This window comes from Lactuca virosa, chromosome 4 (assembly GCF_052849685.1).
Source record: "Lactuca virosa cultivar CGN04683 chromosome 4, Lactuca_virosa_CGN04683_v6, whole genome shotgun sequence".
NCBI classification, from domain to species: domain Eukaryota; kingdom Viridiplantae; phylum Streptophyta; class Magnoliopsida; order Asterales; family Asteraceae; genus Lactuca; species Lactuca virosa.
Window position 1 is genome coordinate 288,097,036 of NC_136429.1, and position 72,089 is coordinate 288,169,124.

A 72,089-nucleotide genomic window follows, 5' to 3' on the forward strand; every position below is an offset into this window, starting at 1 on the left:
ACATACAATTCATTTCAAACTCTTTCCAAATTCCCTCAAGAACACTTTCATTCCTCCATCAAAATTTCAAGATCTAGGGCATTTCAAGGAGGTTCTTCCATAAGAAATCATTATCCTTGGTAAGTTGCACTTAGATCCATGGTTTAGTTTCTTGATTCTTTCATAAATCTCCTTCTAACTCATGAAAGTTCATGATCATGCTTCTTAGAACCTATCTAAGCCAAAGTCTTCTCAAGAAGCTTTCTAGGGCCGAAGATAACATCAAACTCTTCCATTTCTTTCTTCAAATCAAAAACAACAAGCAAAGGTGAGTTCATACCCCTCTATTTTCGGTTTTCATATGACTTATGGGGGAGAATACAAGTAAAATGTGAAGATCTATGTGTATTTGTATGTTATGTGTGATTTCTTGTGTTTTTGTGGTAAATATGTGCTAAAAATGAAAGATATTTCGAGATCTATAGCTCAAGAAGGAAAAATATGTGATCTAGGTCATATTTCACTTAACATGTCATGATAAACTACTATACAAGCTTTAAAATAACACACTACAACATAAAACTCATTATTGGACTATTTTTGTCGAATAAACAAAAGTTTGGGAAAAAGTTGTCATTTATGATTTTTACAAGACTCAAAATGTCAAAACAGTTAAAATGGAAGTTTCTATGAACATTATGTTTTTCAAAGGACTAAAAATGAAATTTGTAGCTTATTGGGCTAAAATTTTGGGCTTTTCGACCCATAGGCCCAAAGTTGCGAAAAATATCGTTTAAGGGGGGGTTGAAATGGTAAATTTCTCAAAACAGTGGGTAGAAAAGTAAATAAATCAATTTCTGGGGTTAAAATGACCTTATTTGCTAAAAAGGATTGAAAATGCAAAGATTTTGGATTTTGGGTAAAAAGTGTAAAAATTGCGAAAAGTGTGGATTAAAATGCAAGTCTTTTAACTAAAGGGTTGAAACTTTCTAAAAATTTACTTTTGGACTTAAAACATTATTTAAATAAGTGTTTGGGTAAAAAATGTCAAGAAAAATAGTTCAAGGACCTAATATGTCATCTTTTTTATAAAAAGGACTAAAATTGCCAACTTTACAAAAATAAGGGGCTGGATAGGTCAAACTAATATTTTTGGTCAACTATGTTAATAATAAAATAATTGGGTCAAAATATACAAAACTTTATAACTTATGAGTTTTAAATAGAAAAATAACTATTTTTATAAATCTATGAATCATTATAAAACAAATTCGTGATTTTTACGACATATCGATTAAACAACTCGCAACATTAATACTATACAAAACAAGTAAACATTCTAATGGTTAGGCTTGAGAGATTCTAATCATGCTTATTGGGCCTTCGTGACTCATTAACATGACTTTTGGGCCCAACATAAATAATACATGTTATTGGGCCTCATGTGACCCAATTACATGGTTAAGGGACCCTCAATGGTTTTACATGCTATTGGGCCTCAGTGGCCCATTAGCATTACTAGTAAGGTCCAAATAAATCATATGCGAAATGGGCCAACACGCTTTTCGTATACTCGACAGCCTCAAATAACATACGAAATTAGTAGGGCCTAGTAGTCCTCTTCTCCTCGTCTGTTAGGCTTACCTTCTCTTCAAGTAAACTAAAATCAGGTCATTAATCAAGGTTAATCAAATTCATGTGGATTAAGTGAGTAATAACGGGTGACACCAATAAGTGTCGGTCATAGTCTCTAGTTGTAATCAAAGTCTCTTGGAGGGAGAGCAAGAGTTTGCGTATAGATCTATACGGGGGTGACTCCCCCACACCTAAGCTGTTCGCTACAGTTAGACTCAGCCAGTCTAGGGTGACAAAATCTTAAGATCAATTTCGGTGTTGATTAGAATGCCACGACAGACGAACTAGTCATTATCATGCATGGTTATAACGACTCACATAGAAATCCGATATCATTTAAGTAATTAAGGGAAATCATATTCATTCGATGTGACGATACAATAATGTAAAACCATCATAACTTTTTATCGGAAAACATCGGGTTTTCCTGGGAAACCAATATTGCTCATTTGTACTTTCAAAAACTATAATGCAAAACTTCTCATTTATTCATGTTTTGAAATCATTCACGCATATACTTACAGGATCATCACAACATTTTCAAGAAAAGTCTTAATACAGAAAATATCGGATTTTTTGGGTTTTAAGAATGACATAAACTATTTTACATCAAACACACTTATGAACTCACCAACATTATATATGTTGACCGTTTTCAAAGTAACTTGTATTCTCAGGTAATCGTTAGACAAGGAAGCATCCAGTGTGTTGAAAGTTTCTTTTGTAGTTGCTAATCACCAAACACTTTATATTTTGGAATCATGTAATGTAAACCTTGTACTTGATGTAAACAATGCTAGTTGTACTATGTAATGTTTGGTGATGAATGTGTTATGTTTCATGTATATTCTTTGTGATGATATTTCAATTTAAGTCACGCGAGCCCTCGGACGTTTCCGCCGTCTGGTTCGGGGGTGTGACAGGTTGGTATCAGAGCTCTGTTTATAGTGAACTGGCATATCTAACCACACATTGATATGCAACTATAAACCCAGCAAGGGACTAAATAACTCTGAACAAAACAAATAAAATGTGCTAATAAACACTCTTATTTGTGCGACTTAGAAAAATGAACATAATAACAAATCGAATAAGACGATTGGGAGAACCTAACATCTCAGTTAAGCCAGGACTGTTCACAGTTGTATTAGGGATGAAAGTAGCCTGATCAACTACATTTCTTCGTAATACAACTATCACATGCCCTGGAACGATCGCGATGGTCAGTAAACCCAAGGCATACCCTATTGTTAAACAAAAAGAATGCATCAATCCAATTTTTATAACAACTAAAAATATTTTAGGATTAATAATAGTTTATTGATATACCCCCCCACCTTTGCTGACAGTATGGCTGGGTTCCATCTCCCTGGAGATCCGTATTTCCCCAATCAGGGGAATAACGGATGGCTAGAGGAATCCGACGAAGAGCCTGAAGAGGATCCCATGGAAGAAGCGGAACCGGAAGAGGAAATCGAAGAGGGACCTGCAGAACCTGTGGCAGACATTGAAGAGGAAGAGTCGGGTGGCGACAGCAGCGATGATTCGGACACTGATTCTGTAGTCATCAACCCCCCATACCCAGTGAGGGTGCCAGCTCACCGGATGGGCCCTAACAGCCCTACCCCTCCCTGGGGTATCGACATTTGGAGATGGAGCAGACAATAGGGACAGCAACCCCCGTTTGGCATGGCTCGCCAGTTCTATGACTTGAGGGAGGGAGGACCGGCTGACCGAGCACTTCCTGTCATGGTGAGACGATTACGGAACACTGGCAACCTGGCCCAGGACACGACCGAGCAACTGAATCAGATGCGAGCCGCAGTGGCCCGGGCGGAGAGAGAAACTCAAGAAGTAATCCATAACTTTTAGGTACGTCAAGCGATGTGGGAGGATCGACTACGAGCCACAGAACTTCAGGTGGCGCGTCTTCAGGGCGCATCCACATCATCAGTCCCACCACCTGACGCATCTCAGAACACTTCGGATCAGTAGACTTCCCTACTAGTGCTATGTTCTCTTATGTTCGGTATATTATGTACTACCGACTCCATGTTTAAGTGATTACACTACTCATAGAGTCATAATGCTGTCGAACTTTGTACCTCTATGTATGCTCTTTCGAGCAAATTTTCATGTATCAAAGTACGAATATTATTAGTGAAAATATTATGTGTTTTATGGTGATGTTGTGACCTGCTATGTGTTTTATACTATTATTGTTTGGTGTAAATATATAGGAACAATTAGATACAAAAAAAATCGATTCACGAAATTCTCAACTTAAAAACAATACATACTCAACATCTTTCTGTTCCGTAACAGCAAGATGCCTCAGAGACCAAACCACGGAAATAACCAACCACCGACACCACCGGAAGTCAACTCAGCTGCGTTTCAAGCCGTTGTATCTGCTGCAGTCACAGCAGCCATGGCGCAAATCTACCAAGGGAACAATGGCGGAGGAAACGGGCAGGGAGCTGGAAGTTCAAACAACGGAATAAATCAAGGACCTACCAATATATGCTCTTACAAAGACTTTACCAACGCCAAGCCACGAACCTTTAATGGAACGGGAGGTGTCATAGCCCTAAAGAGGTGGATTGAGAAAATTGAATCCGTCTTTGAAATTTGCGGGTGTCCAGATGGGTGCAAGGTCAAGTTCGCAGCATGTACCTTTGTTGATCAAGCTCTTTCATGGTGGAACGGTCACATCGAAGCCATGACCCTTCCAGTGGCAAACGCAATGCCCTGGGAAGAACTGAAGGAAATGATGTTGGCAGACTACTGCCCTAGAGGTGAAATACAAAAGATGGAACAAGAATTGTGGAACTTGACAGTTCAGAACTCCAACATCGAAGCATACATATCCAGGTTTAGCGAGCTATCCCTTCTGTGTCCGGGTATGATCACCTCAGAAGGGAAAAAGATTGAGAGGTTCATTTGGGGATTGACTGCACCTATCCAAGGGAATGTCATTGCGGCAAACCCTGAGACGTTTGATAGCGCCAAAAGATTGGCCAAGAAACTATATGATCATGGCAGCAAGAAGAGTGTTAAGATTGTGGAAGCGGATGTTAAGAAGGAAGAAGAGAATAAGAAAGGGAAGAACAACAAGAGAAGAGGTAAACAGAACTCAGAATCATCTAAGAAGCAACAGACAGTGACTGTTCATGCAGCAACCCAAGCTACCACAGCACCACATGCTCCAGCCTCATCCACGCCGAATACTCCGAAGCAGTACACAGGGAATCTTCCCAAGTGTAACAAATGTAACTACCATCACCTCGGGGAATGCAGAGAGATGATGTGCACAAGATGCAACCGGAAGGGCCATACAACAAAATATTGTAGGACCCAGTTTCCACAAAACCAGATGCCCAACAAGAACAACAACAACAACAACAACAACAACACAAAGGATGGAGCCAGTTATACCTGTTATGGGTGCGGGAAGACCGGACATTTCAGACGGAATTGTCCCAATGCAAACACCCAGACGACAGGAGCAGCAGGAAGAGTGCTGACTATGGGACAAGGAGAAGCGGTTCAGGATCCCGCTGTCGTCACCGGTACGTTTCTCCTTAACCACTCATATGCATGCATCCTGTTTGATACCGGGGCAGATCGAAGCTTTGTGAGTAACAAATTCAAACACTTGCTAAAACAACAAACCCAAAATCTTAATGAAACCTTTACGGTGGAAATGGCTAATGGGAAAACAAAATCAGCCGGGGAAATCTATGTAGGATGTACCCTAACTTTAAATCATCATACCTTTCAAATAAACTTGATGCCTGTAACTATTAGGAGTTTTGATGTGATTATCGGCATGGACTGGTTGAGCCCCCATCATGCCGAAATTATGTGTCGCGAGAAGGCCGTTCGCCTTCATCTCCCTAATCACGAAACCCTAATTATATACGGAGACAAACCCAGTACGAACCTTCGTCTTATCTCGTGCATTAAGCACAAAAGTATCTACAAAAGAAGGACTTGGCGTTTCTGGCACACATAGTGGATAAGTCCAAGGAAGAGGTCAATATTCGAGACATCCCAGTGGCTTGCGACTTCCCGGACGTCTTTCCCGAAGATCTTCCGGGGATACCCCCAGAAAGACAAGTCGAGTTCCGAATTGACCTGGTACCGGGAGCTACGCCCATTGCCAAATCACCCTATAGGTTGGCTCCTGCGGAGATGCAAGAACTGTCAAGCCAACTCAGCGAGCTCTTGAGTAAAGGATTCATCCGACCTACCTTCTCACCCTAGGGAGCTCCGGTCCTTTTTGTTAAGAAGAAGGACGGATCCTTTAGGATGTGTATCGATTATAGAGAGCTGAATAAGCTCACTATCAAAAATCGCAACCCACTTCCACGAATCGACGATCTGTTCGACCAGCTCCAGGGAGCAAATTACTTCTCTAAGATAGGTCTGCGGTCCGGCTACCACCAGCTCAAGGTCCGGGAAGAGGATATTCCCAAAACCGCTTTCTGAACCCGCTATAGACATTATGAATTCGTTGTAATGCCTTTCGGTCTAACGAATGCCCCTGCCGCATTCATGGACCTGATGAATCGAGTCTGCCGACCCTTCCTCGACAACTTTGTCATCGTTTTCATCGACGATATCCTAGTCTATTCTCGAAGTGAAGAGGAGCATGGACGACATCTCTGGCAAATCTTGAAAACCCTACGGACCGAAAAGTTATACGCAAAACTCTCTAAGTGTGAGTTTTAGCTCCGTAGCGTAAACTTTTTGGGTCATGTTGTCAGTCAAGAAGGGATACATGTGGACCCTTCTAAGATCAAAGCCATTGAAGGATGGGCAGTCCCAGCGACACCCACAGAAATTCGTCAATTTTTAGGTCTCGCAGGCTATTACGGGAGATTCATTCAGAACTTCTCCAAAATAGCCAAGCTACTTACCATGCTTACATAAAAGGGGGTACCATTTGAATGGACAGAAAAGCAGGAGGTTGCCTTCCGAACTCTGAAGCGAGCCCTCTGTAGTGCACCAGTACTATCACTACCAGAGGGAACAGAGGACTTCGTAGTTTACTGCGATGCTTCGAATCGGGGTTTAGGATCTGTACTCATGCAGCGTGGTAAGGTGATAGCTTATGCATCCCGAAAACTAAAGACACATGAGGTGAATTATACCACCCATGATCTCGAATTGGGAGCTGTGGTCTTCGCCTTGAAAATTTGGAGGCACTACCTTTATGGTACCAAGTGCACCATTTTCACCGACCACAAGAGTCTCCAGCACATTTTAAATCAAAAGGAGTTAAACATGAGGCAGCGAAGATGGGTTGAGCTGCTAAACGATTATGAGTGCGAAATCAAGTACCACCCAGGCAAGATTAACGTGGTAGCTGATGCCTTGAGTCGGAAAGAATACTCAAATCGTCGTGTGAAGAATCTTTCAATAACCATCCAATCCCATTTGTCCTCACAAATTAAAACAGCCCAGTTCGACGCCATGAAGACAGAAAACAGAACGAGCGAAGCGTTACGTGGAATGGAAAAGAACTTCGAAGTCAAGGAGGACGGAACATATTATTTCATGAACCGAATTTGGGTCCCTAAACTTGGGGGATTCAGAGAAGTAGTCATGAATGAAGCTTGTAAGACACGATACTCCATCCATCCAGGGTCAGATAAAATATACCTGGATGTCAAGCAATGCTATTGGTGGCCTAACATGAAGGCAGAGATTGCCACATACCTTAGCAAGTGCCTCACTTGTGCTAAAGTGAAGGTAGAGTATCAAAAGCCCTCGAGACTATTACAACATCCGGTAATACCCGAGTGGAAATGGGAAAGTATTACTATGGACTTTGTGACCAAATTACCCAAGACAACAGATGGATTGAATACCATATGGGTAATAGTCGACAGGTTGACAAAATCCTCCCATTTCCTGCCAATAAAGGAGACATACAAGATGGAGCGACTAAAAAGAATCTACATCAAGGAAATTGTGAGACTCCATGGAGTACCAATATCTATCATCCCAGATCGAGATAGTAGGTTCACTTCACGCTTTTCGCAATCGCTATAGAAGGCTATGGGGACACAACTCGACATGAGCACAGCTTACCACCCACAGACGGATGGTCAAAGTGAGTGAACCATTCAAACGCTTGAGGATATGCTTCGAGCGTGTGTGATAGACTTTGGAAGGTCGTGGGATACCCACTTACCTTTAATTGAGTTTTCGTACAACAACAGTTATCACACACGCATCAAAGTTGCTCCTTTCGAAGCATTATATAGTCGTAAATATAGATCACCGTTGTGTTGGATAGAGGTAGGCGACACTCAAATGGCAAGAGGGCAGACACCAAACAATGCATTAACAGGACCAGAAATCATATGCGAAACGAAAGAGGAAATAGTTCAAATCAAAGCTCGACTTCAAGCATCACGTGACCGACAGAAGAGCTACGCTGATAAACGGCGAAAGCCCTTGGAATTTCAAGTAGGGGATCGGGTGTTGTTAAAAGTCTCTCCCTGGAAAGGGGTGATCCGTTTCGGGAAACGGGGAAAACTAAACCCACGATATATTGGACCATTCGAGATTCTTGCCCGAATCGGTCCCGTGGCTTATAGACTGCAGCTACCTACCGAAATCAGCAGTGTACACCCCTTGTTCCATGTTTCCAATTTGAAGAAGTGCCTTTCCGACGAAACTCTTGTCATTCCATTGGAAGAAATCGAAATCAACGAGAATCTTCTCTTCATCGAGGAACCAGTTGAAATCATGGACAGGGAGGTGAAGCGTACTAAGCAAAGTCGCATTCCAATAGTGAAGGTTCGGTGGAATGCGAAACGTGGACCGAAATTCACATGGGAACGCGAAGACCAGATGAAGCAAAAGTACCCTCACCTATTCTCGCATTCTCAAATCTAGCTTCAAAAAGAGTTTCGGGACGAAATTCCCTCTAACGGGGGGATGATGTCACAACTAGCATTCAAGCTAGGAAATTCTGTACTCTTGTAAAAATTATCTACTATAAACTCGTAAACCCTAGTTCATGTTATGCTTGAAGTTCAACCTATGGAAGCACATTCAAACCTAGATTCATCAAGTAAAGTTGAAAACCCTAGAAATCCCGGTTTAAGTCCATTATAGATTAGGATTTCCTTATTGGGCCTAATGGGCCAATAAACTTCCAATGTGACTATTTTGGGCTTAGAACTCGTAATTGGGCTCTAACTCAACACACTTTCATAAAATTTAACATTTTGGGCCATAATGGGCCTAAAATGAAATAAATTACCCTAATGGGCCTTAACTAAACTAATAAGCTTTATTGGGCCGTAAAACGCACCCTTTTAAAAATTATTGGGCCTATGATTTCGAACTAGGGCAACTAATGGCCCAAAATACTCAACTCCTTTTCCCTAGCCCAATTCTCGGCCCACACCCATGAGATTAATAAAAAAAAGGGAGAGAAGTGAATTATTGAGGGTTAGACACCTAATCTTTACATTTTGGGTATCCATGCACCATCACGTCATCTATTTATCTCTCCCCTCTTCTCCCCTACTCTCGGCCGAAGGTAGACACACACACACAATTCATTTCAAACTCTTTCCAAATTCCCTCAAGAACACTTTCATTCCTCCATCAAAATTTCGAGATCTAGGGAATTTCAAGGAGGTTCTTCCATAATAAATCATTATCCTTGGTAAGTTGTACTTAGATCCATGGTTTAGTTTCTTGATTCTTTCATAAATCTCCTTCTAACTCATGAAAGTTCATGATCATGCTTCTTAGAACCTATCTAAGCCAAAGTCTTCTCAAGAAGCTTTCTAGGGCCGAAGATAACATCAAACTCTTCCATTTTTTTCTTCAAATCGAAAACAACAATCAAAGGTGAGTTCATACCCCTTTATTTTCGGTTTTCATATGATTTATGGGGGAGAATACAAGTAAAATGTGATGATCTATGTGTATTTGTATGTTATGTGTGATTTCTTGTGTTTTTGTGGTAAATATGTGCTAAAAATGAAAGATATTTCGAGATCTATAGCTCAAGAAGGAAAAATATGTGATCTAGGTCATATTTCACTTAACATGTCAAGATAAACTACTATACAAGCTTTAAAATAACACACTACAACATAAAACTCATTATTGGACTATTTTTGTCAAATAAACAAAAGTTTGGGAAAAAGTTGTCATTTACGGTTTTTACAAGGCTCAAAATGTCAAAACAGTTAAAATGGAAGTTTCTATGAACATTATGTTTTTCAAAGGACTAAAAATGAAATTTGTAGCTTATTGGGCTAAAATTTTAGGCTTTTCGACCCATAGGCCCAAAGTTGCGAAAAATATGGTTTAAGGGGGGCTGAAATGGTAAATTTCTCAAAACAGTGGGTAGAAAAGTAAATAAATCTATTTCTGGGGTTAAAATGACCTTATTTGCTAAAAAGGATTGAAAATGCAAAGATTTTGGATTTTGGGTAAAAAGTGTAAAAATTGCGAAAAGTGTGGATTAAAATGCAAGTCTTTTAACTAAAGGGTTGAAACTTTCTAAAAATTTACTTTTGGACTTAAAACATTATTTAAATAAGTGTTTGGGTAAAAAATGTCAAGAAAATTAGTTCAAGTACCTAATATGTCATCTTTTTTATAAAAAGGACTAAAATTGCCAACTTTACCAAAATAAGGGGCTGAATAGTTCAAACTAATATTTTTGGTCAATTATGTTAATAATAAAATAATTGGGTCAAAATATACAAAACTTTATAACTTATGGGTTTTAAATAGAAAAATAACTATTTTTATAAATCTATGAATCATTATAAAACAAATTCGTGATTTTTACGACATATCGATTAAACAACTCACAATATTAATACTATACAAAACAAGTAAACATTCTAATGGTTGGGCTTGAGACATTCTAATCATGCTTATTGGGCCTTCGTGACTCATTAACATGACTTTTGGGCCCAATATAAATAATACATGTTATTGGGCCTCCTATGACCAAATTACATGCTGAAGGGACACTCAATGGTTTTTACATGCTATTGGGCCTCAGTGGCCCATTAGCATTACTAGTAAGGTCCAAATAAATCATATGCGAAATGGGCCAACGCGCTTTTCGTATACTCGACAGCCTCAAATAACATACAAAATTAGTAGGGCCTAGTAGTCCTCTTCTCCTCGTCTGTTAGGCTTACCTTATCTTCAAGTAAACTAAAATCAGGTCATTAATCAAGGTTAATCAAATTCATGTGGATTAAGTGAGTAATAACGGGTGACACCAATAAGTGTCGGTCGTAGTCTGTAGTTGTAATCAAAGTCTCCTGGAGGGAGAGCAAGAGTTTGCGTATAGATCTATATGGGGGTGACTCCCCCACACCTAAGTTGTTCGCTACAGTTAGACTCAGCCAGTCTAGGGTGACAAAATCTTAAGATCAATTTCGGTGTTGATTAGAATGCCACGACAGACGAACTAGTCATTATCATGCATGGTTATAACGACTCACATAGAAATCCGATATCATTTAAGTAATCAAGGGAAATCATATTCATTCGATGTGACGATACAATAATGTAAAACCATCATAACTTTTTATCGGAAAACATCGGGTTTTCCGGGGAAACCAATCTTGCTCATTTGTACTTTCAAAAACTATAATGCAAAACTTCTCATTTATTCATGTTTTGAAATCATTCACGCATATACTTACAGGATCTTCACAACATTTTCAAGAAAAGTCTTAATACAGAAAATATCGGATTTTCTGGGTTTTACGAACGACATAAACTATTTTACATCAAACACACTTACGAACTCACCAACATTATATATGTTGACCGTTTTCAAAATAACTTGTATTCTCAGGTAATCGTTAGAGAAGGAAGCATCCAGTGTGTTGAAAGTTTCTTTTGTAGTTGCTAATCACCAAACACTTTATATTTTGGAATCATGTAATGTAAACCTTGTACTTAATGTAAACAATGCCGGTTGTACTATGTAATGTTTGGTGATGAATGTGTTATGTTTCATGTATATTCATTGTGATGATATTTCAATTTAAGTCACGCGAGCCCTAGGACGTTTCCACCGTCTGGTTCGGGGGTGTGACATAGGGTTTCTTTCAGGGGGCGAATGGACACTGATGGAGGTGATATGGAGGCTATAAGCGCCTTTAAATAGGCCCAGGCCCGAGAGAATTAGGGTTTCTGTCAACAGCGCTGACTCGGCGAGTCATCTCCCCGACTCGTCGAGTCCATTCATTATCCACGTCACCAAGTCGCGGCCCTACTCGACGAGTTGAGGCACCAACTCGTCGAGTCCTTCCAAAAATTCTCAAAATAAATAATAAAAATAATATATCTGGAAATCTGGATGTTACAGTGGTCATACATTTAGGCATATGTTTAATTTCATAACTGAAAAAAGGCTTAAATGTCAATAATATACATAGTTTCATAAAACATTTAACAACATTCCAGACATGAACTTCGTGTATTTTGTATTAGTTTAAATTGGTAATATTTAAAAAAAATTACTTTAAAGAAAGTTTACCTACAACACCACCATCTTTTCATCATCAACAACCATTTTTTTTTCAAAATCAAGAGTTTGAAAAGCCACTTCGAGTACACATTATTGGTTTAGGGTATATATACAGGGTACTACAAACTAGGTTGGGTATCCGGCCGAAATTGGGTCCAATGGTATGTTGGTTACTTTCCAAAAAATAAGTTATTTCTTTAAATTTTACACTAAAGGGTGGCTAGTTTAATAATATTTCTTAGAATAATGTTTATAAACTTGGTGTAAATTAATTTAATTTGTATACTAGTTGTGAGACTCATATATTATACGGGTTGATTAAAACAAAATGTTAAATACGAATGGTTAAATGGAAAGTTTATTTAAATTTGAAATTTGAAATAAATAAAAATTATGAGAAAAAAAACAAAAAAACATGCAAAACAATAAAATAAAATTATCTGTTTAGTTGTCAAACTTGTGTATTAAACGTGTTAATTATAACAAAATGTTAAATACGAAGTTTTAAATTGTAAATTTATTTAAAATTGAAATTAAAGTTTGAAGTTTGAAATTTGAAATTTGAAAGTGATAGTGATTACGGTATATTTAATTTATGGAAATTAAATTAATGATATATTAAAAAATAAATTAAAAGACAAGTGGATAATAAATATATCAAAATTATGACAAAATGATATGTGACCTAACCAAGGCCGGCCCAGAGATTTCGAAGGCCCTGTGCAATTTAACAAAAAATAGGCCTTAAAATTTGAAGGTCTAAAAAATTAAGCAAAACAGTAATAACTTATCATTTTCTATTGCAAAATACACAAAAGTAAGATTTCATTCAAAATAATACAAAAAAAGTTGTTTCTATTTGTTGAAATAAATTTTGCTTCTACTTGAAAACAACCATCTTTCTACTTGAAAATCGACAACAAGTCATCCATTTAATATGTATTGAAATAATCTGTAAAAAAATCAGAAATTAAATCAGCAAGATATATTAGATTATCTGGAAAAAAAAACTATGATAAAAAACAGAAATGCATAAGATATGGAAAAAAACTTATGATAAAAAAATAGAAATCAAAACATCACTACCTAATTTTGGACCCTTCAATACAATCTAAAACTGATTTTGGACCCTTTAATACAATCTAAAAATGAAAACATTTGTTTAAATGTGTCTGAATTTGATAAAATCAAAATCATAAAGATTAAACAATGGAAAAAAAACTGATTTAATATTAACAATATCAGAAATGTAAATGTATAATACCTTCTCGCTTCTGATTTTGGACACTTCAAGAATCAAGACAACCAAGATATTAGAAAGCCCGATTGACAGTCAAATCAATATATTGTTGTTTGACTTGTTTCAATGCTACTATCTGGATTCAAGAAAATAAGAATGAAAAGAATGAAAAAAATGATTTACTTCTAAAAGTCTAAACAGTAAGCAGAATTCAGAAATAGAAACATGGAATAAAAAATAATAATAATAAAAGTTTATTTACCTTTTGGTTTTCTTCCCTTTGCTTGGATTATGACTTTCAAACCTCTGTCCCCCTTTCAATTTACTTGTGATGCACTAAAATAGGAAGCAATTTAGCAAAAGAAAATTGTTGCTGATGAATTTCAATTGAATGGGTTATGAGTATTTTCTTGTGATTTATGAAGAAAGAAGTAAGAAGAAAAAACCAAAACTCGATTGAATATGTAGTGAGGATCAAGGGATTTCTTCTGAATGAGTTTTCTGGATTCAAGGCTTTAAGCAATCAGCGAATAAGAAAAAATCGTAAGATCAAAGAATACCGTTTTTGGCTTAATGACTTGCGATAACAATAATTGGTGCACTGCAGCATGGATTTCTGATTCCCAATGTCGAGGATGAAGAAACCAAAGTGTCCATCTCTTTCCCCTGGAAAAATCTGATTCCGCTTCCCGCTTAATCGATTGTGTCTATATGTAATTTGTATATTGTTCTTGTTTAACCTATTTGCGCATTTGGGCCTAAAATTGAAGACAGGTTAAGATAATATCAGCTAAATTTTGGGCCCTGGATTTTGATGGGCCCTGTTCATGGGAACCTTTTGAACATGTCTTGGGCCGGCCCTGGACCTAACACATGAGAAAATGACGTGACAAAATTATTTTCATTTATTAAGGAAGATGAAAAATATGAAACAAAATTTATATAAATAATAGGAGTCTTTTTTATTCTGTTCACGTATATTGTTTTTAGAGATTCAACTTTTATGTTTTGACTAGCTACATGCTTTTCTTGAGGATGAGTTATCATTGGTCTAAAAAAAGCATTAGTTTTATAAATTAATCAAATACTATGTATTCATTTTTGCTTTAGAAAATTATTGGTGTTTTTTATTATTAAAATTATCTTTTGACAATGGATTTAGTGGGAATCAGTTTTTGGTATACCAAGTCCAAAACGGAATCTTGTAATTTATATATACGGAGAAATGTATCATTTATAAATAAAATAAATATATTGTAATATTAAAATAAGAAATCTAATAATATAATCACGAATAAAATAATACTATGGGCCAATGGGTGACGACTTCGATTGGCTGGTGGATGTGAAACATAAAGAATGCAACAGGGGCAGAACTGGTATTTGACTATTTGGGTAGCAACCGCGTATGTGATTCAACGCGGGTTGTACTCCAAGCGGTAAATTACCTAAATTGGTTTTCTAATAATGGTTTAAAACAAATAATAAGAATATCAATATATATATATATATATATATATATATATATATATATATATATATATATATATATAAAAGTTCAATAGAGAATCATAATTATTGGTTCTTCAAGGAACCAAATTTTTTTTTCAATTTCTAGAGCTTATTTTTTATCGAAAAAAAATCTAAAAATATCTAAATTCATATATTAACATTGTGAATGTGAAAAATATTATTCGGATTCACCGTGTGAATCCGGATTCACGTTGTGAATTTTCAAAGATTCACATTGTGAATTTGACGTAAAAAAAATCGAATTTTATATCATTGGAAAAAGGATAAAAAGTTATGAATTTCTGTATTTTTTTTTTCATAAAAAATAAGTTCTAAAAGTTGAAAAAAAGATTGGTTCATTGGTTCCTTGGTTAATTATGGTTCTCTATTGAACCTCACCCTATATATTCATTGGTTCCTTGGTTAATTATGGTTCTCTATTGAACCTCACCCTATATATATAGGGTGAGGTTCAATAGAGAACCATAATTAACCAAGGAACCAATGAACCAATCTTTTTTTCAACCTTTAAAACTTATTTTTTATCAAAAAAAACTAAAAATACAGAAATTCATAACTTTTTATCCTTTTTCCAATGGCATGAAATTCAATTTTTTTTTACGTCAAATTCACAATGTGAATCTTTGAAAATTCACAATGTGAATCCGGATTCACACGGTGAATCCGAAAAATATTTTTCACATTCACAATGTTAATATATGAATTTAGATATTTTTAGATTTTTTTTTCGATAAAAAATAAACTCTAGAAATTGAAAAAAAAAAATTGGTTCCTTGAAGAACCAATAATTATGGTTCTCTATTGAACTTTCCCTATATATATATATATATATATATATATATATATATATATATATATATATATATATATATATATATAGAGAGAGAGAGAGAGAGAGAGAGAGAGCTAGGTTCATTTGTTTAAACTAATTATTGTGTTATTGTATGCATAATTGTGGGCCAATCAAAATTAAATAGAAAATTAAATAATTAAATAAATAAATAAGGGTAATTTAGTAATTTGTTTAGTAACTTCCAAAAATAATCCCTATAATCATGGATCCACTTAAATGATTAGGGTTTTTAAACCCGTGTTCATTTTGATCGGGCAAAGATGGACAAAGGCAGATCAACGAGCGCCCACAAGAGAGAATGTCAGCACTTGAAACGAATTCAATTGCAACCCAATCGGAACGTCGTCCGGAAAACTATAATCTCGGCCGTGGCTCCTCCACCCCGCCTCCTCCCTCGCGATGGCCTAGTCATGCCTCCATCCACGACAACTAGTTCTCCTCCATGGGCATACATCACATACGCCGCTCCTGAATTCCGCGTTCCCCATGCATACGAGTCACGGGCTGCTCAATCGTCGGCAATCGGTGGTGTAGGGATGTCAAGTTTGACAGGTGTTGAGCATAGTTACGTCGGCCTCCGTTCACTAGGTCCTCCAATGGGGATAGGGGGCCAACTCTGGTGACATAGATTTGCATCTGAGCCTTTAAGCTATGCAGCGTCTTACTCTCTTCGTCTTGGAACCTCATCACATATAGTTCTGTAAACTCAAGCTAAGAGAAGCTAATTAGCTGTTGATAAATTTCACGGAGACTCAAGAAATCGGGTGCAGGAATCGTTTGGGGGTGTTGTCGATTGGTGGAAGCCGATGTTGTGTTTCCGGTGAAGTTGAATCAACAGGTTAATAACAGGTTTTTCTTCTTCTTATTTTGATTGTAAATCCATGAAGTTGAATCAACAGGTTTATATGGGTGTTTGGGTTTGACTGTTTGACAAAAATTCGATGGGTGTTTGTAGAAATGATTGAGTTTGTTGTTTTCACAGGGATGGGAGAAGAACACGAATGGGAAATTGCCCTGGTCTTGCTAGAAACAAAGAAGAAGAACACAGAAGTGATTTGATTTTTTTAATCCGATCAATATTTTTCATTTTTTTTCCAGTTTAAGATTTTAATTCTTGTTGGCTGTTTGTCCAGTTCAAGTTTCTCTGTTGGTTACGAGGTTTATTGCTTTACTTGTTTGATTGAATTATTTTTCTTTCGAGCTTCGTATTCGAGTGAATCGATGTTTGGTTAGATTCGATTTTTGATATAATGAAGTAACATGAAGCTCTGTTCGAGTTAATTTTCACTTAGGGTTTTTTCCTTCCGTTTTTGTTTGTTACAGGAATCGATAACTCAGCTTTATAATTCCAATTCAAGTGGAATTGGGGGGTTTTGAGTGATATGGAGATCATCTGTGTTTCTTTCAAATGGTCTGATTGATGCAGCAAAGGGACTGATTCAAATGGTCCGATTCATATTTCAATTTATGTTTTTTTTTTTTGATTTAACACTTCATTTATGTGGACAGTGCAGGATCTTGACAAGGTTGAATTCTGAAAAGGTATCAAGTATGTTTATGTAGATTATTCAATGGATGATATTGGTGACATTCCAATTCTATTGGAATGGAATCACGTATTCCAATTCTGTTGGAATGGAATCACAAATTCCAATTCTGTTGGAATCACAGAAGTTGATGCTTGAAGAACGGACCACGAAATTGAAACGGACCACGTTATTCTTTTAGAATGTACTAGACAATTTTAGATTTTGATGTTTTCTTTCCCGTTTTGAAAGTTTTTTTAGTTTTATTCTTTACGAATAAATGTAATTCTTAACAATTGTTACCCGTATTCTATAAGAAATAATGTATTTTTTGTTTTTATTCTTCAATTGATTGTTCAAGAATTTGTTATTCTACAAGAAGTTCTTAAAGTCATGATCAAGAAATAGTTTCAAGAATATTTTTATTATTTATTGTTCAAGAATATTTTTATTTTTGTGTAAATAATTAAATAAATAAACATATTCTGTCAGAATGTCCGAATTAAAATAGTTATAATTCGTAAAATCGGATTTTTAAAATTAATAGAATCTATGATCCCTTAAAATATGCAATTTTCCTTTATTAAATCTATATTAATTGACTAAAATACCCTTATAATTAAATTAGATGATATTTTTCAATTACATTTAATTCAATAATATATATTAATCACGTTTTTAAAATAAGTAAAATTGATTGGCCCACAGTTATGCATACAATAACACAATAATTACTTTAAATAGAATAACCTAGGCCGATATATATATATATATATATATATATATATATATATATATATATATATATATATATATATATATATATATATATATATATATATAAGAAGCTAGAAACTTGTGTGCAGCAAGCCAGCAAGGTGTTTAGTGTTTAGATAATGACTTTGAAAATGTAATGAAATTTAAATTTTATTAGTATTTAGTCATTGGTATTTTTTTCGTATATTATTTATCTATAATTTATTCAAAATTATTAATATCACCTTGAGGCGCTTAGGCAAATGTATTCTTTTGAGATCAAGCCCTGAAAACACGCTCAAACAGGAGAGATATCGTCAACCGTACTCCGGGAGGACGTTCCGACGATCAAGTCAGTTTTATGGTTGCAAATGATAGAGTAAGAGTAATGGGTGTTAGATGACATTACCTTTTCTATGTGATCGTTAACCTTATATAGTAAGGACTGGATAAAATGTCTCTTCTTAAGGAGACAAGAGTGTTAGTACTGATGCAAGATTGTAACGCTGATTGGTGGATGCGCCCTTTGTTTCTAGCTCCGAGTTATGATTGGCTCAACATGTGTTTTGGTAGTGGTTTGTACACTATGTAGATTTTGGTTTGTTGCAAGACGAATTTCCCGCCGTCATGTTGGGCTGGGAATAAAGCCGAGGGGCTGGTCTAACAGTGTCGACCTAAGACGAACCGACATAGCAGCAAGACTGCCAGGATGTCAGATCGTTGTATGAAGCATAATGATGTGTTGTCGGTATTAATATTTTGTTGTGGCCTGAAGACACACTATTGAATCTCCATAGTATTAGCCATTATGATATAGGCTTGCTTAGTCATTATGGTTGGACGAGTAAGTGTCGGGTTATTTGTTTTCTATTTTGCAATCTTACGTACTAACAATGCCTAGTTGTTTATTTATATACTAGGTGTGAGACCCGTATATTATACGAGTTAATTAAAAAAAATTAAACATTAAAATGTAAGCAGTAAATATTTTTTAATGTAAAACTTTAAAATAAGAAAGGAAGAAACGTATTTATTGCAATTTAATTTCATATATATTATATTTAATACTTTACATATATAAATATATGACTTTAATTTTAAAAATTGAAACAAACCAAAAATTGACAAGTGGATAATATTTATTTCAAAAATACCACAAAATGACAAGTGTCAAAACTCATGAGAGATTGACAAGTGACAAAAAAAATATTCATTTATTAGAGAGGATGGACAAAATGAACAAGTATATTAATATTAATGGATAAAAGCTGATTGTTTTTTATATGTACATGTTTTTGCACTATCTATTTATGTACAAACCATAAAAACTGTACATATCTTTGTTTTTTAGCTCTTTTTTTTCCATATAAGATCTTTTATGTTGTGCTTTTCATTTTCTTGTTTGTGTTCCTTATAACTCTGATTTTAAAAGAAGATAAAGAAAACATTTAAAGCAAATTATATATAAAGAGATTTTTAGTGATTAAAAGACCTTTTGATGTTCTTATCCACTAAATAAGAAAATTGTATACAGAGAAGCTTGAACAAAAGAGGCGAATCCTTATGGACTTTCAATTTAATAGGGAATATGACAAATCTATATAGGAAATTTCTAAAAACGAAAGTAAATCATTTGGAGGAAGGTAGATCTATAAATATTGTTTGAGGAGGTATGGTTTCAACATAGGGTAACAATGAATGTTTTCTCGAGGTCCAGCAGATAACGCCAACAATGAAAATTGGTACTCTAAGGTGACTTCGTCAAAAGTATTATTGTAACGTCCCAAAAACCCAGAACCAAAATTTTTGTTTTTATATTAAATAAACATCAACCAAACGTGATAATCAAACCCATAAGAAAGTCATAGTGTATCAATAATCATCCAAAATACATCAGAGTCAATAAAGTGGAAAAATCATGGTGTGTGCAAAGCGATCATACTGAGCTCTTCCCCTTCAAACTGGAAGTACTTGAAACATAAACTGAAAATTGTAAGCTCAATGCTTAGTGAGTTCCCCAAAATATCACATATCATACATACAATGAGCCTTGCCCACCATCGGGCCCCACCCGGTATACATACAAACACATATAATAAATGCAAGAGTCACAAAGATAGCTAGTATACTATAACATAATCCAATGGGCCAACATTGGTACCTTCGACCCGTAATTACTGTGAGAAGACTCACCTCAATCCGCTGATCAATAGATAATACTCGAGCTGCTGATACGAACGCTCCTCACACTAAATACATACAAGTTACCTTAATTAGCAATTAAGGCATCTAATCATTATCAACGGCCTAAATAATCAACCTTCTATCCCTTAGGGTAAAAGACCATTTTACCCTTTTCAAGTCTAGACCTTACCAAACATGCCCTAAAGCCCAAAAATGACCAGAATCAATCACGGACAACGAGTCAACACGCTAGATCGATTAATAATCCCAACATCAAGTCTCACGTCGTGACAAAACCTTGGTCACGTCGTGAGTGTCACCTGGTCCGATTCCAGTGACTCACTCTTGAATCAGGCAACTCAGCAATGACGGGTTTTTCATACTCACGTCGTAAGAACGATGTGAAGCCAAATCCAAGGTTACAACGTTCTTAATCTGTTCATCCTTCAAACCCAACACTTACAGAAGCTTATGGGGACCCTAAAGGTCCATAAAAATGTTTGCTTTATGGACCTGCATGCACCATGCATGTCCCCACACCATTGTTCAAAAGTTGAAATATGGCCTCACATTCTCATGTATGCTTCTAATACTTCACCAACTTCCAGATCTAGATCATATGATACTCAAAAGACCATTTGAATCCATAAAGTTGCTAACTTTATGGATCTTCTTCACTCCAACTAGCTAGAACCTAAGGAAATAGAACCAAAAGCCTAGATCTAGCCATGAAATGAAATAATGTTTGAGTCTTGGCACTTACAAGGGTCCAACAGGAAAAAGAGCTGATGATAATGATTCTTCCTTGAAACTCCACCACAATGATACTTCTTTCTCTTCTTTTCTTCTCCTCAAGCAAGCAAAACACCAAGAATGACCAAGGATCTCAAAGAGGATCGAAATCTGGGTTTCCATGAGGCTAGAGGGTGAGAAAGGCTAAGGATGAGCAACCCTATCCTCTTAATCTATTAAATACTCGAACATTAGGGTTTTGGGTCATCAGGCCGTGCTCACGTCATGAGACCTCATGCCTCACGTCGTGAGACTCTGAAGATGCGGGTCAACTGGTCAGCACGATGTGACCACCACATTGCACGTCGTGACCCTCTTCCAAAAGTTAGAAATTCAAGAAATTAAGTATCTTAGGGATATGGATGTTAGAATTCTCCCCCACTTGAATCAGACTTCGTCCTTGAAGTCCACCACTACAAATAACTCGGGGTAATGTTCTCTCATCTCATCCTCTGGCTCCCACGTCTATTCTGAACCCTTTCAGTGCTTCCATTGCACCTTCACGAGTTCTACAACCTTGTTTCAAAGAGACTTCGTCCTCCTGTCAAGGATAGGCATCGGTCTCTCTATATAATTCGGGCGACCATCCACCTGAATGTCCTCCAATGGAACCACTGCAGAATCATCAACCAAACACTTCCGCAACTGAGAGACATGAAAAGTGCTATGCATCCGATTGAGCTCCTCCGGCCGACCCAAATGATACGTAACCTTGCCCACTCGGGCTAATACCTTAAAAGGACCAATATACCTGGGTCCAAGCTTACCCCGCTTCTTGAATCAGATGACACCTTCAGTAGTACCATATCCCTAACCTGAAACTCCAAGTCTGACCGAAGTCTATCTGCATAGCTCTACTGTCGGCTATGTGTTGTCCGAAGTCTGCCACAAACTTGTTGAATCAGTTTCGTCGTTCGGAGTACCATCTCCATACTCCCCATGACCAGATGACCGACCTCACCCCAACATATCGGGGTTCTACACTTCTTCCCATAGAGCATCTCAAAAGGAGGTCGATTAATGCTGGCATGATAGCTGTAGTTATACGAAAATTCCGCCAAAGGAAGACACGTATCCCAACTACCGCCAAAATCCAATACACATGCCTGTAGCATGTCCTCCAAAGTCTGGATAGTCCGCTCGCTCTGTCCATCGGTATACGGGTGGAAAGCCGTGCTGAAATGCAGACAAGTACCCAACTCCTCGTGGAATCTCTTCCAGAACCTGGAAGTGAACCGAACATCCCTATCAGAGACCACAAAAACCGGCACCCCATGTCGTGCCACCACTTCCTGAATGTAGATATCGGCAAACTTCTCCGCCGAAATGCTCTCATGGATCAGAATAAAATGCACCCTCCTGGTTAATCTATCCACGATTACCCATATCGAATCCATTCCGCGTGCCGTCCGAGGAAATTTGGTGATAAAATCCATCATAATATTTTACCATTTCCAAACGGGGACTTCTAACGACTCCATTTTGTCGTGAGGTTGCTGATCCTTGACGTTGACTTTCCTAGAAGTCAAGCACCTCTCCACATACTAGGCCACGTATCGCTTCATACATGGCCACCAATAGTCAGGCCGGAGATTTCTATACATCTTTGTCGATTCGGGATGAATAGAGAATCTAGACTTGTGTGCCTCCTCCATCAGAACCTGATGCACACCGCCCCAATAGGGAACCTACACCCTACGATGAAGGGTCAATAATCCCCGACTATCATAATTAAAGGAAGCCACCTGACCCACTATGCACTCACTCTTCCAGTGCTCTTCCTTCATAGCCTCAACTTGAGCCTATCGAATGTACTGTAAGAGTGGGGTAATCAATGTCATCCTCAAACACGTGTACCTGATCAGGGAAGCAACCGCCTTGCGGCTGAGAGCATCGGCCACTACGTTGGCCTTCCCCGGGTGATAAAGGATCTCACAATCATAATCTTTCACCACATCCAACCAACTACGATGCCTCATGTATAGATTCGGTTGATCCATAAGATACCTAAGACTCTTGTGATCCGTGTAGATAGTACAACGGAACCCATAAACGTAATGTCGCCAAAACTTGATGGCGAAAACCACCAACCCCATCTCTAAATCATGCGTGAGATAATTCGCCTCATGAGGCTTCAGCTGTCTTGAAGCATAAGCGATCACAAGGCCCTCTCTACATAAATATCGCACCCAAACTTTTGATTGATGCATCATAATACACCACAAAATGCTCAACACCCTCCGACAGGGTCAAAATCAGCGCCTCACACAATCTCTGTCTCAGAGTCTCAAAAGTTGCCTTCTGCTCAAGCCCCCAACGAAAAGTGACAATCTTCTTCATCAATCGGGTCAACGGAAACGCTATATTGGAGAAATCATGAATGAATCTCCGATAGTACCCTGATAATCCTAGGAAATTCCGAATCTCAGATGGAGACCTCGAAACATCCCACCTCATCAATGCCTCAACCTTGGCCGGATCGAACAGAATACCGTTCTGGTTGACAAGGTGCCCCATGAACTGCACCTCACACAACCAGAACACACACTTGGAGAACTTCGCATACAACCTCTCCCTTCTTGGAGTTTCTAATATCTCCCTCAGATGCTCCTTATCCTGCTCCCGGGTCTTGGAATAGACCAAAATTTCATCAATAAACACAATCACAGACCGATCCAACATAGGCCTGCATATGCGATTCATGAGATGCATGAATGCGGCTAGAGCATTGGTGAGCTTGAAGGGCATCACAGCGAACTCGTAATGACCATAGCGAGTTCGAAAGGCTGTCTTTTGCGTATCCTCCTCTCTGACCCTCATCTAATGATAACCCAAACGTATATCAATCTTGGAAAACCAAGATGCACGCTGGAGCTGGTCAAATAAATCATCAATCTTTGGGAGCGGATAACAGTTCTTCACCGTTATCTTATTCAGCTCCCAATATTCGATACACATTTGATGCGTCCCATCTTTTTTCTTCACACACAAGATTGAAGCTCCCCATACTGAACTACTCGGTCGAATAAACCCCTTGTCTAACATCCTTGCAGCTACGTAGACAACTCCTGCATCTCTGGGGGTGCTAACCGATAAGGTGCTTTGGCTATCGGAGCTGCACCCAGAACAATCGGTACTCCCGAACAATCGGTACATCACCCATAGTTGTCTTACCCTTCTCTCGGGTATCTATCACAAAAGCCACAAATCTAGAACAACCCTGCTGAAGATATCATATGGCCCTGACTACTGAACAGAGAGCCAGCCTACGCTGAACACCATCTCCTTGAATCACTAAATCTCCCTCACTTAGGGTCCGAATACGCACCAAATGATGCTTGCAATCAATCATTGTCCAATTGGGGGTTAACCAATTCATCCCTACAATAACCTTGCTTTCACGCAGAGGAATAAGAACCAAATCAATCAGGTACCGCTCACTAAACAACTCCAATATACAGTCTCGATGAACCCTCGATACTCGCTCAGGTTGGTCATCAGCAATCTCGACCTCCAATGGATAATCCAACTCCCCTGGAGCATCAACAAACCTCTTGCTGAGCACAAGAGACAAAAAGGATCAGGTAGCCCCCGAATCAAATAAAACCAGAGCATAGATACCGTTCAAAAGGAACGACCCTATAAGTAAAACATAGATACAAGGAGGAAGATCGAAACTAAATAAAGAGATAAGGAGAAGATACATCCCTATCACCATATTCGGTGTTGCATAATCCTCCTCGGCTGTCAGCTGATATGCTCTACTCCTCACAACAAGCGCATCCGCCTTGCCCTGACGGCCATCTATAATCCTTAGGGTCGCCGAAGCGGGTGATGCAACTGGTCTTGCTGTTGCTAGGCTCGGGCAGTTGGCCTTCTTATGGCCTCTTTGACTGAAATGAAAGCAAATCATATCAGATATTGGGGTGGTAGTGGTGGTGGTAGTCCAATACCTGATGATATGACCCATCCTACCGCACTTGAAGCAGCCAGGACCACCCACCCTGCAAGCTCCATCGTGCGTCTTTCCACACTTGCTGCAGTGGCCCAAACCCTGCTGGACCCTTGACCTCGAGTCGAAAAACTTGGGCCTCTTGCCCGAACGCTCAAAACTCTGAACCTAATCCAACTTCCTCTTCTTCTCCATCAATCTTCCTCTCCCTAGCTCCCGCCACCATATCATCCAATGTCTTAAAATTGGATCTGCTCATGAACTATCTGATATCGCTCCTCAACATCTCGTGGTATCTCGCCTTCTTCATCTCCTCGTCCGCCACATATTGTGGAACCAGTAACGCCCTCTCTCGAAGCATAGTAGTGATCTCTGCCACCGTCTCAGTAGTCTGGCGAAGGTCCTGGAACTCCATCGCCAACTGCTAGACCTCAATCACCGGTGCAAACTCAGGCCAAAACCTTGTCACCAAATCCTCCTAAGTCATCGAATCAAGCGCCTCGCCTCCCAAGGCGTGTCCAATCTCCTCCATAAGTCTCGAGCTCTGTCTTTCAGAAGACAGAATGCAAGTCTGACCTTTGCCCCCACGGGGCAACTAGTACGGAAGGCGTTCGTGACATTTGCTAACCAATGCCTGCTCGCAATCAGGCCCTTCTTCCCAAAGAACTCCGGAGCCCCACATGCCCGTAACTCACACAAAGTCAAAGTGCGAGCTCCCATCATTAGAACTGCAACGCCTTGTTTCGAATCGTTACCTATTTGTGTGTGGGTGATGAAATGCAGATGTTTCGGGCGTTCGAATTTGGAATCTGGAGCCAAGGGGTATTTGGTTAATTGGCAGCAGGCTTTTATGGAGTTGAATTTTATGTTCATGAACCTCTATGAGAAGTATGAGTTGATAAAAGTGTAGATCTTCTTGCTATCTTTTTTATGGATATAAGGATGGTTGGAATCGGAGTGGTATTGAAGAAGTTATAACCTTAGGAATGAAATTAGGGTTTAGGGAAAACCCAAGTACGCGGGGCGTACCAAGGTAGTACGCGGAGAGTACTGATGCGAAGGCTAGTACGCGAGGTGTAGTGAGGAGTACGCTTAGCGTACTGAGGAGTTGGGAGCGAGGTGCGGGACCTCATACTCTGGGCGTACGAGGAGTACGCTGGGTGTACGAGGGGTAGTACGAAACCGTAATCTCTAGTGTTGTACCCTATAAAGCTTTATGTTAGCCACTTTCCTTCATTTCTAAGCCAACCTCCATACCCTAAAAACTCTAAATCGACCTTGAAGCCTTTTGGTGGTGTTCTTGAGCTATTGGAAAGCTTTGGTGCACATTTTCCCCTTGGGAAGGAAAGAACAAAAGCTTGAAGTTGGTTGGCTTGGTGGTGAGGCTTTGGATCCAGAATCACCATCTTGTGGGGAAGCTTTTTGAGGTATCAAGTTTTCATCTTGGCTTGTGCATGATTAGATCTCTTCATGGCTAGTTTATAATGATTTTAGTCTCCTTTTTGGGTTTTTGGATGAGTTAGGTTGCTTATGGGTTTGTTCTTTCAGATCTAAGTTTGTTTTGGAATCCTTGAGCGTAAAGGTGCAAGCTTTATGAGTATTTTGGTGTCATGCATGCTTTAAGTCATATATTAAGTCCATTTTAAGCTTAAGAACTTCATTTAGTCATGTATGGACGTAAAGTTGGCAAATTTACGTGATAATCCAACTCAAGGAGGCTAGATTTGTGTTGTGGAGCATTGTCTTAATGGATTAAGTGGAAAAATCAAGTTTGGGTTGAATAAGGTGAGTACGATGGGCGTACAAGCACGTACGTGGAACGTATAATCCTCTAAGCGAGACCGCTACGCGTACATGCTTGTACGCCTCGTGTACCCGGTCTATTGGACTTTGAGTGTTGGGCTTCGGTTTGGGCTAGTTTTTTGGGCTTGGTTGTATAGAGAATTGTTGGACCAGCTAGGAATATATGTTTTGGGATTAGGAAATGTTAATAGGCTTTAGGGTAAGGCCCATGTGAGGGTTTGGGCCCAATTTGGAAAATTGGGACATAAGTGGGCTTTGGATGTTTATTGGTTGGTGGGCCCTTATGATGAGGTGTTTGGGCCTTAGTCTTGGACCAAAAGGTGGGGGAGGGGGTAAAATGGTCTTTTTACCCTGTATATGGATTATTGGATTCGTTTAGGAACCCAATTATTAATTGGGTGTTAATTTTTTGATACCGCGGGGTTTCTAGCGGATCAGCAGTCAGAGATTTATTTGTTGGTTCAACTGTCCGAGGTGAGTCTTCTCACTATATCCATGGGTTGAAGGCACCAATGTTGGCCCATTACTTGTTATGAGGAATGCTAGTTGTCTCTGTGATACCTTCATTAAAGACCATGGGGGAGCCCATGACACTTGGATATCAGACCATGGGGGAAGCCCATGACAATCCAGGTAAAGATCATGGGAGGAGTCGATGGCACTTGGATATAAGATAATGAGGGGAGCCCATGGAATTCCAGGAAAAGATCATGGGGGAAGCCCATGGCAACTATATGTATGTTGCATGATATTCTGTGGTTGTATGTTATGTGGTATTTTGGGGAACTCACTAATCTTTGTGCTTATGGTTTTCAGTTTATGTTTCAGGTACTCCAGTTTTCAATTGGAAGAGCTCGGGATGATTACACTGGACACACCACAAGTTTCCGCATTTTGTGAATTACTATGATTTGTTGATGTGTTGTTAAATCTTGGTTACCTCGGTTTTATGGGAAAGATATGTATTAACGGATTGTTAATTTGAAAACAAAAAAAACTTTATGTCATGATTTTTTGGATGTTACAAGTTGGTATCAGAGCCTTGGTTTGAGGGATTCAGACATACTCCCGGGTGTGTTTTAACTCAAACTAAGGATTTGGTAAAGTTTTCAAAAGAAAAGTACTTTTAAGAAGAGTTTTCTAAGATAAGAAAGGGTGTGGTGTATGCAATCGGTCGAGCTCAAGTAAGTTTTCCCAAAATACCCATACATGTTATCTGATATGAGTTGATTTATGAATTTGTGAATCGCATGCTAGTTTGGGCTAAGGATCTGCATAGATTTTACATGATAGAATGCTAGGAGTTATGCCTTTGTATGTCTATTATATGAGCTGGTAGACTTGCATGCTAGAGTTGATTAGTTAGCGATGGATTGGCCTGATATGTATGACGCTTTGTAGTCTTGAGAGTATTGAATGCTATGCTATAATGGAAGTATCTGTTGGTATCAGTAATTGCTAAGTGTATGCTTTAAAAATTGTATACAACTAGGATCTTATAGCCCTAGAATAATTGAATTTGCCTTATTTCCTGTTCCTCGTCTGGTTGTGGTCCTAGGGTAGAGTCTTTTATTCAACAGTCTATTTGATCCTGCTCTATGTGTAATTTGCATGCGTAAGGCAACCGACAGTAACGATGGAAATTTCTAGCTTGAGTTGTGGTATGTGGGTTGAATGTCCTATCATCGTTTTATGGATTGGAGTGTTACTGGGCAAATGTTGCTTGCTTTATGCTTTGTGGAACTCTTAAATGATGGGAGTTAGCTACTAAGTGAATATGAATGTATTCATGAGGTGGTGTTAGATGCATTTTATATGCATCTTTTAGCACAATTTCCTACGTATTTCGTTATAAAAAGCTAACTAACTCCCGATTATTCTTGTGTAATTCGTGTTTCATGATTATTTTGTAGAATGCCCGTACTGCTCACGTTTGTTATGACTTTTCAGGGCTATATGGAAGACATGGATGATTGCGCGAGTTCGGGATGTGTTAGTGGATGCTTTGGAGCTTAACTGGAGTCTAGACCGAGGAAGGATGCCGAGAAATGATCAAGAACTGCTTGGAAGTAGGAACGACGATCAAAAGAGCCGAAAATCCAAACATGCGATCGCACCTTGACTCCCTGCGATCGCATGTATGCCTTTGCGATCACAGATTTGGTCGCAGCTTCGCTTCGAGGTTTTTTCGTGCCAAAGAATTCATCAGACTAGAAAAAGAGATACATGCGATCGCAGGTTCTGCCTTTGCGATCGCAGGTTGGTCAAATTGCATCAAAATGGCAACGTACTTCATTAAAAAGGCATGCGACATGTTTTAGGTGATACATGCGATCGCAGGTATGCCCTATGCGATCGAAAGTACGACGTTTTGACAGCTAGACATATAAATACAGCCCCATACTCATCCAGTAACCCTAATTTGGCGATTCCTGGCGATTCTAAGGCGATTTTCAGAGGGTTTCAAGTGAAGAACGCATATCTAAAGGAGACGATTCAATTTCTATTCGTAGTTTAGTAAGATTTATCGTTTAGATTCGATTTCTACTGTTTGTAATCCATTTTTAGCCATGTCATTCTAAAAACTCAGATTTCAGTTTGATCAATTATGTGTTAAATTGAGTGTTTGATTTTGATTTCAATTTCTGTTGGCCACTTAAATTGTTTGTGAATCATTCTAGTCATCTAGTTGTTTAGATCTGTAATTGTCTAGATCAATTAGTAAAAAGTGACAAGTATTAGATTAATTGTGAGTTTAGGGTTAACTCTAATATGAAATGATCAAACAAGTTTTAACGCCTCCGAGCTTATGAGAGGTATTGAACTTTACTGGGAATTACACTGTGTATAATGCAATTTTTCTTTGTTGATCAAGAGCTTGTTTGGTTAATTTAGTAAAAAGTTAGGTTTAATTCAAAGAACTTATTTTGATTAAATGATTTTTGTAATAGAGGTCATTAGAGCTTGTTAATGAACTTTAGTACCAGTTTAAACAAGTGCATAGTCAAATATTGTGTTGAAGGTTAATTATATGATTAGGGGAATCACCGCGAAACTGGAATTGCTTTCTCTTATTTGAATTTTTAAATTTAGTTATTCTTTTGCCATTTTCGATTTCTATTAGTTCAATTTTCAGAAACAGACCCCCCCTTTTTTTATGTTTCCTGCATTTATCAAGAATTAGTTCATGCCTTACGTAAAGATGTATAAACTTTAGGACGTGTCCATGAGGATTCGACCCTGCTTACCTGTACTACCTGCTAGTGCAATAGAGCAGTTAATTTATATTTTTATTTGTTTAAATCGTGTACGACAGCGGTCTTAACAAATTAGCGCAGTTGCCGAGGACACAGTAAAACACTAATAGTTTTATGCAAGGAAGCTAAAGAACCTGAAGACTGCAAGGAAGCTAAAGAAGGAGGCAAAACTTCGGAAGCAACAAGCAGGAACCTCAACCTCACCCACACCACAAGGCACTCCCTTGTGGAACGAACCTAAAGCCTCATTTCAACCTTTTCCAAAAGCACCACCTACCTCACCAGTTAACAGCCCGTTCAAAACCTACTCCTCATCATCTTCAGACAAACCCGAACTCACAGACTCTTTTGAAACTGAAACTGAATTCACCATGAGCGAAAACGGAGACGAAGCTGAAAAAACTCTCCGCGAGTGGGCAACACAAGAGGTTACCCAACAGCCCTTGTGTATCACCTTTCCAGAGGCTCAAAACTTTGAGCTCAAATCCGGTTTAATCCATTTGCTGCCCCCGTTCCGAGGCCTTGAGAATGAAGATCCTCATAAATTTCTCAAAGAATTCCATGTCGTCTGTTATGGAATGAAGCCCCATACAGTTACTGAAGACCAGATCAAATTAAGGGCGTTCCCCTTCTCAGTTCAAGATGCAGCAAAGGAGTGGCTATATGACCTCTCGTCTGGTTCAATAACAAGCTGGAATGAACTCGCCAAACTCTTTCTAGAAAAATATTTTCCCGAGGCGAAAGTGTCAATTTGCGCAAAGAAATTCTAGGTGTAAAGCAAGGAAAAAGAGAAGCTCTCCACACTTATTGGGAGCGATTCAAGAAGTTGCTAGTCCGGTGCCCACAACATGGCATTAGTGATTATCAGTTATATCAGTGTTTCTGCGAAGGATTGATACCTATGGAGAGGTGACTAATAAATGCATCTAGTGCAGGGTCACTTTCAGACATGACACCAACAGAGATCAGGGCATTAATAGAGAAGCTGGCCAATGAATCAAAACATTCAGCAACTGAGGAAAAGTGGTACCCAAACCATTCAAGAGGAGTCAAGGAGATGAATAACGCCCACCTGGAATCCCAGATTTCATAATTGACTAAAGCTGTCCTTTTGTTGACAAAAGAAAAAGGTATTGAGCCAAAGGTCAAACCTTGTGGGATCTGCTGCAAAACCGGGCACCCAACTGATATGTGCCCACCACTTCAAGAAGATAATGAATCTGTGCAAGCTATGGGAGGATTTCAGCAAAGGCCATTTAATCAACATCGCAACAACCAAGCTTGGGGGGAGGGGGCTCAAAATAACAATTTCCAGCCAAGACCTCAACAAAACTTTCAGCAAAGAAACCAATACCAAGCTCCACCTGGGTGTCAACAACCTTTTCAGCAAAATCAGCACCAAAGAAACTTTCAGCAACCACCTGTTCAGCCACAAGCTAGTAGTTCCAGCATGTCTTTGGAAGACATAATTAAAAGTCTTGCTACCAGTACCCAAGCCTTCCAGAATGAAACAAAGTCTAGCATAAAAAATGTGGAGCAGTAGGTATCACAACTCGCGAACTCCATGAGCAAATTAGAAGCACAAACACAAGGAAAATTCCCATCTCAGATTGAGAAAAACCCGAAACACAATGCTTGTGCTGTCACCATCAGAAGTGGTAAAAACTACAAAGGACCAGATCATCAAGAAGATGAGGAAGAAGAGATCGTGGTTGAGCAAGAATCTGAGGCAACTGAAGAGGTGCAGAAAAAAATGGACCTGCTGAAGCTGAAGTGAAAATTACCCCTCCTCCTTTTCCCTCAAGACTGAAAAACATGAAAAAAGAAAAGGAAGACAAAGACATTATGGATTTCTTCAGAAAGGTTGAGGAAAATATTCCCCTTCTTGATGTAATTAAACAACTACCCCGATATGCTAAATTTTTAAAAGAGTTATGTACTTCAAAAAGAAAATTAAAAAGAAACGAAACAGTTAAAGTAAGCGAGAATGTTTAAGTTGTTTTACAGAAAAGGCTACCCCCAAAGTGTAAGGATCCAGGAGTATTTACTGTTCCTTGCAAGTTGGGGAATCTTTCAGTGCCACGAGCTATGTTGGACTTAGGAGATTCTATAATTGTTTTGCCATATTCACTTTTTAAAACTATCAGGGTAGGGCCTTTAAAAAGAACATGAGTCATCATTCAGTTAGCTGATCGTTCTCTGGTGCACCCAAAAGTTGTGCTGGAAGACGTTTTGGTTCAAGTGAATGAACTTATATTCCCAGCTAATTTCTATGTTTTAGATATGGGAGATGATGACTCTCCAAATTCAGGTTCCATTCTTTTGGGGAGACCATTTTTAAAAACTGCCAGAACCAAAATAGATGTTTATGATGGTACCCTTTCAATGGAATTTGATGGTGAAGTTGTCAAGTTCAATATTTATGATGCCAAGCGTTACCCTGATGATGTTTCAGCCCTTAATTTCATTGATGTAATTGAACCATTATCTGCAGAATATTTTGAGATTGCTAACCGTGAGTCACTAGCATTAGTGCTCCACATAAATTTGTCTATTAATGCAGCTCAAGTTTTATCAGAAAATTATGTGGTTGATAGAGAAGTTCAAGAGATGGCAGCTCATATGGACCAGCAGAGAAAGTTGAGGTATGGTACCCAAACTCTTAAATTACCGGTTTCTAACTCCAAGCTTTTTCCTTCTGTAGTGCAAGCTCCCATCTTGGAACTGAAGGCACTTCCAGAACACCTGAAATATGCATATCTTGGAGAAAAAGAAACATTACCAGTTATCATATCCAACAAGTTGTCAGAAAAAGAAGTGTTAGAGCTGATCTGAATTTTGAAGGAGTATAAAAGTGCAATTGGGTGGACTATTGCAGACATCAAAGGACTCAGCCCATCTCTATGCATGCATACAATTTTGATGGAAGAAGATTATAATCCATCGCGGGAAGCCAAACGCAGACTAAACCCACCAATGATGGAGGTGGTTAAAAAAGAAGTTATGAAGTTATTGGATGCTGGGATGATATACCCAATTTCTGACAACAAATGGGTCAACCCAGTTCAAGTTGTACCCAAGAAGGCTAGAGTGACAGTGGTAGAGAACAAAAAAGGAGAGCTAGTTCCAACTCGGGTTCAGAATGGATGGCACGTTTGTATTGACTACAGAAAATTAAACGCAGCCACCCGAAAGATCATTTTCCTCTCCCATTTATAGATCAGATGCTAGAGAGGCTTGTTGGAAAATCCCACTATTGCTGATTGGATGGATTTTCAGGTTTCCATCAGATTCCAGTTGCTCTAGAAGACCAGGAGAAAACGACCTTCACCTTCCCATTCGGGACATTTGCGTATAGGCGTATGCCCTTTGGACTATGCAACGCACCCGGTACCTTTCAAAGGTGTATGATTAATATCTTTTCTGAGTATACGAAAATATCATAGAAGTCTTCGTGGATGATTTTACCGTCTATGGAGACTCCTTTGATATTTGTTTGAAAAACCTCACAAAAATTTTACAAAGATGTATTGAAACAGACATGGTTTTAAATTTTGAAAAATGTCACTTTATGGTTGACCAAGGTCTGGTTCTTGGACATATTGTTTCAAAAAGAGGTTTGGAAGTCGATAAAGCAAAATTAGAAGTTATAAGAAGCTTACCCTACCCGAAGAATGTTCGGGAACTGCGTTCCTTTCTTGGTCATGCAGGGTTTTACAGGAGGTTTATAAAAGATTTTTCAAAGATATCAGTTGCCATGTGCCACTTACTGCACAAAGATGTTGAATTTGACTTCAATGAAGATTGCAAAAAGGCTTTTGATGTGCTGAAAAATCTTCTTACTTCTGCCCCATCATTCAGCCCCCAGATTGGAGTTTAACATTCGAGATAATATGTGACGCCAGTACACTGCTGTTGGAGCTGTTTTGGGATAGAGAAAAGACCGGGTTCCCCACGTTATATATTATGCATCAAAAACTTTGGATAATGCCCAAGCAAATTACTCCACCACAGAAAAAGAGTTTCTGTCAATCGTCTTTGCATTGGAAAAATTCAGACAATATTTGTTGGGCATGAAAGTTATAATATGTTTTGATCACGCAGCTATTCGGTACCTTCTTGCCAAAAAAGACTCAAAGCCAAGGTTGATTAGATGGATTTTGCTGCTACAGGAATTCGATATAGAGATCAGGGACAAAAGTGGGAGAGAAAATTTGGTAGCTGATCATTTGAGCCGACTCACTCCACCTGAAGACCTGACACCGATCTGTGAAACATTTCCTGACGAGCATCTATTCGCTGTTCAGAACCCACCTTGGTTTGCTGATATAGTGAACTACTTGGTCTCCAGAGAACTCCCTTCAGATCTCACCCGAGAACAGAAAGATAAAATAAAGAAGGAGACGAAAATATATGTTTGGGACGAGCCATATTTATGGAAACACTGTGCTGATCAGGTGATTAGAAGATGTGTGCCTCAAGATGAAGTCAAGTCAATTCTGAATTTCTGCCATTCAGAAGCTTGTGGAGGGCATTATGGTCCACAACGAACCGCACGCAAGGTCTTGGACAACGGTCTTTATTGGCCTTATATTTTTCGTGACTTTTTTCTATTTTGTAAAACTTGTGAAAGGTGCCAAATGACTGGGTCTTTGACATCTCGTAATCAGATGCCACTTACTCCAATCTTAGTATGTGAAATCTTTGACGTTTGGGGTATAGATTTCATGGGTCCGTTTCCGCCATCTTTTGGGTTTGTGTACATCTTACTTGCTGTGGATTACATGTCCAAATGGGTCGAGGCAAAAGCTACACGAACAGACGATGCCAAGGTTGTAGTAGATTTTGTCAAGACAACTATATTTGCTAGGTTTGGGACACCAAAGGCCATTATTAGTGATCGGGGAACGCATTTCTTCAACCGCACCTTCGAAGCAGTCCTCAAGAATGTTGGGAATAAATCCGAGATGACGAATGCGGAATATCAAGAACAATCAAGAATCAATCACCTTCATATGCAAGTAATCTGATAAAGGTTTACTGTATATTGAATATGATATGAACGTACAGAGAAAACCCTAATCTTGTAAAAAGCTCTTCTCAAAACCTAACCTAATGATTATTTATAGGGAACAATAAATATATACCATAAATATAAAATCTATGCCTAATATAAAACCAATGCCTTAGAAGAGCTCGATTAAGAACTTCTACTGTAAAGACATCGTAGGGAATCATAAAAATGATTAACCCTAAAAAGGCTTCCCTAAATAACCAAATATGCCAATTCAGTTTCAATATCTCAAATACTCAACAATCTCCCCCTAGATGTTGAAACTGATGAAGATCACGATTTCCGATCTTCTTGTCATTTCTCCCCCCTAAATTGTGAGACTCATCAGCACATGGGGTCTTCAAAGCGAGAGAAATAAGAAATAATCTTCCAAATACGAACTCCCCCTTGAATAATCATCACTCCCCCTTGAATCTTCAACAAAAGCCATGGAGAGAATCTGGAAAGTTAAGAAGAATCACCAACAATCTTCAAAACCCGTCAGATCTGATGAAACAAATTCTTTTGAAATATTTCCAATTCACAAAAATTAAAACCGGAAAAATAACAAAAAATAATTTTGTATTTTTCGATTTTAAATTTAGACAAAAGAATAGAATAAGAAGCAATTATTTAGAAGGGATTAAAAATGAATAAGACCAAAGAAAAGAATAAGAAGTGAAAATATTTTGGAAAGAAGGGGATAAATGGTAAAAATCCGAAAATTTTGAAAAGAATATCGGATATGGGGTTGAACTGTGAAGGTCTGAAAGTTAGGGGGCTGAAGATGAAAATATATCCTATTTGCTTCATTTTAACGCTGAAAGAAAAAAACAGCGTTGAAAAAAGAAATTGAAACTGTAAAGCTTGATAACTTTCGGGGACTGAAGTTGTAACATGGAGTCATCTTCTTCGTTCAATCAGAGAACGACGTTTCTTTGACTTGGAAAGTCAAAATTAGATACATGAGAGAAAATTTCTGATCCAGAAAACCTTGCAAAACAAAACCAATCTCCAATGCCGTTGGATCCGATCATCATTAACAATAAAAACGATATATGAAGACCAGAAAACTCGTGATTTAACTCCAAGATCGAATTCCGATTTTAACAGCCGAGAACCAAATGACATTGCGATAACGAGAAGAACTCACGATTTTAGTTGACTTCATTGCAGATTCGTTGCAATGATTACTGTTTCCAAATTCGATCCCAGAACTTCCGAATCGATTCCAATAATGCCGATTTACAATTAAGATATGATTGCCAAAATTCCAAACAACAATTTCGATTTTTGAATGAAGCTTCAAGATCCGATTTTGGATCCAAATTATATGAACCTTCGTTTACAGATGAACTCCTGATTCTCGTTTCTGATAGCGACGATTTTGATTTCCAAGGAATCAGAGTTTGGACACAGTGGATATAGGGAAGAAACTCCGAACGAAAGTTTTGAGTGCGAATCTGATTCTAACGAGCCAAGAACTGCGAATCTATGTGCCATGAACACGAACGTCGATCGATTTCAGGGACTACGAATGCCTACGAACGTTCGCAGATGAACAGTAGAGATTTGCGTTCGTTGCTTCAATTCCAATTGAGACTTTCGCATCTTGTGAGTTCGTTTCTTGATCTTGTGACATTCGCATCTTGAGTTTCTCATCTGTGACTTTGAACATAAACCTGCGAATCTAACTTTCGCTTATATGATAATCGCATCAAGTTAGCTTTCACATATTTGGCAATTCCAACCCTTGTTTCATCAGCAACTGTGAAAGTAATACCATTTTTCAAGAAACTGCGAATCTGACCCTCCTGAATGCTGTGAACTGACAACTTGCACTCCTTTTGTTGAAATGTGTCAGATGGCAGCCTTCTTTTTGCAGAAAATGTCCTTTTTCACCCCATCTTTTCAACTTTTTCACCTTTTGTCATTTCCAACAATTAAAAGTCAATAAAATTGATTTCTTCAACCAAATTCCATATCTTTTGACTGATGCTTCACCAGATTTTTCCCTTTTTCAATTTTTTTTTTGATAAAGATCAAAACTTTTTATGGGACTTTTGGTACCCATTTAAGATTCAACAATAAAGTTGGTTTCTTGCACACCCACTTATTTGAAGAGAATCTATTATCTTCTGAAAATAATACCCACCTTTTAGTTGGAAAACAAAAATTTCCATAAATTTCATTGAACCAACCAAATTCTCTTTTCTTTTCCTTCCAACTTCTAACATTTTTAACTGAAGAAAAATGAGAATTAAAGTTTCTTTGAACATGTTTGACTTCAACTTTCTCAACTTTTTCACAAGCATTAGGTATTTGTACCTTGGGCATCCAAACCTTTTTTTTTTACTCTTGTTCTTCCTCCTCTTCTTCCTTTTCTTATTTCTTGGCTTCAGAGACAAATTGTGAATCTGAACAACCTTTTCACCATTCTGAATCTGAACATTAGAAGACTGTTGAACACAATCCTTAGGAGTTTTATAAATCTGAAAATCTTGAATTATTGGCTTTTTGTAAGGAACCAATCCTTAAAAAACATTATCAGAACACAAAGATTCAGATTGTAAAACTTCTGAAAAACATGAACCACTTGACTCCCCCTCAACAAGAACATCTGGAGTCATATTTTCTTCAGAACCATGAGGAACATTATGAACTTCACTAAGAACATGATGAATTTCTTCTTTTTCTTTTTCAGCCCTTTACATCTGTTTATGTTCCCGATCTAAATGTCCATAGATAATACGAAATTGTTCTACTATTCTCTCATTCTCTCTTAACTCCTGATAATTAACAGATGAGTATTCAGATATTTTCTTATCAACAAGAAGATTATACAACTCATGAATATCATTCAACATATATTGACCACTGATTTGAAACATGGTCACATTGTTAACACCATAGATTGGTTTAGTAACCTTTAATCCAACTTCTAAAATGTAGTCAAACAATAAATTCGTTTCATCCATTATATCTTTAATAAGTGATAGAACTTGAAGAGAGATAATGTAGATCTGATAAGAATGCTAGAGAGAGAAAACGGATATGAGATGGTTTCTAAAGAGAGAAAACAGAGCTGAGACGAGTTTTAGAGAGATAAGAAGATCTGAACACAAAAATTCGAATAAACACGAAAATTTTCCTCTAATTCTCTTCCACAACACGATTCAAGAACAAATCAGATGAAATAACGAGTAGAAGATAACAGATCTGAACAAGATTTTTCAATAGAAACGAGGTATAGAATTTCTTTTCAGAAAACTTACAAAACTTGAAGAACAAGGTGAGATTCATGATAAAATATCGCCATAAACAAGATCGATTCTTGCAAAAATCGCTGAGATCTACAAGAACCCGCTCTGATACCACTTGTTGTGGTGTTGGCGTTGTAGGTAAGCTGGTAGGCTTCCATGAATTCCCTTGGGTCAGCAATTAGTTTATCGACTTTTTCGGTCGTTTCCTTGCAAACAACAGCAGAGTCAGAAACTGCCTTACAAAGTAGAAGTGTTGGCAGTATGTTCCTTTGTGACTCTCTCAAGGATTGACTCCACCGCAACTTTGGAGTAAGCTTTAGAAGAGGACACACTGGATTCGAGAAGCAGCTGATCAAGCTTCTCATGAAGATATTTGAATTCCGCTTTCGGAGTAGAAAAATCATCTTCATTGTCAATCCTTATTTGAAAAGGACTATAAGAGAATCCTTCCAAATCATCAGCGTCATCATCTCCGAAAATCATGTCCGGGTCATCTTTGCAAATGGGAGAGATGGGTGGTGTAACATGAGTTGAAAAACCTGAAGTGTCAGCCCCCGTATCAGATACGTCGACTGAACTTACAGGTGTAGTAGAGGTTTGAGGTGGAACTTTGGAATCTGTGAAAATAGGTATGGAAACTGGAATAGTTGTGGTTGTTTGAGTTGATACAGGTGGTGGGAGAGGAGCAATTGTGATTGGTATAGAAGTAGTTGTTTTTGGTGAGGGAGGTGGAGAAAGAACATAATCATGAAGTGGTGGAGTTACCTCATGATTAGGAAGCGGGGTCTCAGTGCGAACTTGTGCTTCTTCCTCATTGCGAACGTGTTCTTGTTCTTCAGTGTGAATGGGTTCATCTTCTTCTTTGCGAACGGGGGGATCCTCTTCAATGCGAACCTCCGACTTGGTATCAATATCCGAATTTTCACCTTCACTCTGAGATGGAGTAGGAGTGGGAGACTTTCGCCTTCTAGCGGGTTGCTTCCTTCACTTTGGTGCAACAGTAGAAGTAGGAGGAGCCTTTCGCTTCTTAGATGGAGGTTTCGGAGCCTCAGAAGTTCCTTCTTTCGTAGAATCTTTCTTGGTAGTTCTCTTGGATCCTTTGCCCCATTTCTTGGGTTTATCAGCCTCAGCCAAAATGGCTTGAAATTCATCAGTTAAAGGACGAGGTCCTGAAGGAGTAAGAGCGCGAAATCCTTCTAGAATTTTACATGAGGGAGGAACATCACGAAACATCGCTTTCGGAATGGAACCAACGAAAGAAAACTTGGATTTATCTGCCATAATAATACCGGTTGTATGGAATGTCGCAATGGGAGCCATCAGTGCATCAATCATCACTGTAAATTTGAGCTGCTTAATAGCGCTGTTGACAACAACGGTCCAAAATCTCGCACATGAGATCTCATTGTGACGAGTAACAGAGTGAGTGCTCTGGATGAATTGAGTCCAGAGGATGGAACCATATTCAATGTCTTCACCAGTGTATAGGCCATACATCAGACCCATGAAGAGCTTGCTTGCACAGTCATTGCCTGTAACCCTTTTAGAAAAGGATTTGAACAAGATGGTGAAAAGAGCGTTCAAAGTTGGTGGAAGATTGGGTTTCTTGAACTTGGATACAACAGTGAGTGTTTCCTTGTACCCCATTTGATAGAACATTTCCAAAATGGCTGCGTTGGGGATGGTTTCCGGATTGATCAGATTGTCAGATTGTGGGAGCCCTAGCAGATTGCAGAAACGGGTCTTGGAAATCGAGGTTGTGTGATTATGGATATCGAAGTAAATCCATTGCTCATCCTTGACATAGTTTCGGGGTGTACTGCGAACGAAAGTCCTATCTGGGCTCGCTTTCATTTTTCCATGATGGTTCGTTGACAATGAGAGCGCGAACCTACGTTCGGATTCGTTTTTATGGAGATTCATTTTGGGTGTATAATCGATGGACTCGGAACGAACGATTGCACTAAACTCAGATTCGAAGCGAGCGGTCACGGATTCGCAGCGAATGTTCATAATAGTGAACTGCATTGCAATCAACTACGAATGCCTTGGATTTGCATCTTGATGCTCGGAACGAATGATCCATCGGAGTTAATTAATTGGATTCATTGATTGGATTTCGCGTACGAACTTGTTATTGGAGTCGTTCCAGTGATTCTTTTAATCGTAAATATTGGGGAAGAAGATAGCAATGTTTCACTTTTGGTCCCTGAGACTTCAACGTTTTAGCAATTCTGATCCCTGTACTTTGCGTGACTTGGCTGTTTTGGTCCATTTCCAGAAATTGTTACAATCAAAAAGGAAAATTGATGCATAGTTACATTTTCAGTCCCTGACTTTCAGCAGTGTGAGAGTTTCAGCCCGTTTTTTCGAAAAGTTTGCAAATTTAAGGGCTGGTGAACAGCTTTGGATTTTTAACGCACATATTGTTTCGTGAACAGAAAATTATGGATTCCATCAAGTCTTGGCGGTTCGGAAAGTCGTTTTTCGTGATAACATCAAATTTTCACTACTTTTTCGGATTTTATACTTCATTGTGTATATCATTTTGTTACGGGGGAGCACAGTAATTATTTATCCATTCAAGATCATTCGAAATTGGATTTGTGACTTTTCAAATTTGAAGATTTTTGATAAAGCTTGTGGTAGAATTATGAAGGTAGCTTTTACAGTAGCAGTTCTTCATCGAGCTCTTCTAAAGCTTTTGCGGAAAAGTATCCTTTACAGTAGTAGTTCTTCATCGAGCTATTCTAAGGACTTTTTATATCTCCGACTTCTAGTATTTTCTCGATCAAGTGGCGTTACGAATCTTAAAATTTCCTCAGAAGATCTCGATGAAGAATTGCTTCTGTAGAGGCGTTAATTAGGGTTAAAAGATAATTATGAGACTTTTCGTTTGACTTATTCGTTCGCAGGTAAGATTTCTTTCTTTCGTTCCCAATGGAGTACATTACGAATCCGATATCAGGTTCTTTTAATTCAGAGCATCCAATTTTGTCATCGTTCATTCAGTTCCGATTCCAAAAAAAAAAATTGATGCTTTCATCTCGCTTTTCTTTGTTTTGATTCCAATCGACATGGTTCCGATCACATTCACCGTTCCAAACAAAGTTTTCACAATTTCAATTTCATTCGGTCGTATTATACGGTCACGAATCCGATTAAGATTGCAATCCAATTTTGACTTTCTATGGCTTGACTCTCCAAATCAAAATACAATCCAGTTCAATTGACAACCATTCCGACTGAGTTTTCACCCAGATAGCAAAACCCTTCAACAATTCTTGACTATAACAGATGTTGTTACACACAACAACCCTTAATCAACGATACTCCATATCATCTTTAATATTCACAAAGCGATATAATCAGGAAGCCAAATTGATATTTGATGAATGAATATACCGACATAAATCGAACACAAAAACCAGATAAATCAAAATCGATCTTGATAAAGGGCTTGATTATGAGAATCGATTCAGGAACAGAAGGAATTTTTTTTGCAGGAAACGAAAATTATAGAATCATGTTTAGTCGATTGCAATAAGCGAATTCAGAGAACACGATAAATGGGCCAAACCATCGTTGATGAACAGTACACGAAAACAGTAACACACCCAAGTGTACATAAACAAAATTGGATCGGTGTGATAAAACAAAATAAGACTCGATTATATGGCCACAAATGGGATATATTGATCTCAAAACAAATTAATCAGATCCAAAGAACAGAGAAAAAAAATACCACAATGAATAGTAGAGGAATATCATAAATTTTCATAAACAGTAGCTTGAACAGAATTTTGATTCCAAGACGCCAAAACACCAATAATCTTCAATAACTTGTGCAGAAAATCATCAAACCAAGAACCGATACTTCAAAAATCAATAGATCTTCAAAGACCCGCTCTGATACCACTTGTTGGGAATAAATCCGAGATGACGAATGCGGAATATCAAGAACAATCAAGAATCAATCACCATCATATGCAAGTAATCTGATAAAGGTTTTCTGTATATTGAATATGATATGAACGTACATAGAAAACCCTAATCTTGTAAAAAGCTCTTCTCAAAATCTAACCTAATGATTATTTATAGGGAACAATAAATATATACCATAAATATAAAATCTATGCCTAATATAAAACTGTAATGCCCGTGTTTCTAGGCTAGACATTAATATTGATGTGATAGTCTAGGTTAACCTTTGTAACTCATTTTGAAGAAATGAAAAGGAATTATGTGAATATTATGTGAATTATGTGTTTTATGCTTAATTACTAGGATTTAATTAATTAAGAATAAAAATGAGCGTCAAAAATAAATATTAGATAAAGCCGATATCTATTAAGAAAGTTGTAGTGGTCGTGACAAGGATTACGGATATATAAAGAATATCGAAATCCGAGTTATAACGAAGAAGTTATGACCTGTTGAAGTTTCACGACAAAACCGGCACGGTGCCGAATGACGTAAAAAGTGAGTTTTTGATAAACTACTTTTTAGCCTTAGTGATCTAAACTAAAGTCATAGTGTTCGTCAAACCGAGAGTGTGTATAAAAAGAACGCCCAAATCTGACTTCGTATGAGGAAGTTATGATTTTTCCAAGTTTCAGCTTAGCAGTAGACAACTAAAAACTCGAATTTTAGATCGAGTGATTTTTAGCCGACACAACCTAAACGAGAATCGAAGGTCTCGTCAATAGTAGTACAACGGTAAAAAGACAGACGAAAACGAACGTCGGATGAAGAAGTTATGAATTTTTAACGGATTTCCTGTCCCGGTCTGTTAAAAATAATAATATAAAAATTAAATTCAAAATTAGCCGACGAAGTCTAAACGAAAGTTGTAGAGCGTAATTTTACCTACGCGTGCATATAAAGAACGTCAAAAACGAAGCCCGTATGCGAAAGTTATGGATTTTAGAAGTTTTTGCACAAAAATCGAGAAAAAATGTCAAATCCGAGAAATTTCGCATAGGTGGACTTCGGCCACGTCACCCTCGCTCAAAACGTGCCACGTGTACGAAATCCGCTGAGTCATCCGAAGCTGTGGCGCATCCTAGGAGTGACGCGTGTGCAGCCTAGTCCGAGCCTCGCACCGCCTGCCGCGTGTCCGACCTTCGCACCAGCTCTCTCCTTTCCCTCCTGCTTTGGGTCCGAACCTCGGACCTAGACTTCGGTCCAATCAGAAGTCAGCAGCACACCCCTCGCACGTGCGACCCATGTGACCCCTCTCCGGATCTGCTTCCACCTGGAAGCCTCTCAGCCGTCCGATCAGAAGCCTCGCCCCTATAAATAGGAGGGTGCGAGACCTCCTGGTGATACTTTGAAAAATTGTCATTTTTAACCCCTCTTTCAATATTTCTTTCATTCCAACTTCCCCCAAAGCCCCGGTATTATACCAAACACCCGAAACATGTCCCGAAGTGCCCGAGAAGCCCGAGAAAATTATCTTTTCGGTTTCGAAGCCCGACCCTCGCAGAGTCCGGTTTCTCAATAAAACTCCCGATTTTATTAGAAATGATCGTTTTAGGGAACGAAGTGCTGCCTGATTATCATCAAATCAAGTGAGTGTGTAGTCACTTTCATCTTACACCTAGATATGAAGTATTTTCTATAAAATACGTGCTATGTGTAATTATATTAATTGTTTAATTGACGTGACTTTTGAATAGATGTTTTATACAAGTTTTAAACTGTATATGTATTTTATCTACAAATGTGTTGGGTAGAACATGGGTAGACGAAATAGTCAAAGTGTGTTAAAATGGTGAGAGGCCTCGATGTTGTTGTTGTTGTTGTTGTTGTTATAGTCGTCTAGCGGAGTATAGATGACGACCACAGACCTTTCTAGACAGTCCAGTGGAACACTAGCAGGTTCACAACTTGTAGGTGTTGATGAACTAAATGTTCATTGGCGTACTCCATCCCCCTCATGGTTGCCTTTAGGACATGTATGGCTGAAGAGTCCCCTTAGCAGTAGTGTCCATCCCGATGATATTCCTTAGGCTAGGTCCCTTGTGATAGGTGTTTAGGGACGTAAAGTGAGGATAACGGGAATGGGTAATCAGGGTTATTGTTGATTGATGAACTTAATAAGTTTATTATTATTGTGGGTTGAAAACCGTATATGCTCACCAGGCTCCCAAGCCTGACCCACTCAACTTTTATATTACAGGTAGTGGACCCCGAGCATAGTCGGAGGATGATGAGAGATTTTTGGATTATAGGCCAGTAGTTGTAAATAACTATTGTAAGGCTTATAATGTCTTGTTTATGCTTTTGATCTGTATCGGAACATGACATCCCGAGGTTTTGATATGAAATGAAATTATATATTTCTTAAAGAAAGGTTTTGATAAACTTTTATCATGTTTTGTTTTGGGGACCAATTCCGCAACATCTTTTAAACGGATTTCTATGATTTTATTTTAAAAAGCATAAATTAAATCGGTCTTTTCTGGCTGAGAAATTAGGGGATGTCACAAAAACCAATGCCTTAGAAGAGCTCGATTAAGAACTTCTACTGTAAAGACATCGTAGGGAATCATAAAAATGATTAACCCTAAAAAGGCTTCCCTAAATAACCAAATATGCCAATTCAGTTTCAATATCTCAAATACTCAACAAAGAAATATGGTGTCACTCATCGGTTATCCACATCATATCACTCGCTAACCAATGGACAAGCTGAAACTTCAAACAGACAGATTAAGGGCATTATAGAGAAAACCATCAATCCAGTCAAGAAAGATTAGAGTATTCGATTGGATGATGCGTTATGGGCTTACCGGACAGCATACAAAACTTCTATCGATATGTGATCGCAGGGTATGTTTTTTTGGTCGCAGAAGCTCATTGAGGTATTTTTGCTACGATTTTTGACAAAAATAGGGTCCATGTAATCGCAGGTATGCCCTATGTGATCGCATGTATCGAGCTTTTTAATTCAATTATACCCTCGACCATTAAAAGAACGAAATCGGGAATTTTATCACAACCTGCGATCGCAGGTTTCATACATGCGATCGTATGTATTGGTTTTATTGCATCTGCCACACCTTTGAACGTTAAATGATCGATAGCACAACTTTTTTAAAAACCTGCGATCGTAGGTTATAAACACGCGATCGCTTGTATCAATGTTTTTCTTTTCACCGTTAGCCTGCCACGAAAATAACGCCAAATGGTCATTTTTTAAAAGCATGCGATCACAGGTCCTCCCTTTGCGGTCGTAGGTAATGTTTTTGCTATAAATATCGATCGCAGGCCTCATTTGTAACCACCACACTTCAAAAATTCTCTCTGGATTCCACTAGTTTTCGAATTCTTTCACCAACAATCACTCAAATCGCTTATTTTTCATCCAAGTCAAGAGAATAAGGTATCAATCTCTTCTGTTTTACTCCTACAACATCTTTACAGTAACGAAATCATGTTTTCACGGTTGAAATTCTCCAAAAATCTCATTTTGTTCATTTGAAATTCGAATTTTTGTGAGTTTCTTTTTCAGATCTACGCTCCGTTAGCAATCCGCAGGCCATTAAAAGTTGAAACATTTGCTCACGACGCAATTTAGAAGAGATTCATCCTAACAAAATTTCAAAAATCAAAAATTTTTCAGGCACGAAAAATATACTGCTGCTCAGCGCACAGTCAGATATTTTCGTTCTGAAACTGGATTTTTGTTTTTTGTTATATATTGGTGCGGGCTAGCGTATCAGATTGGGAGTAGTTAGAAATAATTATTTTTGCTTGATTAGTTCACGTAGACATGTTGACGCCCCAGACCCGTCATACATTGTTCAGGTGGACAATGTCACTGTGGATTTAGGTTCACAGGCCGCACTCGACTGTTACCAACGACTTCTCGATCGCGAGATTTTTTGCCACAAGTCTGGGCCCCTCACCGCACATTAATGCAGGAACTCCATATTTATGATGGTGTTCATGCCCTTTTTGCCAATATTGGCTGGGAGCGCCTTTTATCTGTGGATTTTCCCACCTGTCTTCTATTGACCCGAGAGTTTTTAGCTACGCTGAGTGAGGTCAATCATGAGGGAAACTTTGCTTTTCGCATTTTTAGCACCCCTCACACTATTCACATGGACCAGTTATGTACTTTCTTCCATACCTCTATTACCAGTTTATCCCAGCCCGCCCCTACTTTTGACGTACGCGAGTTTTGGTACTCCATTACCGGTTTGGAGTTTTACGATTCATCCCAATCCGTCCAGACCAGTATTGTGCACCCTGTTCTCAAAATTGCATTGAAAATTATATGCAATATTATTTATGCACAGCTTGAGACTACAAAAGACGGCAAAGCCGAGCTTTTTCTTTTGTGGTGCATGATCATCGGGTCACACCGCCCGCATTTTGGTGATATTATCATCAAATGTTTGCACAGAGTTATAGCCCTTCGCACCGGCGGTGCAATTCGCTTTGAAGGTCTGATTTCTGTCATTGCCCGCTCCCTCGCGACACAACATGTCCCGGGGTACACCTTCTTTACGGGTGACACCTTTCGTTTGACCCTGCAGAACCTTTGGACAATGCACATACTACGTACGGCCCCAGGTGGGTATGTTTGGATGCAGGGTTGATCCACTTATTTCAAGGTTACTGGTCCTGATGTCATCGCTCTCGCTGACCCCATTAGCAAGACTGTGTGGGTTCTTCCATCAAACATTCCACCATCTCTTCACCAACGAAGGGCACAGCAGGTCCGACGTCCACAGTCTGATCGACCATCTTCGTCCACTCAGCACCCAGATTATGCAGACACCACACCTATCTCCTTTAGCCATCCTGATCCCATACAGACTGACTTTCAGGATCAGCCCCCACCCACCCACCCATATCACCCTGACCCCAACTCCCCTTCACTTACCAGCATTATCTTGACCTCCGTCAGGATATTGCTTCTCTTCAGCAGACTATGACTGGTCTTCGCCTCGATTATCCGCTTTATAGCTCTCAGGTTACCGACTATCGTGACGGGCTCTTAGGTTTGCACGACGATTTCACTGATTTCCGCGAAAATTTCTTCCGTCGCTTTACACCCCCGTCCGAGTAGTCGTCTTCCACTCCTCCCTAAGCATTGAGGACAATGCTTAATTTTAAGCTTGGGGAGGGGATTTCCTATCTTTTTGTAAAAAGTTTTTATTTTGTCATTTTATTTTAAAAATCCAAAAAAAATAAAAAAGTTTAAAAAAATCCAAAAAAATTAAAAAAGTTTAAAAAATCCAAAAAGATTTTTCATTTATGTTTTTATTTGTCATTTTATTTCTTCCTAGTTTTTTCTAAAATATTTTCATTTTGTTGCATTTTGCATTTGCATAAAAAAAAATACGAGATGATGACACTCTTTACATACGATAGCTCCATGAAGTGGGATATTGGGAATTGAAAATGTAAAAAATCCGAAGCAACCTGATTGTTATTGGAAGTGTAGAATCAGCTGTCATAACCAGGGGATCCAAACACCATGATTCGAGACCCCGGGTCGGGGTCACTGCAACACGTACGGGAAACTACATGATGGAGCTTGCCGTTCCGGGGGTATGGGTTGCTACAAGTGTAGCATGAGTGATCATGTCAGTAGGGATTGTCCTTAGGGGGCAAGCTCATTATGTTTTCTCTGCGACCAAGTGGACCAAAAGAGGGCCGTCTGTCCGATCAGGAGAAGAGGAGCAGTGATTGCACCCGTTTCAGCTATTTTTCAGAGATCTGATAGTCGCGAGAGTAGGGCAGGAGACCCAGCAGAGACGAACCGATCATTTCAGTGTCAGGCAGGGGGCTCGTGCTCCAGCTGGTGATTTTGCGGTTATGTTATCTTTTGCTTCTTCTTTGGTTGTTATCAGTATTTATGTTTCTTGGAATGTTATATTGGTTTGGGTAAGCGTTATCGTTGGTTTAATTCTCTGTTATTGTTGGGTTATATCTTCAAGAATTTTTTTATTCTTTTTGCATGCCGTGAATCTTTAGTGGGATATTGATGTGTTGTATCGCGTGTAGCGGGTTCCAACGTGTTCGGTTGTTATTCTGATTTTTGGCGGAGATCGGATCAGGGGTAGTGTGTGGAAGATCTATGGTAATGATTCAGCGGGTTAGTTGTCCAGTATCGTCAGGGTTTAGTGATTTTAGTAGTTGTTCTGTTAGGAGCGGCAATTGCCTATAAAAGAACTTTTGGGTTCAAACACTACCGTTGCTAGGAGAGGAGCGGTAGGAGGAAGATGGTGGTGTCAGTTTTATGAGTTGTTTGGTTAGTGGAAATGTCAGGGGAGTTATGTATTCACTTAGGTTGCAGCCAATTAGGATTCAATGATTCTTTGAGAGTGGGAGTTGGTATGAAGATTCCTCAGTTCAGGGCAAGGGTTATGGTTTTTAGTCGTTAACATAATAACTCAGGGAATTGGTATGGTATTATGGGAGGAGATTTGGATTATCAGATTGACTAAGATTCCAAGAGTATTCTTTAGGGTTTCAGGAGTTGGGCGATCTTTAAGTTTGGCTAGCAATGGATCGCTAGTATTGATTAGAAGGATATAGGCGGTTCATGCCTTTTGAGGTAAGTGGGTCCCAGATCAGAATTAAGAGGTGAGAGAGCTTCTTCGGATCCAAGTAGGGTAGAATCGACCCAAATTTCTGGTTGTTAGGAAGGGGTGGAACTAGGGCAAGTTTCACATCCTGGCCAGGGGGAGAGGGACGACCCAAGTGGGTGTTCAGATTGAGGTTGCGTAAGTTGGAGTTCGGAAAATTTCCAACCGCTGGTTGGCGTCTCCTTTATTATGCATAGAAGACATGTGGTTGTGTCCAGATTGAGGGATTTCGAATTCGAAGTATGCCCCGCACATCTTTCGGGATGCATTTGGATGTAGGTTTGGGCTCAGGATGCATGGAGTTGTGATGATTAGGGTGTGGTAAGACCTTGGGTGGTAACCATGGTTGGATGATGTGGTTAGAGACTGCGATGAAATTGTAGCATTCACCATTTCGTGGTAGCCTAGTGTTAGAGGTGATCACGAGCGTGGATGGGGAATCAGTTCGTGCCTTGAGCACGCTGTCCAGGATTGTCGAGGAGTATTCTCTGTTTTAGGATGAGTACCATTTGGGGTACGAGGGAGAGTCGGGCTTGAGTAGTTCTTCATGGATGGGGCCCGTGGGCGAGGCTCGTGTGATTATGGCAATACAGGTTGGACATGGTAAAGATCGTTGGATCAAGGTTTTGGATCTTGAATTGCAGGATCAAGTGAGTGGTCAGTGTGTGACACGGAGGGGTTTATAGGTTGGGTAGACTTGTTGTTTGGATTCTTGGGAACCTGGTGGTTGGACAAGGTGCGAGAATGGTAGTCTCAACGATGGTTGGTAACTGATATATCTCAGTTTAGAGAAGGTTTGTCACAAATCAGAAGGTTTAGGATGTAATGCAAGCGCACATTTGTGGATCTCGAGTCATGAGTTGAGTATCAGGTTGGCTTTAGGTGAGATCAGGAGTTGGGAATCATGGGTGTTTTTGTGTGAGGTCTTCCCCTCTGAAGGATATGGGTTAAGGACTATGAATTCCAAGGTTGTCAGTTGAAGGGTTCAGGGTTAAGGGTTGGTTTCAATTTCGTTGGTAGATCGGGATCTTGTGTTTTAGTTTGGTTCTATCTGTGTAGGGGTCAGGCAAGTTTGGGGTTTCAGATTTTCAGATGGATTTCAATTTATGATTGGTCATGGATTTCTTCAGATGTATTAGAACTGGGTGGGTCAGCTTGTATGGCTATGGGAAAACCACATCATACATGGAATCGATAAGTGGTAGGCGATGGAGGCCGATTGTAATTTAAGACTACAGTTGGTCTTATAACATTCGCTTTTGGAATTGGTTTGGTGGCGTCAGGTTTGTCAGGATGTTTTGATCAGTTGGAGCCGTAAGTGGCGAGATAGCTTGGGCAATATCGCCGGATGAGGCTTTCATTCAGAAGTCGCGTGGGGGCGACTGGGTGTGTCTTTTGACTCAACAACCAGACGACAAACCGATGTTTCAGTTAGTGACAAACAAGTTGGGACCAGGGAGGTCTCAGTTGCTTTTGAAAAGCAGCCAGAGGGCAGCAAGATGAGTCGGGGTGGTTTCAGTGAATTAGGATTCGTGTGTGGGGTCGCTTTTTATTCGGGGCATATGCTAAGCGGCTTGCAGTTGGATTAAATAATCTTAGAATGGTTGATTGGACTCTGTTGCGCAGCTCTCGTTTGAGTGTAACCGTTGCAGGGAGGAATCTTCTACTCGAAGGATTATCTGAGCCTTCTGTCAAGTATAAGTGTTCTGCAGTAGTATAAGTGATGAATTGTAGAATCAAGTATTAATTAAAATCAGAGTAAAACGAATGCAGATTGAACAAACGATGTAAATAAGATCTGGTTTCTGCTCATTTATGCTTTCAACTTTTACAGAGAAAATAGACAGGTTCTGTAAAGGACTCTTATCTAACTCTAGTAAAGTTCCATATTTATAGGAACAGTGAAAGCATACAAAAAATACTAAGGCATTGACACTTAAGCTTCGTACAAAATACACCTCAGTAAATAAACTTAACAAACATACGAAGGGTACAAAAGACTTCGACATATTACAACTAAATTTGACCCTTACAATCTACCCCTTTGTAATAATGTCGACATTCGTCAGTTCAAGAGTATTTGTATAGCATACAACATAACCCTTCGAATCTCAGTGTACCATGAGATAATCTTCTTCATCTCCTTCTTATCTCCGTCGTTATTCTTCTTACAGCTATTTATACGAAGAATGAGATTCATATATTGGGATGTTGTTTATCTTTCCACTTCGGAAGCTTGAAACAAGAACCTTTTAGCTTTCCCATTTTTATCCTTCCCAGCAAATACCAAACCAAATGACTTCAAAAAAATTTCTCCGTCTGCATACTTCTTCAACTCATATTGAGTTAAAGGAAGTTCCATTCGCACTTTTACTATCAATCCCTTTGCTGTAGCTAACTCAACATCAGTAAGTGCTAAACACTCATAATAGTTGTCAATGAAAATCTTGATGTGAGCCAACCCAAGTCGAAAAACTTCAGGATCAGTTTCTCGAAGATATGAGGCATCTTTATCCTTTAACAACAATGTAACTTGTATCAGATCATACAAGTTCATTAAAGGAAATTCAGCCACTGAAAATTCACAAACTTGCCCATTTTCCCTTGTTCGAATAACACATCTCGCTTTATGCTTATCACCTTCTTTATATTCACCAGTGACCAAATCTCCTCTGGAAGCTTTCCAAGTACAACATGAAATCTGATCTTCATGTAAGTGTACTCATCATCGTTGTCAAACTTCTCAGCAATTTTGTATTGAGCCATAATAAACATCATCTCATTAATGGGAAAAACCAATTGACGCAAGCATACATATGATTATATGCAACTTTCGACTCTATCGGCTCATAGTTGTAATGCTTTGAAGGATCACCCTTGTTCATTCCAGGTGGATCATTCGCACGAAGTCGCATAATGCTTTGCACGATTCGTAGCTTTTCAACTTCAGCCTCTGCTTCAGCTTTCTTTTCCTCCTTTGACTTTTCGACCATAACCGTTTTTCCTTTGTTTTTAACTGAGGAATTATCCACAACTTCCTTAGGCTTCGAACTGCTTCCACCTTCCCCAATCATAATTCCTTTGGACATTGGTCTTGAAATTGGCTTCATTGAAATTGGCATTGTTGTTACAACAGTCGAGGTAACTGGCCCAGCTGTTGACATGATCGGTTTTGTTATTGGAACCTTCGAAGAAAACACCTTTCCAACAACCTTTGCATTTGCATGCAAATCTTCACCACCAGCCTTCGTACCACCAACCTCCTTTTCTCCCCCTTGCACCCCTATGCAAACAGGTGGGGCATTCGTTGGAAGAAGGCTCGAGATGTGAGAAAGCGGAGCTAGTTGTTTGTGTAAGATAGCTTCAAAATGAATGAACTTCCGAGACAAAAAATCCGGAGTAATCGACGGAGATGAAACTGATTTAACAGTTAAATCTTTTAGCTCCTTCAACATTTTGAGCACTTCCATAAAGCTTTGATTTTCCGTTGTCGAAATTTGAGTAAGTTGAGGACTCAAATCTTCGTACAACTTGACATATTTGGTAACAGCATCACAAATAATGTCAACCTTTTGATTGATGGAAGCATAATCTCTTTGCATAATGGTAATCTCCTTTAGGATATCCTGTCGAAGATCCTGAAGTTTCAAATTCACATATTCCCTTACTTTCTTTACATCCTGAACGAATAACACATGTCGTTCCTTCACCAAATGCTTAAATTCTTTCACCTCCCCTCTAAACATCGAAGTTAGAGAATTCACTCTTAACTCATCATTCTGATCATTGTGATCAACCTTCTCCAAGAGTCAAATCTCTGAATCTTGTACCATTCCAGATACTTTACTCACCACCTTTGCTTCGAAGGTTTTCAACAGACTATCAACTTCCATACTGGAGACAGATGAACTACTCCCCAAATCTGCTTGAGATTGAAGAATAGAATTCAATTTCTTGTTGAGAATCTTGAATTGTTTCATCGTCATCAACATATGATCAGGAAAGTGATATTCTTCATCATCAAACTGCAAATCTTAAAACGTGCCTCCAAAACCTTCATTGTCAGTATCAGTTTCAACAACATGTGAATCGATTTTGGGTGAATAAGTGGATTGAGATGGAAAAAGAGTTGTAAAGGGTTGATGAAGAACGTTTTTAAAGGTTGGTGAACTTGTAGTATTCGAAACAATAAAAGGAGGTAATGACACGAAAGTATCCGTTTTCGAAGATACAGGAATACCTTGAGTAGTAGCATCAACTTATTTGTTTGACTCTCCTTCACCCATATTGTCATTTACATCCGTATCAGATACGTGTGTAGAAATGCCTGAAGTTCGAACCTCCTCAGTTAATGAAACTTCGGGTGGTATGACAGTAGTCTGCTCAGGAGTAGAGACAGATTGAAAAACAATTGTTTCTGGTGTTTCAGGAACTATTTCTTCTTCGGATGACTCCTCTTGGATAACCAACTTTCTTTGCTTTTTCTTCTTCTTTGAAATGTGTTTAGCCACGTCTTCAGCTCTACGTTTCTTTGACAAAGGCGAAACTGGAGCTGGAACCTCACGAAAAATGACCCCTTGATGAGAAAGTTGTGGTTTACGAACATTTAAAGGAGAAGATTTTAATACACCATCAGAAGATTTTCGTGAACCCCTAGTCCTTTTCTTCAATCTTCGAAAAACACCAGATTTGGAAGGAATTTTCTCTACAACTACAGTATCATCAACTGGTTCCACTGGTTTGATGACAACAGTCGAAACATTCACTTCAGCCGTCTCAGGCTTCTTTGGAAATTTCGTGGATTCGTGCACAATCTTCTCAGGAGACTTTTTAGTTTCGTGCACTGGTTTCTCCGGTGTAGCCTTTACATCCTTCTTAGAACGTTTTGACTTCTTGGAAGGACCAACTTCTTCTTTCGACAATAATTTTCTAGTCTCAACATCTGGATTGATAGTTTTCAAGTACTCAACCAACACCGAATTTGTTGGCTCAACCCTCTTTAACATTGCATCAAGAATCCGAGCAATGTGTGTGAATACTTCCATATCATCCGAAACTTCCTTTGGGAAGTGATACTTCAGAAACTCAACTTTTTCTTCATCAACAGGTACAACAATTCCTTCTTTCTCATAGAAATATCCAAGTATCAAACTCCAATACCTAGCACACGAAATGCCTTGAACCACATTCGTGTTTTCGACACTCTTTTGGAATTCCTTCCACAATTGTGTAGAGTAGTCGACAGAGAGATCATAGTACAATCCTGCCACCATCGCATAAACCTCCATGCGACCTTTGTCTAATCCAACACTTCGACCAGTCAAGCATCGAAGAAAAATTCCAAACAGTTGGAAGAGTTGACTTCTTGAAATCACTAATCTTCGTGAGTAGGGTTGATGGCCCATCTCATTAAACATATGAACAACTTGTGCATAAGTGAGATCAGTAACAAGTTGAGAATTGGGAATATCCAGAATCTGGCAAAAGATCTTCTTGGATAGACGAATTTTCTTGTCATTCACCAGTTGAAAGGTGATGATATCCATTGCTTTGCTATACGTAGCAGTGGATCCTGCCTGAGAAAGCCATGAGAGAGGAACTGCGAATGAGTTGAACATCACCTTAGAAAGAATAGAACTCTTCAATGCTACGATTAACATCTTCAACTCTTCAGGATACAGAGACTCATCCCCTTCCACTTGATAATTGGTGCTTTGAATCTTCATTATCGGTTGAGAAGTGATGTCTTCAGTTGTTCGAGAAGCAGAATCAACACCAGCCATGATTAGGGTTTTGAAGCGTTGAAGAACAGAGAGAATTTGGGTATATGATTTCTTTTGTGAGCGTCAAGAAACAAAGAACCCGTAAATACCCTTTTTATATGTAACCCTGAATTTGAATTGAATACGGGATAAGCATTGATTGAGATATGACATGTCACCTTAAAAGTCGCACCAGTCTGCCAATAAAGTTGCCATGCGTCAAAAAGTAACTGTCACACCGCCTTGAAACTAGGAAACGTTTCCTCACACAGTCTGTTCGTGTCACCTCAAGGAATAGTAACCGTCATCGACCTTCGGATGGAGGTTAAGCTCTTTCGTCTTTGGGTTTAGAGACGAAGTCATTTTGCTAGACAGTCGAAATCATCAGCCTGAGTTGGTAGTAATCAGAACCTCAGGGATTTCATGTGTGCAGTGTGCCAAAGAAAAGATAAGAAACAAATTAACGAAAATTTGGATCTGTGATGTCAAAAAAAAAATTTCGACACAAAAGCAGAGAAACCCCGGGCAAAGGTTGCTTCATTAATTATCAAGAGAGATAACCAACTGCTTGTGTATATTCCCGTGAATTACAATCGAATACTTATAGAGAAGTATCGAAGGGCTTCTTTTGTTAGGCTTAATGGGTGGTTTATAATTTCGTTACACATCATCCTCAACATAAGGTGAGTAATTGCAACAAAAATTACTTGTTTAACCAGTGTAGTCAGTGACAAGTATGCTTTGAAGTATGTTGATAGTAACTTTGAAAGCAAATGAAACTCATACAGAAATCATATTCACAAAAAAATATTTGTTCTGAATCCTGTTGGGTAACAAACATCGTGGGCTTCGATAGTTTGATCAAGACCACACATGAGAATAGAATATGATTTTGCGTTTCGAAAAATGGTACTGAAACAAATGTTTCGTCAAATCTGGAACATAGTTCCTCGTCAACTCCTTACTAAGATAGGAAGTTGGGTTTCACTTTCATCACGGCCTCATGATGTCAGATCATTAACACAAAATTTTGATATATCTAGATCTTGATGGGTCGAATCAAAGATCTCTTGGATATATGTCTTCATGTGTGCAAGTGTAAGAAATTTTGTGATGAGTAAGGTAGCTCAATCGACTAACGTGAATATAAGCCTGACTTGGGAAGAAATTTTCGTATGAAAAATTTCATTAAGGCTTTCATAAACACACATTGAGTCTACACAAAATGAACTTCAATGTTTCCATCTTCCACATGATCTTTGATAAAGTGATAACGAAGAGCTATATGTTTTGTTTTCGAATGTTGTACTGGATTATGACAAATGCGTATAGCACTTTGAGAATCACAGTACAATGGAATATTTTTCATATTTACAGCATAGTCTCTCAACTGACTTTGAATCCAAATAATTTGTGATGTACAAGCAGCAGCTGCTACATATTCGGCTTCAGCAGTAGGAATCGAAACACATGTTTGCTTCTTCGACTGCCAACTAACCAACTTTCCATCCAAAAATTGACAACCACCACTTGTACTATTTCGATCCAAGGTACACCCTCCTAGATCTGCATCTGAAAATTCTTGAATGAAAAACCTTGTTTTCGAAGGATACCACAATCCTAACGAAATTGTTCCCTTGAGATAACAAAAAATATTCTTCACAGCTGTTAAATGTGGTTCTCGAGGATTTGCTTGATACCTAGCACAATTACGTAGAGAAAACATGATATCAGGTCTACTTGCAGTAAGATAAAGTAATGAACCTATCATACTCCTGTATAAAGTAAGATCAACCGCAGGCGTTTCTAACGAAGGTGTTAGCCTTGTGCCAATAGCCATTGGTACTCTTAACTTCGTGCTATTTGTCAATCCAAACTTTTCGAGCAAATTCCTTGTATATTTATCTTGATTGATGAATATGCCTTCTCTGTTTTGACATATGTTTAAGCCAAGAAAATTATTGATTTTACCCATCATGCTTATTTCAAATTGGCTTTTCATCAAATTTTCGAATTCACTAGACAAAGCAGGGTCAGTAGAGCCAAAAATAATATCGTCAACATAAATTTGAACAAGCATCAGATGATTCCCAACTTTCTTTCAAAATAATGTGGGGTCAACTGATCCTTGCTTAAATTTCGACTGTTTTAAGAAACTGGTAAGAGTTGCATACCATGCTCTTGGTGCTTGTTTTAACCCATATACAGCTTTATCTAGAATATATACATGATTAGGATGCATTTCATTTACGAAACCTAGAGGTTGTTCTACGTAAACAGTTTCTTCGAGTTCTCTATTGAGAAAGGCACATTTCACATCCATTTGATAGACATCAAAATCCTTATGAGCTGCATATGCTAAGAATATTCGAACAACCTCGAGTCTTGCAACAGGGGCAAAAGTTTCTTCATAATCAATCCCTTCTTGTTGCGAATATCCTTTTACAACTAGACGTGCTTTATTTCGTACAATATTTCCATCTTTGTCGGTTTTGTTTTTGAAAATCCATTTTAAGCCGACAATCGAAACATTTTCAGGTTTAGGAATTAATCTCCAAACCTTATTTCTTTCAAATTCAGCCAGTTCGGATTGCATTGCAACAACCCAATCTGAGTGTTCCATTGCCATCTTAACTGTCTTTGGTTCAATTTTAGATATGAAAACATAGAACATGCAAAATTCTTGATGAGTATTTAATACCTCATTCTTCGCACGAATCTGAGCTCTTGTTAAAACTCTATCTTGAGGATTTCCAATGACTTGATCTATAGGATGAGTCTTTGTCCATTTCTCTAATGGTGGATATGCTGGATCAAATTCCAAAGGTGTATCTTCGTACATCTCTTCATTTTCAGATCCTACAACAGAAACATTCTCATTTAGATCATGAAAATCATTGTTTTGATTAAAATTTATTGTATTATTTTCCTCCTCAACACGATTATCATCTTGATGCTCCCCCTCAACTAGATGCTCCCCCTCAACAACAACATCCATTCTCCCATTCTCCCCCTCGAAAGAATGCTCTCCCTCAACCAGAGTATTCGAATCCAAGTGCTCTCCTTCCACTGGATTATTAAGCATACTTTCGCCAATTCAGGGAGAATTCGTTGTTGAATTAACATCTACTATGTTTTGAGGAATTTCCAAGTCATCATTATGCTTCAAAGATTCAGAGTGATGATTATCATTCGCATGAACTTCAGCATCCACAGCCCTGTCAGGAATACCAAAAATTAAATCATAATCAAAGTCAGATGAATTTGATTCTTCAGTTTCATCAGATGATTCATTAATAATTGGTTTTTGTTCAAATTGCTTTTCAACTTGTTTGACATAATAATCATCGAAAGTAAGATTGAAAGTCTCTTAGACTTTTCTTGTGTTCTTATTTAACACTCTGTATGCAACCGAATTGTGTGAATATCCCAAAAATATGCCTTCGTCAGCTTTAGCTTGAAATTTTGAAAGGCTATCTTTAAGATTCATTATAAAACACCTGCAGCCAAAAACATGAAAGAATTTGACATTAGGTTTTCGGTTATTGATAATTTCATACGAAGTGATATTGAATCGACGATGAATGAAAGATCGATTTTGAGTAAAACAAGCTGTCGAAACTGCTTCATCCCATAGATATTGAGGAAGATTCGCATATGTCAACATAGTTCTCGCTGCTTCGCACAGTGACCTATTTCGTCTTTCAACCACACCATTTTGCTGCGGTGTATAAGGTGAAGAGAAGTTATGCGAAATTCCTTTTTCTGTTAAGTACGAATCCAACACATTGTTCTTGAACTCAGATCCATTATCACTTTTGATCTTTCGAACATTTTTCTTCAGACTCATCTCAATCTTCTTAATAAACTCAATCATTGTTTGAGCAACCTCAGATTTTAACCTGAGAAAATATACCCAAGTAAATCGTGAAAAATCATCAACAATAACCAAAACGTACCGTTTCTTGTTGAGAGTTTCAACAGTCGATGGTCCACAAAGGTCAATGTGTAGAAGTTCCAACGGTTCTACAATTTTCGAATCTATCACAATTGGATGTCCTTTCCTGTGCTGTTTTCCTTGTTCACAAGCTGCACACAATGTATCATTGTCAAATTTTAGTACAGGTAATCCACGAACAAGATCATCAACAACCAATTTATTCAAATTTCGAAAGCTTAAATGCGATAAATGTCGATGCCATAACCAGCTGATGTCAGAGGAAGCTTTCGTAAGTAAGCACACTGAGGGTTTGCCAATGATTGGTTTGATATCAAGAGTAAACATGTCACCATGTCGTTTTGATTTGAGCAAGACTTCGTTAGTTTCAACATTGGAAATGATGATGCCTTCTTCGTTAAACACCACTTGATTGCCAGTGCCCACAACAAGTTGAGAAACACTTATCAAGTTATGTTGAAGACCTTCGACATACGCAACACGATTAACATTGAATTCTCCATTCATGACTTTGCCATAACCTTTCACTTGGCATTTGTGATTATTGCCAAACTTCACAACTCCTGCATTTTCCAAGCTTCGAAAATCTCTCAGATTTTCCTTTCGTCCAGTCATGTGACGTGAGCAACCACTATCAATATACCATTTCTCATCATATTGCTCGTCACATAGTACCTGTGATCAATGAAAGAATTTAGGTACCCAAGGCTATTTGGGTCCTTGGAAATTAGTTTTGAAAACAGAATGAAATGAAGAACTTTTAACCCAATCACAAACTTTAGTGTTGAGACTATCAATTAAGTCCACATCATTATTTAAAGAAACAGAAACATAAGTTTTTGTTAGTTTGGGATTGTCACTGACACATGCCTTCGTCCTTTTAGATTGAGTATGAACAAGCTTTTCTTTCGAAACTGGTTGCCAAGTTTTTACCGAAACATTCGAATCTTTTGAAGATGAGCTTCCAGTTAACGAAGAATTCACATAATTCTCATAGGCTTCGTGAATTTGTTGTTGTGAATATTTCCTTGATTGATATTTTCGTCCTTTTCCTTCAAGCCAATGATCAATGTTTTTGTCACGAGACAACCCTTTTGTGTACGAAACTTTTAAGGATTGTTTTCCTGTAGGGTTTGGAAAATTCGGTTTTTGTGGAAAGAAATCAACATTTGATTTAGGTCGAAATGCCATAGCGTATCGACTTCCATCATTGTTTCCAACACTTCGATTTTGAGAAAATCGATTTGTAGATTTTTGTTTTTGAGAAAACCTTGTTTATTGATCAAAAGAAAATCATTGTTGTGATGGTTGATTTTGAATAGTCTTTGAGGTATTTTTGTTATCTTTTGAAAATAATGAGTTTGAAACTTTCGAAAAATTTGTTTTTGGTTGAAATTCAGATTTAGATTTATTTGTTTGAGCAGGATTTTGCTTTGGATCTGAATGAATTGCTGAATGAGATGAGTTGTTCTCAACAGATTTAATCTTTGTGTTTTCAATTGTTTTCAAATTCACACCATTTTGTTGTTTTCGAAGTTCCATGGTTTGCCAAAATATTTTCTTTCGAGCTTGTCTTTTTGAAATTGCATTTTCTTTTGAAAACTTGTCAATTTGTTCTTTAAATTATATGGAGTTTAATTTGACAACAATTTCTTTTTCCACAACAACTTCTTTTGTATCTTCTTTCACAATTTTTGATTTTTCAACCCATTTGCGTTGTGGTTTTTGTCTTTGAAAAACATACGAATTCTTTGTTAAGGAATTTTCGACTGTGCTTTGATTTGAAAAGAATCCTTCGTCCGTTGTCTTCTTGTTGTCATCTTCGACCATTTTGTTGAATTCTGGTTTAATGTTCTCAACATTTCCAGTTGTAACAAACACTTGATTTGGAAAGACAACATCATCAGTACACTTGAAATTAGGATACACCACTTGATTTGTTTCCAAATAATGGGCTCCTTTTTCAGACAACACTTTGTCGAAATTTTCAGTGTCCCCAAATACTTGATCAACAACAACATGAGGAATTTCTTTTTCTATCGAATCTTTGTTTGAAGATACCTTTTTGTCCGATTGGTCATCATCATTTTCATCATCACTGCTATCCGTTTGACTATCTCGGATATCCACAAACTCAGAATCACAAACTTTTGAAGTTGAAGGTTTGTCAATGTCAATCTTAACTTCCAAATCCTTAAGTTTTTCTTTTCCTTTAGATTTTGATGCTACATTAATGACAGACAACTGAGAACAATCAACATCCTTAATATCACTAATTTAACTAATATTGTCAGAGTTATCTTCAATATCGGCAAAATTAGATTGAGAATCAGATGTCGAATTCTCAGTCTTTTTCAAAATTTTGATTTGTTCTGATTTTGTCAAAGTATCATTCACAATGTTAACCAATTCATTTGTACCAAGACATTCATCAATTTTGACAATCCCATAGGCATATCTATCATCAGTATTTTTGTCAAACTCAGCAATGTTTTTCTCACAATCATACGAAATATTATCTACCTTCGCTCTTTCGTATGCTAGAAAAGGTAATAATTTCCTATAATGTTCCTTGCTAATATCACACGAATGATGCAATGCAGTTAATTTGCCATATAGACGTTTAGCAGAATTACAGTAATATTTTGTTGAGCTAACAAAAGTTTTACATCACTAGATAACAAATCACGATCACACATTATGTTTGTTATTTACAATTCTAAACATTCTATCTTTACAACTTTCGAATCTAACTTCTTCTGTGTCTCTAACAACTGATTGCTTAATTTCTTAGCTTCATTGCTAGCAGAAACAACCTAATTATCGAAATAAGCAACAGTATCATCAAAAGCAACAATTTCAGAATCATATTCACTTAAAGGAATATTGAAAGATTGAAGAATATTACGTACCTTTGTTGTCATTGGAGACTTATCAGCAGATTTTGATACAAAGCAAAGGCCCTTGACCTCTTCGTCTGAATCTTCTTCCAGCTTCACATACATAGCTCCATGCGTAGGATTACACATTTCCTTATCATCGGAGCCCGAAGACCAGATTTGATATGTGCCATCATTCTCCTGTTCACCTTGAGCCACCAAAGACAAATTTTCCGCCTTCGTACGTACCACTTCCAACCTCTCCACATAATACACCTCATTCTTCACTCTATTCTTCTTCTCATCTTTCTTTCGAAGCATGCAATCATTTGCTAGATGATTGGCTCCATTGCAGTAATGACAATCCATACCAGAATCTCCTTTCAATTTCTTCTCTTTTTTCTCCTCAGCACCCTTTGCATCATTCTTCTCATACTTCTTTTCTCATCTCCCGCAGCTTTGTTCACGAAACTTCCTTTTCCCTCACTTTGCTTCACCTTCGAATTAAACGGTTTCTTGAAAAAGAATTTGACTCTGTTGTTAGAGTAAAAAGCAATTGCCTCATCATCCGAATTCATGAGAAACCCCTCTTCATCATCAGAATCACCTTTTTTCGACAGTTTCCTTTTTAGTCACTTTAGAGACAAGTGCTAATGGACCTCCCAGACTAAGCTTCGACTCTTTTGCCATTTCATTCACTTCACTTTCGTGAGTTTTCAGTTGATTGTACAAATCATTCAAAGAAGATGCATCGAAACTCTGTTAATTTTTCACCATAATACTAACACTTCTCCATTCTTTACGGAGTCCCATAACAAAGGTGAGATTGAATTCCATGGAAGATCTCGTGATTCCATAACGATTGCATTTGTAAATCAGCTCATTCAGTCTATCATAGTAACTTTCAATCGTTTCACCATCTTTTTGCTTAAAATCATTCAATTCAATCAAGCATTGCTTAACTGAATTGATTTTCGTCTTCTCGCTGCCTTGAAACTTTTCTTTGAGATTATTTCAGATTTCCTTTGCAGTTGTACAACTTCTGACATAGTTATACACCACTGGAGGCAATGCACCACGTAACTCCCTTATGCATCGTTTTTCAAGTTTCTTCATACGACCAATTTGATTTTCCACACTCGTAGTACTGGATGAAGATCCAATTCGTTGAAGGTTCGTTGGAAGAGTAACATTCCTTGAGATGCAAGACCATAGCTCTTCATCGATTCCATTCAAGTAATCCTGCATACGATCAGACCACTGATCATAGTATTCAGGGATGAGCATAGGAATCTTAGTTGAAGATCCTAGCAAATGAGAGTATGAAGTCATCGAGTTGAGATTGAAGTTCGCAATTGATGTACGGAAGAAAATTTTTGAGAAATCAAAGAGAATTTGAAAGCAAATTGCTGAATTGAACAGAGAAACAAAGTAGAATACTCGATTCAACAAATCTGTTGCAGAAGCAAATCACAACTTAAGATCTAGAAAGCTTTTTCACGTCAAAAGATGCATAACTTTTTGAACCAGAATTTTGATTCAAAAACCTTTTGAAACAAAGTGAAAATTAGATCTCGTATCATGATTCCTGCTCTGATACCAATTGATGAATTGTAGAATCAAGTATTAATCAAAATCAGAGTAAAACGAATGCAGATTGAACAAACGATGTAAATAAGATATGGTTTCTGCTCATTTATGCTTTCAACTTTTACAGAGAAAATAGACAGGTTCTGTAAAGGACTCTTATCTAACTCTAGTAAAGTTCCATATTTATAGGAATAGTGAAAGCATACAAAAAATACTAAGGCATTGACACTTAAGCTTCGTACGAAATACACCTCAGTAAATAAAATTAACAAACATACGAAGGGTACAAAAGACTTTGACATATTACAACTAAATTTGACCCTTACAATAAGGTTAGTGATTTTGGTTTCCCCAAGGTAGCCTAAAGGATGGGAAGTGTTTTTTTTTTGTCTGGAATTCATTGTGGAATTGGCATGGTAGTTGATCAGTGTGGGCGGTCAGTCGGGGAGTCAGACCCATTTGAGATTTAGGGTTTTGGGAAAGGTAGAGGTGGTTTTCTGCATGGGATTAAGTTTCGTTTTCTCCAGGTTTGATGAGTTCTGTTAGGGTTCGTTTCGGTTGCCTTGGGAAGGCTGTGGTATTCTCAGGTTTGTGGCCGTGTTGCTCAGGTGGTTTGGCATGTTGGGAAAGGTAAGGACTGACTTTGAGGACAAAATCTAATTTAAGTGGGGGAGAGTTGTAACGCCCTGTTTCGAATCGTTACCCATTTGGATGTGGATGATGAAATGCATATGTTTCAGGCGTTTGGATTTGGGTTCTGGAGCCAAGGGGTATTTTGGTTAAATGGCAGCATGGTTTTATGGAATTGAATTTTATGTTCGGGAACCTCTATGTCAAGTATGAGTTGATAAAAGTGTAGATCTTCTTGATATCTTTTCATGGATATAAGGATGGTCGGAATCGGAGTGGTATCAATGAAGTTATGGCCTTCAGAAGGAAATTAGGGTTTGGGAAAAACCCTAGTACGCGGGGCGTACCAAGGTAGTACGCGAGGCATACTAATGCGAAGTATAGTACGCGAGGCGTAGTGAGGAGTACACTTAACGTACTGTGGAGTTGGGAGTGGTGTGCGAGACCTTGTACACTAGGCGTATGAGGGTTAGTATGAAACCCTAATTTCTAGTCTTGTACCCTATAAAAGTATTATGTTAGCCCCTTTCCTTCATTTCTAAGTTAGCCTCCATACCCTAAAAAGCCTAAATCGACCTTAAAGCCTCTTGGTGGCGTTCTTGAGCTATTGGAAGGCTTTGGTGCACATTTTTCCCTTGGGAAGGAAATAAGAGAAGCTTGATGTTGGTTGGCTTGGTGGTGAGGATTTGGATCCAAAATCACCATCTTGTGGGGAAGATTTTGGAGGTATCAAGTTTTCATCTTGGCTTGTGCATGATTAGATCTCTTCATTGCTAGTTTATAATGATTTTGGTCTCCTTTTTTGGTTTTTGGATGAGTTAGGTTGCTTATGGGTTTGTCCTTTCTGATTTGAGTTTGTTTTGGTATTCTTAAGCATAAAGATGCAAGCTTTATGTGTATTTTGGTATCATGCATGCTGTAAGTCATATATTAAGTCCCTTTTAAGCTTAAGAGCTTCTTTTAGTCATGTATGGACGTAAAGTTGGCAACTTTACATGATAATCCAGCTCAAGGAGGTCATATCTGTGTTGTGGAGCTTCGTATTAATGTATTAAATGGAAAAATCAAGTTTGGGCTGAATAAGGTGAGTACGTTGGGCGTACAAATAGGTACGCGCAGCGTACAAGCCTCCAAGTGAGTACGCTGCACATACATGCTTGTACGCCCTGCGTACTCGATCTATTGGACTTTGAGTGTTGGGCTTCGGTTTGGGCTTGGTTGTTTAAGGCTTTGTTGGACCAGCTGGGAATATGTGATTTAGGATTAGGAAAAGTTAATGGGCTTTAGGGTAAGGCCCATGTGAGGGTTTGGGCCCAATTTGGAAAATTGGGGCATAAGTGGGCTTTGGATGTTTATTGGTTGGTGGGCCCTTATGATGAGGAGTTTTGGCCTTAGTCTTGGACCAAACTAGTTAGGGGTAAAATGGTCTTTTTACCCCATATATGGATTATTGGATTCGGTGTTGAACCCAATTGTTAATTGGTGTTAATTTTTGATAGCACGGGGTTTCTATCGGATCAGCAGTCAGAAATTTATTCGTGGGTTCAGCTGTCCGAGGTGAGTCTTCTCACTATATCCATGGGTCGAAGGCACCAATGCCGACCCACTACTTGTTATGAGGAATGCTAGTTGTCTATGTGATACTTTCATGAAAGACCATGGGGGGAACCCATGGAACTTGGATATAAGATCATAGGGGGAGCCTATGGCATTCCAGGAAATGACCATGGGGGGAGCCCATGGCAACTATATGTATGTTGCATGATATTCTATGGTTGTATATTATGTGTTATTTTTGGAAACTCACTAAGCTTTGTGCTTACGGTTTTCAGTTTATGTTTCAGGTACTCCGGTTTTCAATTGGAAGAGCTTGGGATGATTGCAGAGCACACACCACAAGTTTCCGCATTCTGTGAATTACTCTGATTTATTGATGTGTTGTTAAATCTTAGTTACCTCGGTTTTATGGGAAATATATGTATTAACGATTTATTTATCTAAAAACAAAAAAATTTATGTCATGATTTTCGGGACGTTACAAGTTGGTATCAGGGCCTTGGTTTGAGGGATTCGGACATACTCTCGGGTGTGTTTGAACTCAAACTAAGGATTTTGTAAAGTTTTCAAAAGAAAAGTACTTTTTAGAAAAGAGTTTTTCTAAGATAAGAAAGAGTGTGGTGCATGCAATCAGCCGAGCTCAAGTGAGTTTTCCCAAAATACCCATACATGTTATCTGATATGAGTTGATTTATGAATCTGTGAATCACATGCTAGTTTGGGCTAAGGATCCGCTCAACTTTTTCATGATAGAATGCTAGGAGTTATGCATTTGTATGTCTATTGTAAGAGCTGGTAGACTTGCATGCTAGAGTTGATTAGTCAGCGATGGATTCGCCTGATATATGTATTGCTTTGTAGTCTTGGGAGAATTGAATGCTATGCTGTAATGGAAGTATCTGTTGGTATCGATAATTACTATGTGTGTGCTTTAAAAAATGTATACGGCTAGGATCTTATACCCCCAAAATAATTGATTTGGCCTTATTTCCTGTTCCTCGTTCGGTTGTGGTCCTAGGGTAGAGTATTTTATTCGACAGTCTATTTGATCCTGTTCTGTGTATAATTTTCATGGATAAGGAAACTGACAGTAAGGGTGGAAATTTCTAGCATGAGTTGTGGTATGTGGGTTGAATGTCCTATCACCGTTTTATGGATTGTAGTGTTATTGCACGAATGCTGCTTGCTTTGTGCTTTCTGGAACTCTTAAATGATGGGATTTAGCTACTAAGTGAATATGAATGTATTCATGAGGTGGGCGATTGGCATTATGCGAAGTTCTTTGACAGTTGATGGCAGGGTGAGGTCGAGAACCTAGGAGAGCCTATGAAGTGCTTCAACGGGTTTTGTTGCGCTGTTTAGTGAGTTTTGGGTGGATCGGTATGAGAAGGTGACTTAGAGGATTCAAGATGATTCTCTAGGAAAGTATGGGTAGGTGTGTAAGGTAGTATTGGGCCCGTACTACTGAAAGCATAGGAACCATACTCGAATCGAGAAGAGTCTTGAAGAATCTAAGAAGCTCGTGGTAAGAGGATTCTTGAATATGTTCTGATCATTTGCATGTTGTATTGCATTTTGGTGATGAGCACCCAGGAAGGAGGTTCCGGTTCTTATTACGGCTCAGGGGAAGGCACTGATTTGATTAGCGAGCAGATGTGGGTATTCATCTCGTTGGAGATTACCCGCGGTATTCTGGAGCAGACTCTTTTGATCTTTGGTTTAGTTAAAGAGGGGATTCTGGAGATCTTAGATGAGTGTAGAAGTTATTTAATCGAGTAATGAAATGAAATCAGAGTAGTAAAGAATTATGAACACCGAGAGCAAATATAATCTTGATTCAGCTCAATTATGCTTTCTGAATACAGAGAGTGTTTAGATAAAAATGTAGCAAAAGTTGTATATGTCTCTAAGTATCACTCCTATTTAAAGGAGATCTAGAAAGCACACAAAAATATAAAGGACTAAAACATTACAGTTTCGAAACAACTATGCCTTTGTAATAACATTACATAACTATCGAATACAATATAACCTTCGACACCTTACAACATACTTCGACTCTTACAATCTCCCCCTTTGTAAGCAGTGTCGAAATCAGGTTATCAAAACTTGAGCAGCCATATGTAGAGTCCTTCTGATCTCCGCATACCAATTCATTACTTTCTTCAGCTTTGCTTTATCCCCATCATTATTCTTCTTACAACTATTCATACGTACAATTAAGTTTGTATATTGAGCTGTTGTATATCTTTCAACATCACATGTCTGGAATAAAAACTTCATTGGCTTTCCCTTTTTGCTTTTCCCATTGAAAACGATCCCCAAGGGCTTCAAACATGTCTCCCCATCTGCATATTTCTTTAAATGAACTTGACTCTTCAACACAGACTCAGGAACAATAATTTCTTTTCCCATTGACAAAGCTAACTCAACATCTGTCAATGCTAGACAATCATAGTAATTGTCTATGAAAAGTTTGATATGACCTAATCCCAGATGTAACACATCATTACTCGTTCCTTGAAGTTTCGAAGCATCCATGGTTTTGAGAATGTTCACAACTTGAATATGGTCATTCAAATTCATCAATGGAAAATCAGCAATTGAGAAGTCGAAAGTTACATTGTTTGCCGTCACAACATGATATCGAAAATTTTGCAGCATATTCTCGAATAGCACATCCTTTGTTATGCTCAACACTCGAACAATCTTCACGAGTGACCAAACCTCATCCTGTTCCTTTCCCAACACAGCATGGAACCTTAGCTTCATGTGAATAAAATCATCTTTGTCCTTAAATTGATCAACAATTTTATACTGATCTGTAAGAAAGATGATCTCATTGACAGGAAAATCAAGCTGATTCATGTCAGAATTTTCGATGGCATAACTCTTTCTTGGCTTCTTTTCGAACTCATACATTTCATTGTAAGCCACTCTTGCTTCGATATTCTCATAACTCTATAGCTTCTTTGGATAACCTTTGTTCAAAGTAGGAGGATCATCTTTACGAAGCCTCAAATTACTTTGAATTTGGCGCTGCTTTTCCATTTCTGCTTCAATTTCAGCTTTTCTTTCTTCCTTAGATTTTTCTATAACAGTCTCTTTTCCTTTCCCTTTATCAGTTTCAGTTTGATTGGGTTTAGAAGAACTCCTTTCACCTGTAGAACCAATTACAATGCCTTTAACAACCGACCTTGTAGTCATTATAGTTTCAATCACTGGATCAACCTTCGAGATTACTGGTGTTAAAATTTGAGTTGAAATATGAGTTGTTGAGACTTTTGCATCAACCTTCGCTTCTTCCTTATTTTTCCTAGAAGCACCTTCTCATTTACCAACATTCGTCCTTTCTCCCCCTTGCACCCCTGTGACAATAGGTGGGGCATTCGTTGGTAAGAAATTAAGAAACTGATATAATGGGGCCAACTCCTTTTGAATAGTAGTTTCGAATGAACGAAACTTCTGAGTTAACTACTCAGGAGTTAAGAGAGATGAAGACCCTGACTTCAAAACCAACTCTTTCAATTAACTGAGCATGACATCAAGATTCCCAAAACTTTTAACATCACCAATTGCTTTTTCATCAAACTTGGGAATAACAGATTCATACCATTCCATGACTTTCGTTACAGCCCCTGCAACAATGTCTACTTTCGAAAGTAGAGAAGAATAATTTGCATTCAGCTCATTAATCTCCTTTGCAACATCAACCTTCAATTCGTCAAGGTCACCTTCTCAACGGTCTTGAAATCCTGAACGAAGAGAACATGTCGTTCCTTCACAACCATTCTCACCTCCTTGATTTCACGATTAAAAGTGTCAGATTGAGCTTTGATCGAAGCTCATTGTTTTTATCCATTACATCCTGCTTGTGTTGAAGTTGAAGCTACTGAGCTTTGAGCATTACATCGACTTCAATGCCAGATACAAAGTGTTTGACTCCTGCATCTGCTTGTGACTGTAGTAAGGAATTAAGCTTCCTGTTGAGAATTTTGAATTGTTTTCCCGACATAAGCATGTGATCTGGAATTTCTACTTCTTCAGGATCAAATTCTAGATCAGCAAATGAACCTCCAAATCCTCCATCATCAGTTTCATCATCATTGATCATTTTGGGTGGTTCAGTTGATTGAGACATAAAAAGAGAAGTGATAGGTTGTTGCATGATTTGATCAAAAGTTGGTGAGTTAGTGGATGTAGAAACAGTTGTGAAAAATGGTGGTGGTAGAGAAGTAGTTGTAGAAATGGTAGAGGTTTCGACAATACCTTGAGTAGTAGAAAATGGGTTTTCTTTATTCGAAACTCCTTCACCCATGACGACATTTGCATCCGTATTAGATACGTGTGCATGATTGCCTGAGGTTCGAACCTCCTCATAAGATGACCCGGTTAACGAAACCTCGGGTGGTATGACCGAAATCTGCTCAGGAGTCGATATTTTGGTTGAGTCACCAAGAAAAATAGATGTGTCCACTGTTGACGTTTTCACAGAGCTACTCAAAATTCTTATCTCCTCGAAATTCGATTTGACAGGAGATTTCTTCTTAGGTGAAACGTTACCCATAGGTGATTCAGGAACAACTTCGTCTTCCATAGAGTCGTCCTGAAGTATCAACTTTCTCTTATTTTGTTTCTTGGAAATATATTTAGCAACATCCTCAGCTATTCGCTTCTTAGAAGATGGAGAAACAGGTCCAGGTACTTCACGCAGAATAAGACCTTTTCGAGTTACATGAGGCGTTCGAACAGTTGAAGGTGAAAAGCTAGATAACCTTTCAGTAGAATGTCGTGACCGATGAGCTTTCTTTTTAAGATGCTTTAGCAAACCAGTTTTCGAAGGAACTAACTCCTTTGATTGCTCAACAGTTTCAGTCTCAACATGCTTTTCCAATTTTTTCGGAACTTTGACTCCGTCTCCAGACTTCTTCTTTGGTGACTTAGTCACTTTCTACTCTTGAATAGGTTTCGAAGGACTACTTTCAACAACTTTCTTAGGCTTTCGTGATTTCTTTGAAGAACCTTCATCAGAACGCGGTAATAATAAAACTCCAATCTCGATAGAAGGATTAATGGTCTGTAAATATGCCACTAACACAAAATTCGTTGGATCAACCTTTTTGAGCATTGCATCCGGATTCAAGCCACTGAAGGAAATTCATCCACATTATCTTCAACCGCCTTTCGATAGTGATACTTTACAAACTCAGCCTTTTGTTCATCAGCAGACACCTGAATACGTTCCTTCTCATATGCATAATGAAGAATTAGATTCCAATACCTAGCACAAGAAACCCCATCCACATCATTGGTATTCTCCACACTCTTCAAGAATTCCTTCCACATTTGAGTTGCATAATCCACTGCTAGGTCATATTATATTCCAGCCACCATAGCATACACATCCAGTCTTCCTTTATCCAAGCCACCACTTCGACCAGTCAGAAATCAAAGATAAATACCAAAAAGAAAATTCCAGATATAAGGAAGGCTTGATTTCTTGAAATCGCTAATCTTAGTAAGAGTGGGTTGATAACCCATCTCATTGAACATGTGAATCACCTGTTCATTAGTGACCTTATAGAAAGGTGGCGAATTAGGGATTTCAAGAATCTTAGCAAAAAGCTTTTTGGACAAACGAAACTTCTTGTCATTTACCATATTGAATGTTACTGTGTCCATCATCTTGCTGTATGAGGCAGTGGAACCAGCAACCGAGAGCCAAGACATCGGAACTTCAAATGAATTGAACATTGTAGTAGACAAAACCGAATGTTTCAGAGCAACAACCAACATCTTGAGTTCTTCTGGATAAACAGAAACATCACCATCAACTTGATAATTCGTACTTTGAATCTTCATAATGGGTTGAGAAGATACGTCTTTAGTGGTGTTACATTGAGGAGCAGCCATTTCTAGGGTTTTCTTGAAAGCTTTGAAGAACAGAGGAAAAAGAGGGCACAGATCGTCTTTGAGGATATTAAGAAATCGTAAAGTTAGAATAAATACCCAATTTCCTTTTTATATGTATCCTTAATTTGAATCTCAAGCAGTTACCATTAATGAGTTATGATACGTAGCCCTTGAAAATCGCACCATTAGCCGTTACAGACGCCATGTCAGATAAAGTGAGTAGTACCGTTTCCTAGAAACATGCACAGTTATCCAACCGTCACATCAAACATCTCTTCGTGAGTACCCAGTAGATAAGGACAAAAACCTTCGGAATAGAGGTTGGGCTCATTGGCTTTTGGGTTTGAAAACAAAGTCATATGCCAGACTTTCGAAATCATCAGCCTGAGTTGGTAATACTAAGAACCTCAAGGATTTCGTGAGTTCAGTGATCCAAGGAAAGAGATAAGAAGAAAAATAAGAAAAAATTGGATCGGTGATGTCGAAAATATAATTTCGACATAAACGCAGATAAATCCCGGGCAAAGATTACTTCGCTAATAATCAAGAGAGATGATCAACAACTTGTGTGGTTTCCCGTGAATTACAATCGATTACTTGTAAAGAAGTATCGAAGGGCTTCTTTTAACATGGTTTCAAAGGTGGCTTAAAATTTCCTTACAATGCACAACTAAACATAAGTGTGACAATTTGTAAACGAAACTACCTGTTTGACCAGTGTAGTTAGTGACATGTAAGTTTTGAAAAATTTATCAAGTAACGAAAGGTAAGAATGATACTCAGATAGAAATCATATTCTTGAAACCAAAATTAGTCCT

At 38.4% G+C, this 72,089-nt stretch overlaps 1 protein-coding gene across 1 annotated transcript; it reads left to right on the forward strand.

Annotated features, from left to right (window-relative positions):
* The first annotated feature begins 34,129 nt into the window (after positions 1-34,129).
* Positions 34,130-35,172, forward strand: LOC145105958 (uncharacterized). The gene is made up of 3 exons (XM_079043019.1): positions 34,130-34,587; positions 34,690-34,926; positions 35,127-35,172. The coding sequence occupies exons 1-3, from the start codon at positions 34,130-34,132 to the stop codon at positions 35,170-35,172; spliced, it is 741 nt and encodes a 246-aa protein (XP_078899145.1).
* Positions 35,173-72,089: the final 36,917 nt, after the last annotated feature.

Coding starts and splice junctions, on each gene's coding strand:
- LOC145105958 (XM_079043019.1), top strand. CDS start 34,130: ATGAAAGTTATAATATGTTTTGATCACGCAGCTATTCGGTACCTTCTT. Junction 34,588..34,689: donor CATTCAGAAGCTTGTGGAGG/GCATTATGGTCC, acceptor AACTTGTGAAAG/GTGCCAAATGACTGGGTCTT. Junction 34,927..35,126: donor AAGACAACTATATTTGCTAG/GTTTGGGACACC, acceptor ATGAACGTACAG/AGAAAACCCTAATCTTGTAA.